Source organism: Prunus persica, chromosome G8 (genome assembly GCF_000346465.2).
Source record: "Prunus persica cultivar Lovell chromosome G8, Prunus_persica_NCBIv2, whole genome shotgun sequence".
In the NCBI taxonomy this organism is placed as follows: domain Eukaryota; kingdom Viridiplantae; phylum Streptophyta; class Magnoliopsida; order Rosales; family Rosaceae; genus Prunus; species Prunus persica.
In genome coordinates this window covers 19,673,424-19,743,365 of record NC_034016.1, presented here as the reverse complement: position 1 = coordinate 19,743,365, position 69,942 = coordinate 19,673,424, and the positions used below count along the sequence as shown (strand labels likewise).

At 36.5% G+C, this 69,942-nt stretch overlaps 6 protein-coding genes and 3 long non-coding RNA genes across 12 annotated transcripts in view; 3 read left to right on the top strand and 6 right to left on the bottom strand.

The window, feature by feature from the left end:
- Positions 1-1,296, bottom strand: part of LOC18766573 (NADH dehydrogenase [ubiquinone] 1 alpha subcomplex subunit 9, mitochondrial) — a 4,031-nt gene extending 2,735 nt beyond the window's left edge. The window contains exons 1-4 of the mRNA XM_020570821.1: positions 1,075-1,296; positions 893-989; positions 237-301; positions 1-13 (exon numbers count right to left, since the gene is read on the bottom strand). The exon at positions 1-13 is cut by the window's left edge and continues 73 nt beyond it. Of these exons, the coding sequence (XP_020426410.1) occupies positions 1-13; positions 237-301; positions 893-989; positions 1,075-1,168 (269 nt within the window). The 5' untranslated portion in view covers positions 1,169-1,296. The remainder of the gene's footprint in view (positions 14-236; positions 302-892; positions 990-1,074) is intronic.
- On the bottom strand, positions 1,918-10,519 carry LOC18768484 (ABC transporter C family member 5). 2 transcript variants are annotated; one of them, XM_007200278.2, is made up of 12 exons: positions 10,076-10,512; positions 7,612-9,871; positions 7,158-7,478; positions 6,989-7,075; positions 5,941-6,636; positions 5,664-5,828; positions 4,845-5,139; positions 4,120-4,334; positions 3,607-3,912; positions 3,252-3,315; positions 2,905-3,144; positions 1,918-2,577 (listed from the first exon to the last, which is right to left on the bottom strand). In XM_007200278.2, exons 2-12 carry the CDS (start codon positions 9,718-9,720, stop codon positions 2,465-2,467), a joined length of 4,611 nt encoding a protein of 1,536 aa, XP_007200340.1. In that variant the 5' UTR covers positions 9,721-9,871; positions 10,076-10,512; the 3' UTR covers positions 1,918-2,464. The 2 variants fall into 2 exon arrangements, 1 of the variants encoding a protein (XP_007200340.1); XR_002272829.1 differs by having other exon boundaries at positions 2,485-2,577; positions 2,708-3,144; positions 10,076-10,519.
- On the bottom strand, positions 15,943-20,638 carry LOC18766828 (tyrosine decarboxylase 1). 2 transcript variants are annotated; one of them, XM_007199763.2, is made up of 13 exons: positions 20,387-20,638; positions 20,165-20,285; positions 20,007-20,079; positions 19,579-19,809; positions 19,253-19,416; positions 18,983-19,123; positions 18,489-18,548; positions 18,008-18,172; positions 17,267-17,323; positions 17,049-17,113; positions 16,678-16,801; positions 16,418-16,555; positions 15,943-16,297 (listed from the first exon to the last, which is right to left on the bottom strand). In XM_007199763.2, coding segments are annotated over exons 1-13 (1,464 nt in total). In that variant the 5' UTR covers positions 20,389-20,638; the 3' UTR covers positions 15,943-16,174. The 2 variants fall into 2 exon arrangements, with proteins under 2 accessions (XP_007199825.2, XP_020425168.1); XM_020569579.1 differs by lacking the exons at positions 20,165-20,285; positions 20,387-20,638 and having other exon boundaries at positions 16,073-16,297; positions 19,579-19,847; positions 20,007-20,083.
- Positions 27,421-33,205, top strand: LOC109950634. Its single transcript, XR_002272882.1, has 4 exons — positions 27,421-27,543; positions 27,744-27,825; positions 32,348-32,482; positions 33,122-33,205. It is a non-coding gene; the product is annotated as an uncharacterized LOC109950634 (long non-coding RNA).
- LOC18766319 (pleiotropic drug resistance protein 1) lies at positions 28,803-36,079 on the bottom strand. Its single transcript, XM_007201705.2, has 24 exons — positions 35,318-36,079; positions 35,090-35,210; positions 34,917-35,005; positions 34,652-34,736; positions 34,369-34,528; positions 34,195-34,271; positions 33,943-33,996; positions 33,775-33,865; positions 33,395-33,696; positions 33,007-33,288; positions 32,597-32,910; positions 32,338-32,498; positions 32,150-32,253; positions 31,911-32,067; positions 31,709-31,831; positions 31,507-31,616; positions 31,097-31,429; positions 30,704-30,994; positions 30,527-30,610; positions 30,286-30,419; positions 29,960-30,187; positions 29,707-29,878; positions 29,360-29,614; positions 28,803-29,263 (listed from the first exon to the last, which is right to left on the bottom strand). The coding sequence occupies exons 1-24, from the start codon at positions 35,449-35,451 to the stop codon at positions 29,006-29,008; spliced, it is 4,119 nt and encodes a 1,372-aa protein (XP_007201767.1). The 5' UTR covers positions 35,452-36,079; the 3' UTR covers positions 28,803-29,005.
- On the top strand, positions 37,257-39,105 carry LOC109950633. The gene is made up of 2 exons (XR_002272881.1): positions 37,257-37,496; positions 38,868-39,105. It is a non-coding gene; the product is annotated as an uncharacterized LOC109950633 (long non-coding RNA).
- Positions 40,736-43,524, top strand: LOC109950635. Its single transcript, XR_002272883.1, has 2 exons — positions 40,736-41,146; positions 43,269-43,524. It is a non-coding gene; the product is annotated as an uncharacterized LOC109950635 (long non-coding RNA).
- Positions 43,744-50,447, bottom strand: LOC18766572 (pleiotropic drug resistance protein 1). Of its 2 annotated transcripts, none has more exons than XM_020570235.1 (24): positions 50,297-50,447; positions 50,062-50,182; positions 49,891-49,979; positions 49,629-49,713; positions 49,361-49,520; positions 49,186-49,262; positions 48,926-48,979; positions 48,759-48,849; positions 48,368-48,669; positions 47,981-48,262; positions 47,571-47,884; positions 47,318-47,478; positions 47,130-47,236; positions 46,891-47,047; positions 46,691-46,813; positions 46,476-46,585; positions 46,052-46,387; positions 45,663-45,953; positions 45,487-45,570; positions 45,241-45,374; positions 44,951-45,178; positions 44,698-44,869; positions 44,351-44,605; positions 43,744-44,236 (listed from the first exon to the last, which is right to left on the bottom strand). In XM_020570235.1, the coding sequence occupies exons 1-24, from the start codon at positions 50,434-50,436 to the stop codon at positions 43,979-43,981; spliced, it is 4,131 nt and encodes a 1,376-aa protein (XP_020425824.1). In that variant the 5' UTR covers positions 50,437-50,447; the 3' UTR covers positions 43,744-43,978. The 2 variants fall into 2 exon arrangements, with proteins under 2 accessions (XP_020425824.1, XP_007199068.1); XM_007199006.2 differs by having other exon boundaries at positions 47,130-47,233.
- LOC18768656 (pleiotropic drug resistance protein 1) lies at positions 58,586-65,852 on the bottom strand. Its single transcript, XM_020570234.1, has 24 exons — positions 65,423-65,852; positions 65,224-65,344; positions 65,050-65,138; positions 64,501-64,585; positions 64,210-64,369; positions 64,035-64,111; positions 63,791-63,844; positions 63,621-63,711; positions 63,235-63,536; positions 62,866-63,147; positions 62,452-62,768; positions 62,199-62,359; positions 62,012-62,115; positions 61,746-61,902; positions 61,545-61,667; positions 61,297-61,448; positions 60,868-61,200; positions 60,466-60,756; positions 60,292-60,375; positions 60,020-60,153; positions 59,665-59,892; positions 59,413-59,584; positions 59,066-59,320; positions 58,586-58,951 (listed from the first exon to the last, which is right to left on the bottom strand). The coding sequence occupies exons 1-24, from the start codon at positions 65,749-65,751 to the stop codon at positions 58,694-58,696; spliced, it is 4,359 nt and encodes a 1,452-aa protein (XP_020425823.1). The 5' UTR covers positions 65,752-65,852; the 3' UTR covers positions 58,586-58,693.

Genomic DNA, 69,942 nt, shown 5'->3' with positions numbered 1-69,942 from the left:
CTTCCCATTTTGGCTGGCAGTGAAGTAAAGAGTCAGCACACACATGCATGAAAAATACTATAAACACTTTTCTATCTGTCTTTTTTAAGGATAAAAAATTAAAAACGTATTTCACAGATCAATTTCAGTCCAACAATCTCCTCTAGAAATGTTCTCAATGAAAACAAGCACAATCGAAATAAATGCATGCAGGTAACAATGCCACCAATAAAAGCATTTATATACAGTTAGCTCACCAAGTTGTTGTACAAGATAACGACCAAGGAACCCTGTAGATCCAAAAACTGCAGCAACAATGCCACTGAAAAAAGACAGATTATTTTCCAAACAATGTAAACAACAGAATTATGGGGCAACGTAAAATTGCAAGCCCAATCCCTCTAAAGTGTCTAAATTCGCAAAGTGAATAATTTCACCTAAAACACATTATTCAATGAGACCAACATAATGTTTACTTTCTAGTTATGAAACACAACGGGAAAAAATACATCAACAGATTCAATATCTATGTTGTCTAGGTTTTCTTTTACTAATTTTTTAATTCAGAAACGAGAAGCTTGATCATCTGTATGGTTAAACCATTAACGGGACGTAATGTTCACCTGGCGCAATCGTAAAACATTTTTCTCACAATACTTGAGCTGGTAGTTAGCTTCTTAGAAGTTACATTCCATTTCCAATGAAAATTTTACTTACTAATGCAAATGTAAGAGATAAAAAACTATCCTGTCCTAATAGAGTAAAATCAATTTCTGACAAAAAGTTTGAACTTTTCCTACATTTTGCCAGAAAACAAATGGAGCAACAACAATCTAACCCTTTCGCTTTTTAAATTTTCTACCTTTTCCAGACTGAAAAATGCGTAACTAGAAATAATGAATTGGAGTGTTACCTAACAGATGATCTTCCACCTGTGCCCTTGCGCACAAGGTGCCCCACTCCCTTAGTGGCGAGGGTAGATCCGTACTTCGGACGATCAGCTCCATAATCTACAAAATTGACAAATTGAAATATTAACGTCACGAACTTAGGGAGAATCAAACCCTAAGAAATGAGGAGGAAATGGGGGGTTACAGTGATCGGAAACAGGGTAGATTGACTTGAGCAACGAGATTGAAGACGAGGGAGTCAGGTATTGGTGCCCGACACGCTTCGAAATGGCCTGCATCGTGCTCAGCTGCAGTTTTCAGAGAGAAGAAGAACCTGAACGAAAGAACAAGGACTAGGTGAAGAAGATGGAGATGGGGCTGATTTGGGCAAATGCTATTGCTTTGTGATGCTGTAAGCCTTGTTTTTGGGCCCAATTTACATGAGGGCATGATTTGGCCTATAGGATACAAATTGGGCTCTACAAATGACCCACTTGTTTGAAAAGAGATTTTTTTTTCCAGATAATCAAGGGACATTATTGCCCTTATGATGACAAATCTTGATTTGTTTGGCCAAATTTTTGGTTTATGTAATTTGAGTCAAATTCTAGTTTAGGTCAGCAAGCTACAGTGGCAAAATTTCCAAATTTGAAATTAAATGTAGGGACCAAAGTGAAATTTGGCCAAACTAGAAATAAGGGTAATGCTTGTGAGAACCGTTTTCTTATTAACGTTCTAATATGTTAGGTTATCAGACTGTAAATGTAAACAGTTGATTAAGGTTTTGTTTGAATTTAGTGTATGATAGTTTGACGACTTAACATGATCACCAACTTGATCATGTTAAAACAGTCTTTAATTTGAACATGTAATTAATTTATGATGAGATCCTGATCCGTTGGAGGCTGTTTGAAAGTAATTTTATAGGTCAAGGATCATGAGCAAAATACCTGCTATATCTTCTATCCGCCTGATTGTTTAATTTTCTACAGAATCATGCATGAGCATGGTCAAAGTGTCATAAACCAGAACAGAGTTTATATGCAAGTTTTCAATTTTCAAGTGAAATCCATTCAGTGCCAAAGGAAACAGGGACAAAATGTGGAATTATGATATTCTAGCACTAGGGTCTAAGCATTCTGCTGTGGAATAAAACAGACTCATTTCAGACCAAAAACATTGACTAATCCAGCTGCACCTATTGCCTAACTAAATAAATAAGCCTACTCCTTCAACTAGAGACTACATTATTCAACATGATTAAACACAAATATACCCCCCATCTCTGCCTCTTGTAATTTATTACGACTCTCACCATCCCAACTTATTTGTCTAAGTACACTGACCGTGAAAGAATTCCCCGATTCGGCTTGGGGGATGAATTAACCCATAATCACTGTAAATTAGAAACAATTTTCCTCCAATGGGGTTTTGGAATGATAACATGACATGCACCTTTATCCTTCCCATTATCTTTCAACTTCCCGAATGCAGCAGCAGCCGCAACGAACTTGGTGGCATCAACTGTCTCATTTTGTAATCATCAGCTCTTGCTGTTGCCTTTGAATCAAAGGTTCTTAGCCATGACATCAGAATCAAAAATCTGGTATGCCACTAGACCTTGATGAATATTCTGTTACCAATTTTAGAAACATGGATGATTTATCTTCTAAAAGCCTTGTAGGAGTATCAAACTCTGCAACTCGACCTGCAAAAACATCAAATATGGTGTTTAAAACCCCCCCCAAGCACCAAAGAATAAACTTTCTCAAGGAAATGCAGAATCATGTCACAAGAATATCCAGTTAATGAGCACTTGCAATACATGAATAACTTACTGAAGTTGAGTCCCTCACTAGTGCACATAAAGATTCAATATCTTGCAAAGAACCTTGTGCAAACTCTTACATTTTCTTAACCTATACAGATTATGGTTTAAGAGAAGGAGCTTATTTTTCAATCACGACTTCAGACTATTTTTCTACTTTTTGATGAATCCTGTGTGCCACCCTTCAAAAAATGCAACTGTACGTACCATCACTGAGTACCAGTACAAGATCACTGTCAATTACGGTTGGGATACGATGTGCAATAGTACACACAGTGCAGTTCTTAAACTCTGTTCGAATAATTTTCTGAATGAGATTGTCTGTGGCTGTATCAACCGACGCTGTCGCTTCATCAAGCACCAGTATTTTTGCTTGCTTAAGCAATGCCCTGCCCAAAGAAACAAGTTGTCGCTGCCCCACACTCCAATTATCTCCATTTTCCAGCACTGCAATTTCAACATAAAAATACAACTCATTGGTAGCTACACACAAACCAAGACATTCTAATTTCCTTTATTTAGAGAGTCGGATGGGTAAGAGATTTAACTCGTACCTGGTGTATCAAGCTTTTGCTCTTTTTCACGGATTATATCTCCAAGCTGAGATTTGTCAAGTGCCTGTACCGAACAAATCCAACCCTAGTTAGGAACTATGTGTATAATACATGTGTGTACGAATTCCTAAAAAATACTTTAATTTCCTGTATACTTTGCAATAACATAATCCTTGGTTTTCACGGATCAATAGACTTGATACAAGGACCAGTATTACCTTCTGAACTAAAATTTGTTGATAATTATATTAAAGAAAACCCCCTGCTGCTTAAGTAATAAGAAAATTACTTGAATTGCGAAAAATGTAGTCAGATTCCAAAATGAAAAGGATAGGATATGCAACAGTAGTCAAACCTGCCAAATTTCATGATCCAAATGCTCTTCAAGGGGATCAAGATTGCCCCTAATGGTCCCTTCAAATAAGGTAGGATCCTGGGGTATGATACTGAGACGGCTACGGAGATCATGAAGACCAATCATTGAAATATCAACGTTGTCTATTAGGATCCTCCCCCCTGCTGGTTCAATTAGTCGAAATAATGCCTGGATCAGAGTAGATTTACCACTTCCAGTACGCCCAACAATTCCAATATTCTTTCCACCAGGAAAAGTACAAGTTACCCCATGAAGGACCACAGGAAGATTTTCCTTGTAACGAACCTTCAAAGGAAACAAGGAAGAAGGAAGCAGGACTGTTAGCATTTTGCAATCCAATTGCAACATAACTACACATTATTCCTAAAATTAAGCGTAAGCATAACAAAACCTATCCCCGTAACAAAGAATAGGCACATCAAAAAACTTATCCCTGACATTAATTACAAGGACATGTAAAGATATCATGAAATTGAACTGCAGGCAGCATACCTTTAAATCAACCATTTCAATTGTTCCATTCTCTGGCCATGTACATGGAGGATGAGAATCCTCAATAACAGGTGGAGCTTCACTTGGGATTTGACTGTACTGATAAATCCTTTCAATAGAAATAATCTTGTTTTCAAGCTTGCAAAAGCTAAGTATCCACCGTGATAGGCGTGCATTCAAATTCAGGCCATATGTCACAGCAAGGCCCGCCATGCCTTCATGAAAGAACCAATTATCATTAGATATCGCATTTTGTCATACTCTGTAAACTCTACTCTATCATCTTCCCATCAAGTCATCCAATCATTTGAGACTAAGCTTTAACCTATGTCAACACCAATCCAGTTTTCAAACCTATTCAGTATTCTAAAGCTAGCAGAAAGGGGATTTCTTTTGCTCTACAAAGTACATCAAAGTGCGCTACTGAATGAAAACTACAACAAATTAAAATGTAAACAATGTGTTTATAAGATATGATGGTTGAAAATTATGATCTCAGAGATTCAATCAGGTTAAAATTATAGTGTAGTCATGTCACAAGGAAAATGTCAGCATGAAAGAGATACGATGTCGTAGATACTCCCAGACAAGTTCAAAGATTTTTTTTTCTGTGGGTGCACACCTTGAAATGCCCATTCTGTGATTCATATTCACCTCATGTTTTACAGAACTCAATTCTCATGATAACATATAGATAACTTTAGGAGTATAAGACATAAACTTACTTGGATCGATACTTCCATGAGGAAAGCTCACAAGTAAAATCATGCAGAAAGCGAATACAAAGGTTGAGAGAAGTTCCATGCGCAGGCAGAGCCATTCAATAGCTGCAATACTGCAGAAGAATGGACGAGCAAAACAATCAAGAAGATAAAGATTCCTCTTCATGAACCTTTTTTCTTGTCCAAATCCTCTTATTGTGGCAGCTCCAGCAATTGACTCACCAAAAAGATGGATAATTGGAGACTTCTGGATGCTAACAATTCGGACCAGTTCTCTTGATGAAGCCATGTAGTATTTCTGCATCACAGAATGCTTACATTCAGGTGCAATATTTAATAACTTTCAGCAGAAAGGGGAACAGGAAAAAGATCTTAGACCCTTTGAATTAGTTTTTGTAACATTAAGTAATTAGCTCGAAGATTCATACATGCAACAAGACAAAAAGACAAAAGAATAAGGCTACTCAAAGTTAAGGAATTGATCAAAATGATTTAAATGCTTTTCTCTGTAGCAATCACTGCAGGCTCCACACAATGATGGTGCATTATTACTAGGCGAATTCTTAGTTTCTGAATCTTATATATTCAGAAATAAAATTGTAAAAGTAATTGTATTCCCCCCAATTATTTGAAGAAGAGATGCAAAGTATTTTTTGAGACCTTATGTCATTAAAGTTCTAAAATCTGATTTATCTACCATTTAGAGGAAATGCTAGAAATTGAATATGATACTAACAGTGAGCAATACCCTTTTTTTTTCCTTCATTTCTAAATACCAAAGAGTACTTAACACAACAATATCAGGGCAACAAATGTAATTACCTGCATCCACAAACAAGCAATGGCCATAGGAATAACAAGAAGCAAAACTTGCCAGGTAACAGTCGTCATCACACCAACAATACCAATAAGTTGTATTGTCGTTGAAGCGAACCCACCAAGTCTAAAAGGAATATCAAGATCCACCACACTTTGATCAATTGATACCTATAGATTGTAAACAATTCAAAAATTATATATGCAAATGAAAGGAGTTTGTGTAACACGTGTTTTCACAAACAGAAAGTCACATAAATTCCAGCAAACACAAGAGACTTACACGATTCAAGATCCGTCCAGCAGGAGTAGAGTCAAAGAAAGACATTGGTGCCCGGAACACACTTCCAAGCATCTTCACAAACAACTTCTGTGCAGCTGCTAGACCAAATGTAGCTACCAAAATAGCTCTAACAAATATAAACCAAGAGCTCCCAAATGCAAGGGCCATGTAAACAACAAGAAGGACCATCGAACTCACTTTCGGTTGGTCTCCTTCTGTTTGGGGATTTGCCCAAGCCATCCACCAACTACTAGCAATTTGAAGGAACTGAAATATTGCTTGTGCAATGATTATGGGTGGAATCAGCCATCCTTTATATGCTGCAGCCATATATGACAAGTAAACCTTCATGCTGACTCTTCCTCTTACCCTTTCCTCTTCCTGGACAAGCTGCTTTTTTCTTGAACGCTTTGCTTTCTTTTTCTCTTTAATTGCTTTCTGCTCTGAAGCTGATGCACCTTCTTGCACTTCCTTTGCCAAACAGTCAACACTACTGCTAGGTGTATCACGATTTTTTCGGAGTTCAATAGAGCCATCTGGACACAAGCTTTGATCTGAATCTCCTGATGAGTAATTAGGAATATCCATAGCTTCAATTGCTTCGTGGTGAGCTGAGACTAGTGATTTAAAATCAGTTCCTGCCTGTAAAAGATCATCATATTTTCCTGCCTGCATGATGCGCCCTCCTTTAAGAACCTTCAGAGATGGAAAATGAAGGTTACAGAACACTCTCAAAAACACATAAAGTAGATTATATAAAATCAGACATAGGAAACTAAACTGAGAATAAATGGAAATGGAAGGGGAAAGTATGGAAAACAAAAGGAAAAATAAAACGTCAAAAGTTTTGCAATAAACTAACAGAAACAACACAAGTATAAATATACCAAGCCAACCGGTGATGTTACAACCGCTAATGTAGGATAGGCCTTCAAAATAATGCCAAAATATGCTAACTGGCTAACTTATCAAAATAAGCAACAGACTATTGATGCCAATGTGGACCTTTCATTGCAGAAACAATATATTAAAAGTTTGAAGACTATACCAGTATTAAATCAGCAGCCGGCAGAAATTCAACTTGATGGGTCACGAAAATCACAGTTTTATCTTCTAATGCTGTCAATATGTATTCCTGCAATTCCCCCATAATATATATTTAGCCATATTCAAGTCAATTGAAATGTGATATCAATGATACAATTAGCAAGTTTAACCTTAAACAACTCTGACCCAGTGTGTGCATCAACTGCACTAAAGGGGTCATCAAGTAAATAAATGTCAGCATCTTGATAAAGTGCCCTTGCAAGCTGCACACGTTGCTTCTGGCCACCACTCAGATTTATACCCCTATCACCAATTATGGTCTGATCTCCATGTGAAAAAAGTTCCAAATCTTTTTTCAGTGAACAAGCATGGATAACCTTCTTGTACTTTGGTTTATCCATTGGGCTGCCAAAAAGAATATTTTCTTCAATATTTCCAGATTGTATCCACGCTGACTGAGGAACATAAGCAGCAGTACCGCATAACTTTACCTGAAATGATATGGTAAGAAGCATTCATTGGGAATTATTAATAGTCAGCCTAAGAAAAACAACTTCATGAACCCGCCAGGAACGAAAACATGAGATGCAAAACAGAATAAGAAATTCAAAAATACAAACTTACTTCACCGGAGATTTTTGGGATCTCACCAAGGATGCAAGAGAGAAAACTTGATTTTCCAGAACCAACCATTCCACAAACAGCCACACGCATCCCTCTTTCCACTTTCATTTGTATTCCTGATAATGTTGGCCTGGGAGAGGAAGGGTCCCAGGAAAACGCACCATCTTTAATTTCTACTGACGTTTTTGTGATGCCTCTTGGCAGGACAATTGTTGCATCCTCCTGCAACTCTTCCTCCTGCAGGAATCCAGAAATTCGATCAAGGGAAACTTTTGTCTGAGCCATCATTGATACAAGATCAGGGAAATTCCTGAGTGGTTCTTGGAGTATCCTGAAAGTGGCTAGAGCAGAAAGAACACCACCTGCAGTGAGGTGATGACCCAAAAATATAGAGGTACCAAAAGTTACAGCTGAAACAAATATAGGAGAGCTCCAGAACATGAATGTAATAAAAGCCTGAGAGTAGAGGGCTTTGCGTAGCCACTTGAACTCCACACCACGCATCTCTTCTAACTTCAAACGGTACCTGTCCTCCCAAGCTTGCAACTTGAGAATCCTCATGTTTCGTAGACACTCGGAAGTCTTCCTCATTCTTTCATCCTTCGCAGTCATCAATTTGTCTTGATAATCTTCTTGTATCTTTGCCACAGGAACAGTAAGAACAATGGAGATAATGGTGGCAATCAACGTCGCAACAGAAGCAATTCCAACATTCTTGTACAAAATTGCGAGGGCGAGAATGATTTGCATAGGAAGCATCCACATGTCATGGAGATACCAGGAGTAGTCCCCTATCCTTTGCACATCAACAGCCATGTAATTAACAATCTCTCCACTAGTGTGACTTTGCTTGGCCGTGCTGGAAAGCCTGAGTCCTTTTCGGTATACCATTGCCGTTAGAGCTGATCTTACATGCATACCCAAGATGTCTACCCCGAGATACCACTGCCGAGTCGTTAAGGTCTCAACAAGCTTGGCTGCAAAGAATGTCCCAGCAAGGATATACCCTTCATGGGGGAAAGTCTCTATCCCCCCTAAATAATCGACAAAATAGCTAATCATAAACGGACCAACATATGAAACAAGAGTATTCAAGCCAGCAAATATGGCATTACAAGCTGCCTCCTTCCAAAATGACTTGAGAATTGCCCAGGCTAAAGAAGGCTGTTTTGAAGGATTTTCAACCTTCAACTTCTCCCAATTTGAATTCAAGATCTTATAATTGGTCTTGGCTCGATCTTGCGGTGCAAGAAGAGGAATGTCCTTGATCTCAAGCGGTCTCTTTGCCCCAATTGAAAGAAGTGGGTTTAACCAAGAAAGTGTGGCCAAGCTAAAAAGCCCAGCTTCATGATAAGGGGTAACTTTAAGACACCCTGCTTCTTCTTCAAGAAGCAATGGCTCTTGAAGATCAGAGTGTCCAGAAACATGAATACCAGTAACACCCCTAAATGCAACAAAACAAAGAAAGGCTAGGGCTGGTGTCACAGCGAGATTTGCCACAACATGAGAACGGAGGTGTTTTGAGCCTTCTATTGCAAAACCTCTCCCATCAACATATAAAGTGCACAGACAAATCAGAAATGACACAGACCACCAGACCCTCAACAACAGTGGGAATTTCTCAGACACCTTGAATTTACAATGCAGAGCTGCAAAACTCAGCACAAACCAACCTAATCCTTGTGCAGCTGGCAAGCAAAGCACAGACCAATCCACAACCTTCCCATTAGAAGTTGCTCTTATCAGACCAACCCCATCAAAACCCAACAACACAACTTGTACAAACAACACATAGAAGCAACAAAAGACCGAAAATTTGAAGTCTGTACCAACTCTAACCTCACGAGTTTCAGCATCAACAACAGTATTATGCCGAATTGAGCTCGCATTCGAGGCCAAATCATCTTTAAGGATTCTAATCCGACCCAGACAAACAAATATTCGCCTGGCTGAGATGATGAAGAGGAAGGCAAGAAAGAGTACCAAATTGATGAAAATTGAAGAGAGTTCCAAAACGGGTAGACCTTGCAAAGCTCTCAAAAAGGTAATCGATGATTGTTGAGCTGGTGATGAAGCAAAGGTTCCATTGAGCAAAAGAGTGAGACCCATTATTGAATATAGCGGAACTTGTGAAGGAGTCGATTGAAGAGAGTAAGTCGATGGTGAGCTAAGCGAGAGAGATCGAATCGTTTGACAGAGAAGGGCATTTCACCATCTGGGTTTTGAGATGCAACCAAATATGTATTTGTAGATAAAAGCTCTGCAGACACATTGCACATGGAAACAAACAGATTTGTTTATCAACACGGAAAACGAAGAGAGGTGAAGAGAGAGTAGACGATTCTCTTTCTCTTTCTTCGCTCTCTATTTTCTTTTGTTATCTAGAGGGAACACAACGGGACAAAGACGATGACGAAAAATCAAAACTTTCAATGGAAAAATAACAAAAAAAATTAAAACAGACCTGAAAATTGATTTAACGGTGTGAGCCGATGGAGGTTTTGCTGAGGCAAGCCTGTGAAGGAGGTTGCCCAACAAGCTCTGCCTCTCAAAACGCAGATTAAACACCAGAGCAAACAAAGCTCACACTAAAAATTGATAGAAAAACGTTAATGTTGACGATAAAGCTTTGGGCTCTAAACGTGTAGAAGTCGAGAACAGAGAGAGAGAAAAAAAGAAAGAGAGAGTTTCTTTATTTTGCTTCTTCTTTTTAACTATGTATATGCATGCCCATCTTGTAAAGTTGTTTATACAGTCGTGTGAGAAAGCGAGATGGAGAAAGAAGGAAGGACGTCGTCAAAGAGAGAGTATTGGTGAGGGAGGGTAGTTTTTTGGTGAATGAGAAAAGGGAAAGGTTTGTGTATGTGTTTATTATTAGTTTTAAATTTCAGATTGTGAAATAATGATGTGCTTCGATTATTATTTATATGAAAAACGTATGCATGTTTTGTTTTGTAGAATCTAGGCACACACACATACACACATCTGTGATTTGAGAAAGAGGAATGTAGACAAAGAATATATTGGTAATCAAAAGAGTTATTATTATTGACATGGGTTTGTGGGTGTTGATGAGATCATGACAGGGATATCATCAAACATGGAAATATTAGATTATGAGTAGACCGTCCATTTGTTTATGTTTCATAGAGAGAGAGATAGAGAGAGTGTGAGAGTGAGTGAATTTTGTTTGTTTACACTTTACAGTGTGTGTTTGTTAGTGGTGGTGGTGGATTACTGGATTCCGAATGAGAATACTGAAAACGACTGTGATTTGCATCATGATAAGTTATTTTTTTGGGTGGTGATTTTCCCACTCTTCTTTTAGCTACTTACATTTTCTTTTGTTTTTTTAATATTTTTTACTATAAGATAAAAGAGAATTTAAGTGAACAAAAGAAGAGTGAGAACATATAACTTTTTAAAAATAAAGTGTAAGTAGATAAAAAATGAGTAGAAAAATCAATACTCTTTTTTTTTTTGGGTTTAATAGTATTTATTCTAAGATTCAGAATATTGAGTTTGAGCACCCTTAAACTTTGTTTCGTTTATGAGAAAGAAGACTTGAAATTGGAAAATTAATTGTGAAAACCAGTGCATGAACCAAACAAGGGGTTAAGAATGAAAATTGATAATGAAAAGTGAAAACCCAGTGCTGCCCTGTGGTTGCAGAGAAAACTGACTGCCACAGAGGGCATGAATTTTTTGATTCAAGGGATTGAAATTCATGGGTTGGGGTGCCTAAAGAAAACTGTGTGTTGTTTTTTGTGTTGAACATATCAGGAACCGCACTTATCACCTAGTTTGGCTGCTTCTGCAGTGATGAAGATGATGACAAAATCAGTAAAGCCTTTTCTGGTTTATTTGGAAAGGCATGGCCCCTATGGGCTGAGGAGGATCAAATTTCTTTCCAGCTGACATGAACACGTGGCTGTGGGGCTGCCCTTGTGCTTTTGGTAACAATTTTTAAGCTGGTTCATGTCTGTGAGGCACTGAAATTGCATGGCATTTCGAAGGCAATACAACTAAGGGTGCATAATTAAAGTAGCCCAAGAAAAAGGGATGCTTTTCATTCTTTATTATAAATTAAAGGGTAAAAAGTAGGTGTGTGTATGAATTGAAAACTTCAGATAGAGAATCAAAACTGTTCATTTTGGATTCTGTAACCTTCTCAGTTATAATTTACCAAAAACAAAAAGCTCTTTTTGAACCAAACAAAGTTCCCAAAGTCAGTGCTACTCAAGTAATTAACCAGTAAAGACAGGAGCAAAACAAGCTTAAAGCTCAGTGTTTATGCTTTGTTTAAACAGTAGTTAACCACCTGCCATTCAAACATTTCGTCTTTAAAACCTACCATCTTTGCATGGTATCCATCACTAAAGAAGACCATAAACATGCTTCAACTTGGAATTCAATTCCTTGTCTGATTTGATGCTGACCTGAGCCAATACAAATTCTGAAGAGCTGTCAAACTCACACAAACCAAACCACCACCTAGTTTAGACCAACAATTTTCAATTAAGTCGGCACAAGCGTGAACCTCGGTACCTTTCTCAAAATTCGTAGACTTTCATGTAATTCTGATCACTAATTAATTTAAAACTAGATGTTGATTAGCTTTTTAAATCCTATATTTAACTTCAAAAAAGAAAACCACCATTGACCATTTCGATCTTGTGACTACAATCTTTCTCATACTGTTCACTGACATATATGTCATGAAGATGAAGCTATGTTTCTTTTTCCCAGAAATTCTAATGGCAAGTGGGACAATTGTTTTAATAGATGAATAATATGATGAGTGATTTAGACAAAGTGAAGGTACAAATGATATTGGAGAAAAGAAAAATAGAAATTCGGATCTTGAATGTAAGAATCAATGTTTTTAACAACTTGAGTTATAAGTTTGTATTTAAAAATAGGTATGTTAATGACAACAATTAGGGACAAAACGTTGTTAAGGGTTTTGTCTCAATGGGCTGGTTTTTCTTTTATGATGAGAAGGTCCATGACTCAATGGGCTGATTTAGAATAAACAGGAGTTTAATATTAGCTTTGGCTAATCCATATGTAGCTGGCCAGCAGCTTCATCCAGCTGCATTATGTTGGATTTGGACACTGCTTTGGCCTCATGCTTATCCAAATAGTTGACCTACTTCTTACTTATGTCAAAGACTCAAAACAAAAGTATTGATCACTATGAAGACATATATTGCATCAGAGAGTCCCTATTAAGTATTGATCACTCAAAACAAGAGTAATCTAGACATGTCATGACGCCACTCAATCAGTTTAGCATTGAACTCCCTTGCGATACTAATACAATTCAGCATCTAATAGTAGAATTAACAATGAAAATGGATTACTTCTAATCTCGATCATTCTAATCTATTCATCGGAATACTTTTCGTAAATTTATAACACTTTGCACGTATGCATATGTTTGTGCAAAACAAAATTAGGTTAAAAGTTCCATATGAACTTTAGAGTAAGTAGGCAATGCCATTGGGCTTAGATAATCATGAAAACCAAACTTAATTTCTTTAGCTTTCTTTATAGTCGACAATGAGAGATGACTCAAATCCATTGTCGGTAGTTATAATTTGGGATAATGATGACTCAGATCCTGCACATATTACGGCCACTGAAAGTAGCCATACATGCTCATTTTTACTTTCTCTACAATTATTATGTACGGCTGAAAAGACTAGGTGTACCATAAGGTCGGTCCAACCCCAATGGCTTGCTTTTGAATTTCCTTCCCCAACCATGAGGTTATTATGTACATTTGGGGACCGAGGCTAAGTGGGGCAGACTAAAATGGCAAATGTGATGGTGATAACATCTCGAACATACATTGCACATGTCGCAAATGACGCACAAAGGCCAAAGGGGGATAGGTGGGGGCATGCTATCTATCTGTCAAAAGAGTTTCGTTTGCAATAATTTAAATATATATATACGTTGATGACTTTCAGCCGTTGATCGATGTTGAATTCATTATGTATTGTACCTCAATAAACAACTAACAATCATCTTCGTCATTTGCATTAGCCATTCTCAACCACCACGAATATGTAAAGTTGGTAACATGCCTAGCACAAGGCGAAATGGGACATGCTAGCTATCTGTCAAAGAATTTTTTTTTTTTCTAGTTATATCGATCGGAATTCATTGTAAGACCTACCTCAATAAACAGCTAACAATCATTTGGTTGTGTTTCATGTGCGTAATTCTCAACCATGATGGAGATGAAGCTGATGATGGAATTTATGGTTGAGAATGAATGTGTGTATATGCAAGATTAACATTTACCATACCATTTCATCAAAACCTAACACACGTAAAGAATGATGTGGATCCTTTTTACAACTAAACGAAGATGCTTTTTTTTTTTTTTGGGTTTTGAAAAGTTTAGGGAGAGGAGAGGTTACTTCATTCCTGGATTAGGGCATATCAAGGTCTTTTTGAAGACATATAGAAAAAATTTTAGCCTCTTTTTTTATTTTTATAGATTATTCACTAAGAAGATTGTCGGTAACGGAATTCAAACCTAATCATTGATAATGAAAATAATACATTTTTTGATGACAAAACAATGTATTGAATCTGATGGCTTTCAGGAAAATTGTGCACTGTCTGCGATCCATGATTTTGGTCGAGCCATATAAGTATATATCTTTTTACTGTCAATCTGCAGTGCAAACATATTTTATACTCCCATTGGGTTTTTAAAATTTAAAAAAAATTAAAAAAAATCAGATTCTTCCCATGTCATGTATGCGTGGCAAAAGCATTTTTTGTGTTAGAATCCAGAAGTGTGTCGGTCAGAAGAACAGATATTCCATACATGCTCCTTCAACCAAAACAATGTCAATTTCCACTATTTTGGAATTCAATAATTAACCAAGGCAATAAAAGGCCTTTTTTTGACACAAAGGTGATATAATTTTTATTGATGAGGAGTGAAAACAAGTGAAAAATAATCGGATTATGTCTTCGGAAAAACCGGGCAAAAAGGCTTTAAAGTATCCTATTCAAAGAAAAATCTTTGAAAATTGAGAATTGAGATATTACCAGAGCTTATAAGGTGGACAACCAATTAATGAATCAATTTATGATACATTGAAAGAATTTTCTACTTGGTATAGCTGAAAATTGGATGCTAGTTTGTTCAAACCTTTCCAACCAATGATATTTTCGAAGTCAATTCAAGCACATTGGCAGATTCTATAATATTGGGCCACACCTTAGGTATTCATGATGAAGGGATATAAAGGTAATTAACAATGAATATATAAGGTTTAGAGTGAATATTCTTGATGAAGATTTTGCCCAAAAAATATTCCAAGGACCAAAAAAAAAGTGCCTTTAGCCCTAGGAAGTTGGGAGGACATTCCAAAAGGAGATCTTTGTAGTCAATCTCACACTTCCATTACCAACTTCAGATATGGAATATTTCCAGATGATGCTTCTCAAATTGGATATTCTTGAAGAATAGAAAGAAGCATCACCATCCTACAATTCCTAGACTTCTCCCCCCCAAAAAAAATTCCAAAAAAACAAACTTTATGCCTTATCCCTTAGAAGTTGAGGACATTCCAAAGGGACATTTTTATTTCAATCACTGAAAATGACCAGTTTGGAGTTTGGAACATGTTCCCTTGGCTCATACCAAACAGATTTGAAGCAGAGCCAAGAGTTGCTTTTAGTATCTGTCACACTTTGTGATCACAGAAGCACAAGCATCTCATTTGACCAGTGACCAATTTTCAGTATTAAGCTTGAAATTTTCTTATGTCCCTCCACTTGCTTATAGATCATATTGCAATCAAACTTTATGCTCCACAAGATTATGTTTCACTGAGAATTTTCTCATCTTTGTCTCCGTAAAATTGGTCCATAAGATTCGAGATAAGGCAAGTTGAGGATTGAGGATTTTATTCTCTGTTTTAAATCGGTGCATATGCTAAGCAGTATGCCAAAGGTAAATTTCAATTCTCTTTATGCCATTTTGGGTGGTGCAGAAATAAGAACCCGAGTTTATATTTTGCATGAGAATCTATGTACCCAGAAATATATATACATACAAATTTAATTGGCCTAGCACAAGATCTCCACCTCATAAGTCAAATAAGATAAGATGATGCATTGTGTTTGTAAAATGCATCATCTTTGATCAACTTCTGCCTCAAGTCTTAAAAGTAATGCATAAATTGAACTTTTGAACTTTGGCCTCATAATTTATCGAGGAAAAAAACATATGTAGCTTCCTCTCATATCAGGTTTCTATAAATGCATATATATTGAAGTATTCTAGCAAATACGTACGTAGAAATATTGTGCATATTTACGTTATTATTATTTTTTTTAAAGTACCCGAAAAATGTATGTTACTTCTCCTCGGGAGTAAGGAGGATTCAACATATTATTGTGCTTTACAAGAATTTCTTCTTGTTTGTATAAATAAGAAAATCTTTTTAAGCATTCAGATAGTATCCAGGAGCAGCATTTGGGTTTTGTTAATGAATTGAATTTAGAGAGATATAATTCATCCTAAATACTAAAGAGTTGCAAGCAGGGCAGAAGCCTCATCTTGCAAAAGCTTCCATGCTGCATTCACATGCCTCTCCTCAGTCAATGGAGCTCCTACTGCAAGACGTAACAAGTATTTCCCTGACAGGACCTGTATTGTACAACATGTTGGTAGTCATCAGCAACACTGAATTTACATAATCTTTTAAAACCAGGACACGAAAAAACAGCGTCAATGTGTGTGACAATATAAAGTAAACAGTGAGCTTACTGTGTGAGAAATAAAAATCTTCCCGGTTGCGTTCACAGCATCTAATAGGCCATGATTCAGTTTAGTAGCACATGTTTCGTCGTTATGAGGGGGCAGAAGACGGAAACAAACTAATGAAAATAGCCGCGGAGTAACAATCTGCGAGTTGTAGTGAATTATCAACAACACAATTAGGTTTGCATGAAATTTTCATACCATAGCATTCAACTTGTAACAACAGATAGCAGTGAAAAAAGACACTTCATGAAGAAGACCATTACCTCAAATCTGGGGTCTTGAGCAACAAGCTCTTTGAAGTGTTTAGCTAAATTAATATGGTTTCTTATATATGATTGTAGGTTTTCCAGACCATAAAGTCTCAGCACCATCCATAGCTTTAATGATCTAGAAGCAGCAGTCAATGATTAAGATTATAAAGCATGATAACTATCTGAAAGGGGATAAATGTGGTATAATGTGCAGTGAAACATTCTTCTTTCTCCACAATATGAAGTATTCTCCACATTCAAGCTCAGTTAAAACACATTAGTTAATAAACCCGCCTTCTCAAAGAAAAAGAGTACTTTAAATCGTAGTGTACTAAGACAAACCAAAAAAGTTTTATTTGGCTGCAAAATGTTCAAAGGCACACCTAAACCGACGTCCAAGTGGGATTTGCCAGTCTTTGTAATCCACAACCAAGTTTGCTTGAGAGGCCTGTAGTATCAACAACATTATCAGTAAACATGCACACCTGTTGCAGTATTTTTTTGTTGGCTGGGCATCAACTGTCACAGTTAAAGTTTTCACCCGCCCAAATTAATTTGTTGGCACCTAATAGTAAAGAAAATAATAGAGGAACACATTTACCTTGTTTTTTAGGAACTCAGGATTTGTAGACAGAGCCTGGATCAAAGCATTTCTATCCTGTTATCATGAAACAAGTATCGGCAGATAGACGCATCAACAACTGTATTAATAAATAACAAGAACTGGGAAATGAGAACAAAATGTGTTACACAAAACTGATATTTGATCATATAGCGGAAAACAGTCTTAATCAGGTGGATCATACTAATTTCCTGAAGGATTATTAGAATATAGTGAAGATATAAATGATTTTAGATGGATATTAGCCAAGATATCTGAAATATTTACACATCATTCACATGATTATTATTCTTTTATGGAAAACAAGGTTATTGGCATTAGCAGGACTTATAGCCACTGGGGCCATAAGACAACAAACAAATCAGGTGTTTCTTGCCACAAGAACAACAAAGTGAAAGAATGAAGTATCAAAACACTAGTGAAGAGGACTACCATAGCAAGCCACAGTGAATCTTGCATCCTATTCATTTGACAAGGCCATATGTAAAAAGAAAATCAAAATGCTTCCCTTAGAAGTTGACTACAGAGAAGTACAATTCATGTAAAAGTGTTTGAGTCAGTTCTTAAGTTTCATATAATGAAGACAAGGGTGATAATGGTGTGCATGAATCTTTGATGTAACGGTGCATGTAATTCTTAGGGAGCAACAGTGGGAAAAACTGGGAGGAACCAAAAAATAATAAGCATACAAACAATGTGCACAGCTACACCATGACATACCTTGATCCAGAGCACTGAACAGTCAAAGTTCGTGAGAAACCATTTATGTGCATTTGTGTTAAATGAGTCTGCCTCTTCAACACCATCAATGTAATGGCGGTACTCTGGACATATACAAGCACTACCAGCATATGCAGCATCCACATGGAACCACATGTCATTGCTCTGGGAAAATGCAAAGCATTACCGTTATGGTTAAACTGGATAAGTCTTTAATGTCATTGATTAGATCTTGTTTCCAAACATCCTTAAAAAAAATTGCCTTGACAATAGAAAAGGTATATGGAATGTCATATTCTAAGCAGGAAGTCAATAAAAACTTAAATTTTTTTTTTTTCAAAAGTCAATAAAGAATTATTTTTCAAAAGTCAAATTTACACAATCTAAAAGGATTTTTCTTAAAATTTACTGGCAATGAAGAACTATGAAGAATGCAGCCATTTTTAATGGTCTAAAGCAAATTTTACAATTAAACTGTTACCTTTGCAATCTTTCCCAGTTCTAGCAAGGGGTCAACAGCCGTTGATGAAGTAGTACCGACCTGAAAGTACAAATGGAAAGTTTCTTTAGTTAACCAGAATTCTAATAACAACATATAAAACCATGAAAAAAAATTCGAAATATTATTATGAGTTTATGGTAAACCGTATTCCATTATCAACACATGCACCAACCCTTGTACCGCTGTGGTATCAAAGGAGTGGTGATGGGTTTGACTCGTAATGGGTTGTGTGTGAAAGTGTTCAATAGTTAAATTATTTGCTTTGTTTAAAACAAAATTGATTCCATTCATTTCATATTTAGTTGCATACAAGTTACCATTGTTATGCCGTTCAGGAACTAATTAAATTTAAAGACCTCTTTGGTCTCCTCACAACATTAGTGAACATTTCATTGTGGTCAAATAACAAGGTAGAATCAATACGATTAACAAAATGGACACAAGTTAGCATCAAAGGTTTTTCAGTTTCTTACTGTCGCACATAGGAAAAATGGAATTAAACCACTGGTGACGTCGTTTGAAATCGCTTCATTAAGTACATTGGGAGAAAGGGCATAATTAGTAGAAGAATCAGTCCTCAGCAGCCTGCAATTCTCAGGATGGATTCCCCCTATCTGCCATTAAACAATAAATCTTATGAAAAATGAAAGGCATTATGATTAGCAAGCAAGACTAGACTGCTGAAAAACCATAGGAAAAAAAGATGGGAAAATAAAGAATAGTAGAGCACACTAGGAAGATACCTGACAAGCTTTTTGCAAAGCTGAATGTGTTTGATCAGATGCATAGACAACAAGCTTCTCAAGGGAATTTTTTCCTACTCGCCTCAAAATCTTGTCACGAGCTGCCAACAGAACAACGAGAACAGCTTCACTTGCTGTGCCTTGTATCACTCCACCACCTTTTCCTGCAACAAGATGTTCGATCATAAGTCTAGAAGCTCAATACGGTTTCCACTGCAGTAACAGAACACAAGTTTCTTCAACTTTTGGTAGAGAAAAACGAAAGAAAAAATGTTCACTTGGAATTTCATTAAAAAAATATATTGTGTAAAAATCGATCATCTCACCTGCTGAAAGAAATTCTTCAGGTAGTTTAAGCATTTTACCAAACCAATCCAATACGATCATTTCAAGTTCAGTTGCAGCAGGAGAAGTTATCCAGCTGAACCCAACAATGTTTAAGCCTGCGCTCATCATTTCACCTAAAAATCCAGCAATGCTGCTGTTGGAAGGGTAGTACCCAAAGAAATTTGGGCTCTGCCAATGGGTAACCCCTGGTAATATCTTAGCCTGAATGTCTGCAATCACATAAAAGTTTTGTTCTTCACACATGTTTCTGCCACACAAATTACATTTATCATGTATAAGACAGCATTTTAGAGAATTTACAAAAGTGATTCTACATAATCAGGCCAAAAACTGCAATCCTAAACGCCACATTTGCAATAAGTATGCAGTGAAATCTAGAACATGGGTAACCCAATTGAAACTATACCATCAAAAATATGTTGCAAAGGCTCGGGATGGGTAGGTGCAGAATCCGGTAAAAGTTCCCGGAGATATCCCGGCTGCAAAATTGAATGGCGTTATGCTAATGGCAATTGGAAATTAAATCAGAATTGATATTAGAGAGATGGAATTGAGAGTTGAAACCTGCACTTGGCTGAGAACAGGGAAATTCTCTATGGTTTTGTAGTAATCAGCAATGAAATCTACCATCTTGTGGGCATTCTCTCTGAGCTGCTCAGCATCCATTGGCTTCAGCCCACTCTCCCTGCATATCCATATGTGCAAAAAGGAAGAAGCTTTCAAATTGGTATGCAGCAAAGTTATATATCTACCAAAGAAAAAGGATAAAAGGATTGGGAGACTTACATCTTCTGCTGATTGATGCTCTGTTCTGTTTTCTTTTTCTTTTTTTCTCAAAGAAGATTGTTGCAGAGAAATGAGGGAGGTGAAGAAGGTTGTTGGCTTTGAAAGGAAACCAAGAAGTAGCTGATGGACTGTTATTCTTGTATTTCAGTTCAAGCTGGACTGCTTCTATTTGTTTTCTTTGGTTGAATTTGAATATCCGCAAGCAGAAAATGTTTGTCTTTTCTTTTGGATCCTGCAAAGTGCTGCTGAGTGGACAATATGCAATCATCGTCTACCAGCGTTACAAAATTACAAACATTCCAAGAAAATGTAATGCCTGGATTGTGCCACGTCATACTTTAATTACACTATTTTTCATCAGCGACATACGGTATGATTCTTGAATAGTTTAATCTACAATAATTTAGGCTATTACTTATATTAATAAAAAAAACTCAAGGGTAATAGTTTGGAGTAATTGTTCTCAGTTTAGGTCATGAGTTCGAGTCATAGTATCCGTGTTGTGTGTGTGAGTTAGCATGTTATCGTCCATCTTAATGAAAAAGGTTAAGAAAAAAAAAATTCAAAGATTGCCAAAATAGGGGGAAGATTTAAATCCAAACGTATATTCACCCAATATTTATATTAATTGCATATTAATTTTTGGGTTAAATACTTTTTTGGTCACTGAGTTTTACATGAAAATTCAATTTAGTCACTAGTCATTGTGTTTCCCGAAGTTTACAATTTATATACATTATGTTATCTTTCGTTAAGTGCAATTTTTATTTTTATTTGTTTTTAGGAAGCACCTTCATGAAAGTACGGCCTCCTAATAGCTGTTTCAAAACTAATGATCTTATAATTAAACTCTTTAGCTTTCTTATACATCTCTTCTCTAATGGTGATATACTTCTCCAACTCCTCTGCCTCTGTTAAGCCAGCACTTATAGGTTTAGGAGACTGTTCTGCAACTGCAGCTTCTTCAGCAGTCCTCAATTATGAGTGCCCGACTTCCCGCTAACTCCTTAAAGCTGTTAAAACCGTTGGCATCAGGGATACAAACCAATTTCTAATATTATGCGTGAGATGTTGCACTATCCGCATAAATATTTATACACACGAAGAGGGCATTCAAAATTAAGCCTGTAAAACCACATACACAATTGTAGTGCATTTTGTATACTGTTACAAAAACCACAAATTATTAAGGTGACACGCACGAATACCATACACACAAAGGAAACTCAGCCAAAAATGCATCATAAACTTTTTTAATTTTGCGCATGCGTGGTGTTTTCCAAGTGTAACAACTTAAATTACCAATTTTTTTGGGGTTCCCGTAAATTAAAACAAAAGAAAAAAAAAAACAAGGGTTGTTCACTTTTTGGTTTGAATATTCTTCTCAATCCTGTTCAGGTTTGATTTCTCTACCATCTTGATTACTTGGACAAATATATTTGCCTTCATTTGTTTAGCCAAGTGAGGTCTTTTAAGTAAGGTTTAAGGTTTAAATGTCTCTGGTGGAAAAAATATTTCCCTTCTTTTCTTTTCAAATGAGCCAAGTATGGTTATTACTGAGGTTAAAGGTTTAAATCTCCGTGGGGTTGAAAAATTAAGATTTGCTAGTTTAGCCCCTTAGTGAAACAGGAAGTCCTAACAGTACATTCTAATTGATTTCTATGGAGTTTGGTGAACCTATTCTCTATTTATATTTGTGATATATCATATATTGTTGCATCTTTTTGTGTTTTTGCCTGGACTTAAAATTTAATGGTTTGTGTTGGAGTTTCCTCTGCGGTTATTCGAAAACAGTCTATCTGCAAGGAAGACTGCAGATTCAGAAATTATATAAAGCTTATGAAAATGTCAAAAATTTGTTCATCTTTTTCTCTGTCTGTCATCTGTTTTTGCACTAAAATCTGCTCTGCAGATTCTGATAATCTCCAGGACACTTGCCCTACATCCCCATCAGCAAAACAAACCATTTGTAAGCAAAGGCATAGTGCTTATTATATTCCCTTTCTTCTTTTACGGAGGCGTCTGTCATTTAATGATCAAGCATGTTCTTAAAAACAGTTTTCACATAATGGAAAATCAACATCAAAACCATAACTATGCCCTCCATACTGCACATAAAGGTACTCTTTTGGAGATGAGGATGGGGGCGGAATCTGTAAGATTTCAAGTATGTTCGATGTGGGGGGCAAAGGCATGTCTTTTTTCTTCACAGAATACTAAACAACAGCTATAAGAAGCCAAATAATACCAGGGTCGATAGATGCATCACGGAGACTTTGAAGGGCTTCAAATATATTTTTACATTGCACCAACAATAAAAATATAGATTTTTCTGTAGGCCAATCTTTTGAGGTTCCCTTTGTGAAAATCCCACATTGAAAAACCACACTCTTATAAAGGTGTTTATAAAGAAAGCACTACGACGAACTAGTAAGTGCGGTTAACATTTGAGAGTTGGGCCAATGACCTAGGATTTGGATTAGGCTTTCATTAACAATAATTATATTAATCAAAGACTTGAGCCTTCGGCCTCTTGGGCTATGAAGAAGTAAAAAAAACAAATTTTTTAAACTAAAGAAGTAGTTTTAAATTTATTGAATATAAAAAATAAAAAAGCGTATAGCCGTCCGGCTATACTATGTATATATTTAAAAAAAAGGACGCCCCAGCCCCTAGGTGCCATGTGTCAACGGAGTAAAGCCCTTTTTTGAAAAAATTCAAAAAAATAGTATAGCCGTGCGGCTATACTATTATACTGATTACAAGGCAGGCCCAAGGCTACCCACGTGTCAAAGAGGTAAAGCCAAACTATTTTTTAAATGCAAAAAATCCGTATAGCCGAACGGCTATATGATTTTTTTAAAATTCAAAAAAATAGTGTAGCCGTGCGGCTATACTATTATAGTAATTAAAAGGCAGGCCCAAGGCCTTAGCCCAGTCGTCAAAGAGGCCTAAGCCCACGCGTCAAAGAGGTAAACCCATACCAGTTTTTAAATGCAAAAAATCAGTATAGCCGAACGGCTATATGATTTTTTAAAAACTCAAAAAAATAGTATGGCCGTGCGGCTATACTATTATAGTAATTAAAAGGCAGGCCCAAGGCCTTAGCCCACGTGTCAAAGAGGCCTAAGCCCACGTGTAAAAGAGGTAAAGCCAAACTATTTTTGAAATGCAAAAAATCAGTATAGCCGAACAGCTATACTATTTTTAAAAAATTCAAAAAAATCGTATAGCCGTGCGGCTATACTATTATAGTAATTAAAAGGCAGGCCCAAGTCCTTAGCCCACGTGTCAAAGAGGTAAATCCCTACTATTTTTTAAATGCAAAAATCACTCTAGCCGAACGGCTATACGATTTTTTAAAAATTCAAAAAAATAGTATAGCCGTGCGGCTATACTATTATAGTGATTAAAAGGCAGGCCCAAAGCCTTGGCCCACGTGTCAAAGAGGTAAAGCCATACTACTTTTTAAATGCAGAAAATCCGTATAGCCGAGCGGCTATACTATTTTTAAAAAATTCAGAAAAATAGTATAGCCGTTCGGCTATACTATTATAGTAATTACAAGGCAGGCCCAATGCCTTAGCCCACGTGTCAAAGAGGCCTAAGCCCACGCGTCAAAGAGGTAAACCCATACCAGTTTTTAAATGCAAAAAATGAGTATAGCCGAACGGCTATATGATTTTTTAAAAATTCAAAAAAATAGTATAGCCGTGCGGCTATACTATTATAGTACTTAAAGGGCAGGCCCAAGGCCTTAGCCCACGTGTCAGAGAGGCCTAAGCCCACGTGTCAAAGAGGTAAATCCTTACCAGTTTTTAAATGCAAAAAGTCATTATAGCCGCATGGCTATACGATTTTTTTAAAATTCAAAAAAATAGTATAGCCGGCCGGCTATACTATTATAGTAATTAAAAGGCAGGCCCAAGGCCATAGCCCACGTGTCAAAGAGGACTAAGCCCACGTGTCAAAGAGGTAAAGCCATACTATTTTTTAAATGCTAAAAAATCAGTCTAGCCGAACGGCTATACCATTTTTTAAAAATTCAAAAAAATAGTATAGCCGGGCGGCTATACTATTATAGTAATTAAACGGCAGGCCCAATGCCTGAGCCCACGTGTCAACGAGGAATAAGCCCACGTGTCAAAGAGGTAAATCCCTACTATTTTTTAAATGCAAAAAATCTGTATAGCCGATCGGCTATTATAGTAATTAAAAGGCACGCCCAAGGCCTTAGCCCACGTGTCAAAGAGGCCTAAGCCCACGTGTCAAAGAGGTAAAGCCATACTATTTTTTATATGCAAAAAATCAGTATAGCCAAACGGCTATACGATTTTTTAAAAATTCAAAAAAAATAGTATAGCCGTGCGGCTATACTATTATAGTAATTACAAGGCAGGCCCAAGGCCTTAGCCCACGTGTCAAAGTGGCCTAAGCCCACATGTCAAAGAGGTAAATCCATACTATTTTTTAAATGAAAAAAATCCGTATAGCCGTGCGGCCGTACTATTATATATATATATATGTATACTCTTTTTTTTAAAGTATGTACTATTTTTATTCAGTAATACGTGTATACTACGTGAATTTTGTGTGTCTTACGAAATTTTTTGTAAAAAATACGTGTATGAAACATGAGAAATACGCGCACGCACGTGTATAATACATTATTAAACGTGAAAGTGCTAAAATCTTTATACGTGTCATAACTTGGGAAATGAAAAAAATAAAAAAGGGACGGTAGATACTCGAGTAATAGCATAATAGTAGTGGGCTATAGAGAAATTGAATTAAGACACCCAAATGATTTCACAAAAGACTAAATAAATAGAAATGAATTACTTTGTGTTCTTTTTCTTCAATCTTTTTATATTAACTAATCATTAAAATATAATTACTAAGCAAAGTGATTAAAAAAAGCTAAGATATTACTTGATTACGTATAGTGAATTACAGAAGTAGGCCGAAAAACAAAAGCAAAGAAACACATTGTAAATTTATTAAATATGAAAAATGAAAAAGCGTATAGCCGTGCGGCTATACTATGTATATATTAAAAAACAGACGCCCCAGCCCCTAGGTGCCACGTGTCAAAGGAGTAAAGCCTTTTTTTTTTAAAAAAAGGGGGGGTACAGCCGCACGGCTATACTATTTGTTTTAAAATTCGAAAAAATAGTATAGCCGGGCGGCTACACTATTATATTATTTAAAATAAAAAACATGTATAGCCGCGTGGCTATACTATTTTTTAAAAAATTCAAAAAAAGAGTGTAGCCGGGCGGCTATACTATTATATATATATATATATATATATATAGTCCTGATCTCTTGGACCACAGGAGTCCAAGAGATTATGGTCACTCACCGTTGGATATTAATCTAATGGTTCAAAAAAGCGTGTCAAAGAGGTAAAGCCATACTATTTTTTAAATGCAAAAAATGAGTATAGACGCACGTGTCAAAGAGGTAAAGCCATATATTTTATAAATGTTCTTTCTCTTATGAAATCAGGGCTTCTAATTAAAGTGTTCCAAGATTTGCAAACACATGCGTAGCGCAAAAGAGATTTCGCCGGTAATCTTGCAAGGATTTCAAACAAGATTTCTTCGGGTAACAACATGGCTGTTGTTGTTGACCTGTTGAAATTACAAAAATAATGCCTACACAAGTAGTCAATTTTATAGCTAGCCCTAGGTATTTAATTGTATATATACACACAACAGCTAGCTAGGAAAACGAAAACGTAAAGGAAAAGAATTCTAAACCCAGAGAAAGCGTATGACGACCAGGAAAATGAAAAGGAAAAGAATTCTAAACCCACTAGGTATTTAATTGTATAAGATAAATACAATATTTCTAATGGATTATCAATTCTAATTCTAAGTCGATGTGGTCCACAAGTAATTTTGATTTTTTTTTAATAAATAATCTTGGCCTCGTTGACATTAATATTGTGGTTAGGCCTCATCATTTGGCCCGAGGGCTTGTGGGCCAATGGGGGCCCGCCCGGCCCATTGGGAAAAAGCCCAGCTCGGCCCTTATGGCCTTTGGTCAGGCCTGCCTTGGACAGGGCTAGGCTTGGGCTAGGGTGTCTGAAGCTCGGCCCATAGGCCCGGCCCGATTAAGCCCAAGAAAGCCTGGCCCGGCCTACCCACAAAAGCCCGGCCCGTTGGCCCGCATACATATATAATTATGTATAAATAAGAGTTTAGGATTAGGATTATATCACTTAAATCACATATATAATTTGTTTAATTTCATTTACTTTTCTTTACTCATTCCTAGTTTATAATTGGATGATTAGCACATTAATTTGTGTCAATTATTAATACAACAATTATATATATAAATAAGATGAATAACATATCATATCACCAAATATAATCATATCACGAAACATAATCGTATCACCAAATATAATCATGTTTTTCTTGAACACATCACCAAACATTTACATATTTATTTATACCATCCTTTTAAAAAAAATATCTTTTTGATACTTATTATTTTTTAAAATTATTTCTTAAAACGTATTACGGTCTAATTATGTAATAACCTCAAAAATAATACTTGGTTTTATTATTTTTGTGAAAAATCTTATTAAGTTGTGTGACTTTATTAGATATTTTATGAATTTGGTTTGATGTGAAAATATTGGAATTAAGTGAGTTTAATCTCAAATTTAGACTAAAATGCCCTTATGATTAAGTTTATGATTTTTTTCGAATGAAGTAGGCCCATTTCAGCCCGGCCCGATGGGCTTTCTCAAGTCCGGCCTATGGGTTGGGCTTGGGCTTTGAATTTTCTAAAAAAATCCGGCCCGGCCTGGTATTTTCTCTCTCCTCTTTAAAGCCTGACCCGACCCGACCCAAGCCCGTTAAATTTAGGCCGGGCTAGCCCGGCATGGCCCATTGACGAGCCCTAATTGTGGTCAAACGTCAGAAGCCCAAATAAAGCTTTGGGCTACAACAAGACTTCTTTTCTCTTCAGAACCGGCAGGCCATCGTCCATCGCCCGACCCGACCTGACTTTGTTGTCTCTCCAAATCCCCAAATTTATTCGACAAAACAAAATCCCTAAACCTAATCCTCAGAACGACGTCGTTGCTCGCACCACCGGAGCTGCCATGAGCCCTCTGTCAAGTTGGTAAAGAGAAGGTACACATGGCTCCTTCGTTGGCTATCAAATCGGTTTAAAGATTGCATCTTTTTAAATCTTATTTTCCACATTTCGAACTTGTAGAAATTCAAAATTTGCATCCTTTTTCTGAATCCATACAACATAGTGAATGTATTGGTTTTGGAAACATTCGTAGCTATTGTATCTGTTTTGATGGTTTGTTCTTTTTGGTTTTTAGGTCAATATTAGAAGTACAAGTACAAACTGGGAAAAGCACTGCCAGATTTAGCTACCATCAATCTCAATTTGTCCAAGACAAGGTAAAAAAACACTAGTTTTTTTCACTAGAAAAGTTGCACCTTTTTTATTTCCCAGATATCTAACTGGTTTCAAAATTGCATAGTATTTTCCAGATATCTAACTTGCCATAAATCGAAATTTGCATCCTTTTTCCTTATCCCTAATAGACAAGTGCATCTTGGTTTTGTTTCCTTTTTATTGTCATTTCTATTTTAATTATGTTTCTTGTGGAACAAAATCCATAATTTATTTGAAGGGTGAAGTAAGAGAGAAAGCTACCCAATAACACTTCTCACAAAATAAAGAAGCTTATATAGGGCAAAGCTAAAACTCCATTTCTGATAACATTTATAAGGTCTTTCTACAATGTATCAACTTCTATTTGTTCCACTGTGAGTGAGCATGGTACTTTAGAGTGCTCAATTTCTAATGCTTTGGATGGTGGTTTATTTCTTCCGGCGTACTTTTGAACAATATATGTACACTGTGCTTCCTTACCAAAAAGAAAAGAGGAGAAGCGGGATAAGAGATTGTGCCACTCTAAACTACTTTGAATATGCCCGATATTTCCATTAAAAACCAACAAAAAATGACTTGGGAAACTTTTTAAAAATAAATTAGCATGACATATTCAGAAACAAGGACAATCAGACAAATTATGTCTTTTCTCAAACTAGCTAGGGTCCCAAATTTGCAATGTGCAAGAAGGAAAGACGATAAAACCTCACATTACGAAGAAAAATCAAGCACTACAACTTTTAGCGGCGGTTTTCCTTTACGCTGCTAATTAGGGTTTATAGCGGTTAGCGACGATAAAAACCGTTGCTAAAGACAATTTTCATCGCAAAAGGTCATAAAATCGCCGCACACCGCAGCGAAAGGTTCAAAATCGTCATTTAAAAGAAGACTAACCTATTTTATGCTGGTTGAAGTGTGTCTCCCCCCTTTCTTTGGTGGTTATTTAATTTTCCTCCCCTAAATACAAACAGGAAATTTAGTAAACCACAAAAAAAGAACTTATTTACCATTTGGCTAATATTATACCTACAACGAAATTGAGAGGTTTTCTTCCGTGTCATACAAAAACTTAAAAATCCTTGTATCTTAAGCAATGAACTTCCACTTTACCAATATCAAATTTGATGAGGCTAATTCCTAAATGGTGTACAAGCTGATAACATGATTGCTATTCAGATTTTCTTATCTCCATTGGAAATTCAGCATCTTGATGGAGAAGGCATAGGTAAATGCAAAGAGTAGTGCAAATCCAACAACTACAGCTGCAACCACTCCTAGAAATTCTTGTTTGAAACCGAAGTAACTTCTCAGAAACTCTTGTACTGTTTCACCTGTGTTGAGCTTGGCCTGTATATCTCCAAACTGTGATACAGTCAATCCATACAAGGTCCAAGCCATTGGGGATGCCCAATAGTACCATCTCCACCATATAGGAATTCTCTGATAACAGCCAAAGGAACCAGATAGAAAATTTGTCATCAAAATAGATTCTATTAACTGAAAAAAAAAAAAAACCTTGCGGTACTAGAAACTCACAGTTCGTGGGATGATGAACCCGGAAAAGAGGTTCCATAATGCATAAAATGCATTAGAAGTTATACCAGCAACATGCTGGTTTGGTGTCAAGGCCACCCCCATCATGCCATAGAAGGTGAAGTACAAACAAGTGAAAAACATGAAGAATAGGTACCAAAAGAATTTAGCCACAGTCCACTCAAATCCAATCATCGCATAAACTAGGACACTGTAGATCACAGCTTGTGCAAAAACATAAAGGAGCTCAATTGTGAGCTGCAACAAATAATTGAATTAGCAAAACACAAATAAGACAAGATGATGCATTGTAATAACTTTGTTTGTAAAATGCATATAGAATAACTCACCTGTGCAAAGGCATATGCCAAGGCAGAATACATTCCAGCAGCTCGTTCTCTATAAAAGACAGTTCGTTCAACAGCCACTATTGGCTGCACTGTCATGGCATTTTCAATACCAAGAAAGATAACAGAAGCATACATAGAACCAATTGCATTAAAGAGCTCCTGCTGTTTTTCCCTGAAATTAACAAACTCAAAATTACTCATGCAAGAATCTCAACTTCTATTACATATATTTTACTTCTACACTCTGACTTACATTTTGGAACCAAGATTCCAGAACATTGTCCCAAGCAGCAAGGCTACGACAGTTGTGTAGATCAACCTTATGGCATTGTATTCCGGATTGTGCCAGTATGACCAATGTTGTTTCCATAAGCAAGCCTTGCATTGAGTGAAAAATGACTGAGGGTATCGAGTAGGGAAGTAGAGGTCCTTTGAACCAGGAGCAGGGGTACTCAGTTCTTCAATAAGGGATTTGTTTCTCCTGAAACAAAATCGCTTTCATCAACAAATTTTACTTATGGCTTTTTTCAGCAATTTACTTTTCGTGCAGTAGGTGGTTTTTCAGTATGATAAACCTACCTATAAATTTCAGAACTTCTATAAACATCAGCAAAATCAATTCCTAATGCCGTTTCTTTTGCTGAAGTGGTAACTTCCAACATCCAAGTAGCTGGATTGTATCCATTCTTGATTTTGCTCACCCCCTCAATTCCCTGCACAGAAGTACAAGAAAACTTTGTTTCCGAAAAAAGAAGCAGCAGAAAAAATAAGAATATCATATTTTACCATTGAAATTTCCTGAGTTTTAATCAGATTCTACCTCAAAGTACTTGATCAAATGGCAAGAATGACGACCTAGTGGCCCTACATACATCTCCTGTCCTCCTTGCTTCATTAAAAACAACTGCAATGACATGTTACATATGCTAACCACTTAGAACAGACAAAACACATGGGAGTTCCAATTTCAATCTTTTCAGTCAACATCTGTTTTCACCTCATCGAAAGCTTCAAATATGTCGATGCTTGGCTGATGAATAGTGCACACTATTGTTCTTCCCGTGTCCACAATGTTCCTAACCGCTCTCATAACAATAGCAGCAGCTCTTGCATCTAAACCTGAAGTTGGTTCATCCATGAATATTACAGAAGGGTTTGCCACTAGTTCAACCGCAATGGTCAGCCTCTTCCGCTGCTCGGTTGAGAGACCACTTTCACCAGATAACCCTACTAGTGCTTGCCTTAATGGATTCAGCTCTACGAGTCCCATCACTTCATCAACGAACATCTACAACCAATTCTGAAAATCAGTTCAAGCTTGCTCATGACTTTAAATTGCATTAAAAGAAAATAAAGAGTAGAAAATTATTCTTAATTAGCAGATACCAACCTTCCTGGTTCCAGAACTAATCTTCGTAGATAGACGCAGCCATGCTGAGTACATCAAGGATTCATAGACAGTAACATAAGGAGAGTGGATGTCATTCTGCTCACAGTATCCAGAAATTCTGGCAAATGAGTCTTGCTTCTTTGGATACCCAGAAACTGAAATATTTCCCTCAATATATCCTCTAGTTTTTCTACCAGCCAGTACATCCATTAGAGTAGTTTTACCAGCACCGCTCACTCCCATAAGGGCTGTCAGAACACCTGGCCTAAAAGCACCACTAACACACTTGAGAAGCACCAATTTGTCCTCAACAACACCTTGGTTCTTCATTGACTGCAAGATGGATTCACAAAATTACTCATAATTTTCGAGTTGCGCAAACTTGTCCAATCTCAAACATGTTATATCACCTGTGGCATATCCACAGAGTACGTGATTTTATCAAAAGTGATGGAATGCGGCTCAAATGAAAGAACCATTCCTCTTTTCTTGTTATGATTAGTACACTCTTCTCCATTATCTGCATAGAGAGTACAATATTGGTCATCGATAAACAATTACACTGAAAACAGACATACACAAACAGTATCTGAGAGGATATATCAATATCACCTGAGTTGATTTGTGGAATCAAGCTATTTCCTTTGTTCTGTGACCAACCAACTTCTCCACTCTTCTCATCATGTTCTTTGCTTTGAGATTCTTCCAATTTAACAGCCTGTTGCTTCTCTAATGCTGCATAATATTTTTATGACAATATAAGTAAAATTCTCACGTATCTAATTGTTAGAGCAGATAAGGTGAAGGCACCCACGGTTTAGATAAGTGAGAGCCACAGTGAAACAAACGTTGAATATGAGTGTATATCCAATCAAAGCTCCTACTCCAGTCCAATACCAGGATGGATGTGTAAAGAATCCATGAGACCTCAAAACAGCAACTCCTAGCGGTTCCATTGAGTTTGGAAGAACCTTTTAATAGCAAGGACACAATATAATTATTAAGGGCAAACACCAAAGTGTTTGAAATGGCTAGTCAATTTTAAGGAATTACATGACTCCAACTCTTTCCTAGGAACTCATTAACCACGATTGCATTCTGACCATACATCAACGGTGATATCCAATAGCCCCATATCCACCATTTCTTTATATTCTCTGTGACATCAACCAAAGGGCATTAGAAAACATTGTATAGCACTTAAGATGAAGTGGTGTTTCTTTACTTTACTTATTTTATACCTCTTGACAGGACGAAGCCACCCAAAGCAAAAAGCATGAGCTGTGCAAATGACCCAAATGTGTAAGCAACAACCATGCTTCTACCAAGTCCAGCAATGGATCGGTTTAACGCAGAAGCCATCTGACTAATGAGTAAGAATAGAAGGTATTGTCTGAAAAACCTGCATCATTTTCAGAATGATATATTAAATGGGCTAGAACAACAAGCATGAACAAAAAAAGAAGAAGGAGAATGTGACAAAATTTTGTACTTGATTACCTTTCAACACAGGGATCAAATCCAATGACATAGTAAGTGATAAATACCCAAACAGAAACATCTAAAAATGTGATAGGGATCTTGAGAATCCATGTGGGAAGGGCATATGCCCAAGACGGAAAAAAAAGGTCTCTTTGCTTATAAAAAACAGGAAGCTTGGCAATAGTCATAGAAATCTCTGACATTCCACTGAACATAACAGTAACGAAGGAGTAGAACAAAGCACCAGCATATATTCCTCCATCAGTTACTGAATCACGGCCCATATCAATCCGTAGGAATACGGTCATTGTGATCAGTGCCATTATTGCAAGCTAAACAGAAGGAAAAGAAGTACTGCATATTAAATCCAGGTGCACAGAAGAAAAAGAAAAGGTTATAATAGAAACTAAAATAGACTCAAAACTCACTTGAGTGAGCTTAAAAACGTAGACAAATGAATTCCTCTTCATAAGCAAGAGTTCCCTTGAAAAGCAAGCTTTCAAGAGTTCCACTTTTCTTATACCATATTTCTTGGTCGTTAAGGCAGCTGGGTCGCTCTTGGTCTTGTCAAATGGAGCTGCAAGTTCCTCAGTAATTCTTTTCCCCACAGAAAAAGATTGAAAAGCCGCTGAAAAGTGCTTGACTGTGATGAACCTGTAAGGCTCATCTCTGCTTGTCCAGTACTGCTTCTGATCTTTCCTTGATGTCACCTACAACATGTAAGGTACACAAGAGAAATTAATACATAATACTCCTCTTTTAATGCTTATCTCAATTGTTTTCATAAGATCAAACAAGAGCTAAATATGGACCTACTTCTTGCAGGAAGTCAGCTACGCCTTTTCTCTCAGGACATTTAAAGCCCATGGATTCAAAAAAATCAAGAACTTGCTCACGAGGGCCTTGGTACACAATTTGGCCATCAGAAAGTAGAATAATGTCATCAAAAAGTTCATAAGTTTCAGGTGCTGGCTGCAGCAGTGAGACGACTGCAGTCCCGTTAAGGATGTGAACATAGTTCTTGACTGAATTTACAATCTGGTAAGTTGTTGAACTATCCAACCCAGTTGATATTTCATCCATGAATAGTGCTCTAGCAGGTCCAACAAGCATCTCACCTATACATATGATCAAAAAAAAATTATACCTTTACTTTTTGAACTTGAGTTTCGTGTAAAGAACTTGAGTTTGTTAACCTGTTGTGACTCGTTTCTTTTGCCCTCCAGAGATACCCCTTAATAACTGATCACCCACCAAGGTATCTGCACAAGCATCTAATCCCAAAATCTGCAAATCAATGGATATTGATGAGTTGATGGTAAGTTCTGAAAGTCCTTCTCTTACTAAAGAGCTATTGATCCTACCTTAAGAATATAATCTGTCACCAATATTTCCTTCTGGCCTTCTGTTGCAATTGCCTATAATATCGTAAACGATTAAAACAAAAATGTCCGATGATTTGAAAAGCATATCGCAGAACAAGCAAAAAGTAAGTCTCAAATCTTATTGGAAAATTTCACATATAGCAGAATCTCCTAAATCCTAACATAAAGCACTATTCAACAGACCCTCTTAATTTAAGAGTCTTAAATCAAATAAAGTAGCTTATGTCTCACCTTCATGAAGATGTCTACATCTGGATCTGGCTTAATATTCACTTCTCTTTCTCTTCTATTTAGCTCTACCAGCATTTCTGCCAAAATTCAAAATCATAACCAATCATGTTTTAATATATTGGCCTGGCTTTGAAATTAAAGGAAACTAAGTAAGAAGCAGTCCTATAAACCAACCATAACGGGGTCCAACCCCTTGGCATCTTGCAGAGAAGGCCAAGGTTTCTTTGACTGTCATTTCTGCAATATGAACATCATGTTGACTGATATAGGCAGCACTCCTTTGAGGCACAAACTCATGCATCTCATAACCATTGTAAGTCACACTTCCTGAAAACTGGACAAGTATTATACTTTATAAGTTAAAAACAAAGAGTGACATTTGAAGGGTAAAGCTCGGAAAAAAAAAATTTTGATAGAAGATCTGAGAGAAATTAATGGCGCATTGCATTTATTTAACCTTAAGATCCTGATGAAGCTTTCCAGCCAAAGCCAATAAGAGTGTGGTCTTCCCGGAACTTGGAGGACCCAAAAGCAGTGCCATTCTGCAACAAAAAAAAGAAAAAAAGAAAAAGGAAGCACTGAACTGAGTACTCAGAATAGTTTATTTTTTTGTTAAAACCCAACTGAGTATGCATATTAGTTCACAAAGACTAATTCTGAATTGAAAAAAGATGAACATAACAGAGTTTATTTCATGGGTAGGTTAGAGCCTTTTGTCTCACCTGCCAGGCTTGATGATCCCACTGACATCTTTAAGGATAGACAAGTGTTTCTTCTTAGTGGGAAGAATATAGATGGAATTCAAGAAACCCTTTGGTGCACAGAAACAAAAAACTTCTTAAGAATGTAGTGATATTTGACAGGAAAATCGTATGTGCTATAATATATCATTTACCTCCACTAAGTTAACACAATAGTTCAAGACTGTAGGCAAAGCCCTGCTTCCAACATAAGCTTCAGCTGAAATGTTTAGATGCTCAAATCTGACTTCTATTGTAGGAAAGCTTATTCCAACTCTGATATACCAATACAAAAAAGTCCCCTTACGATAAAAAAAACAAAGAAAATTTAAGAAAATCTAGAATGATATGCATGTAGACTAGAGAATATTGTTTACTCTTACCTATCAATGCGGCTCTTGAGCCTCAACAAGAAGCTCTCTTGACCCTCTTCCACTGCTCCGACCAGCCTCTCAAGCAAGCCTTTCCTTTCTTGCAAACCAAGCTGTTTCGCATCAACTTCATTGGCATGGCTCATATCCACTGAAAAACTGCTACAAAGTTTTTGCTTTTCTTTTTAGCAATGCAAGGAGAATTGTTATATATGGAGATAGGTCTTTACGTGACATAAGGGTTGACATCACCCGAAAATATTTTTGGCCACCACATTAATTGTCGTTGGATAATTTTAGCTTTTGAGATTTATGTAATATGTAGATTAAATCACACTCATGCAACTACAACTGGAAGTAATGTGGTGACAATGCTCACCACCAGTTAAGGGTGGTGAGGCCAAGATGCTTTATGCGTTTAATCACTTTTGAGTTTGCCTTTTTTAAGAAATTCCAGTTTGCATTTAATCACAAGTATTAACGTGAAGAATCAAAGATCTATTGGAACCGCACTATCCGACCAGATTTGATTGACCACATTGCAAGTTGATGGATCATTCTCATCAAGTATTTGATCTGACCACGTTGATGTCACCTTTATCAATTTTAATGAAACCAAGGTAAGGGGCTTGTGTTAAAAAATCCATCCTCCCCAATATCGCTTGTATTAAAAGAATTAATGAAACCAAGGCAAAGGGCTTATAACTTATGTAATTAAGAGCAGTTATCCCTGCACTTCAGTTTATGTGCTCAAATCCCCCCTCCTTTAATATCGCTTGGCTCAAAGAAAAGGAATTGATGAAACCAAACAGTTATTCCTTGGAAGAGTTCTGAGATTACCTCTGAGATCTGTTATTCCTTAAAAGGAAAGTAAATTTAGGTTTTAGCCACAAAAAAACTTTCACTTTTAGAAAAAGCAAAAGTTTTTTCAAAAAAGACAGAAAAACCTCTCAACTTTCAAACCAAAGACATGCAAATATAAAGGATTCTTTTGAAAATTCAAAAATAAATAAGGGCATTTTTGTCCATTTAAACTTCTTTAAAAAAAATTTCTCTCTCCTTTAGTATCTCTATTATTTTGCTATTGCATTTATTGTCTTTATCATCTAAATATATGGTTACTTTCTCTCCCTGACTAGTGGGAGAGGTGAAGTATTTGACATTACTTTATCCTCAGCATGAAATTACTTCCTATGGGAAAGAAGAAAGACAGAAGACATCTTTGTCACATGTAACTTATGGTTGAGAATGAGATAGAGGAATCATGTTGTGTCCCCCACCAACGTAATAACTTTACTTGTAGAATAGAAACACTTATTCTTGAAGGACTAAAAAACCTTCCTTACAAATTAAGGGCAAGCAGCGTGTTTGGTTCGGTGCAAAAACATAAACCTAAATGGTAATGCTTTACCTACACTGTGGACCCAGAATAAATGGAGACATAGAATTTAAAAAAAGATTGACATCTTGTGGTATTGCTTTATCATTTCTATCCAAGCTTTGGTTTTCTATAAGTTATGGTAAGCCAAACATGGCCAAAGTAAGGAGGATATTTTAATCCGAACATAAATTCAGTCAATATTTTTTGCATACTAATTTTTTGGTTCGCGTTCACACATACACCAAGTAGTTTTTTTCGTTATGTAAACAACTATTAAGACTAAATAGTTATGTATTTATTTATATAATATAAAGGAATTTTAAACCATAAAAATAAATTAAAAAACCAATGAACAAAAAGGGGATAAAAGTTATGGCCATCACTTCTGGTAAAGAAAGAAAATTTGAACAACTAAAGGGTCTAGTTCAGTGAAAAACGGCATTGACTTGCAAATTACCAGTCTTAAGTTCGAACTCCCATGATATATTGATAGTTTGTGAGTGAGTAACCCTAGACAATCACTTGTACCAATAGTTTGTTTTTAAATATTTGTGGGTCGAAAGTCGAAAGTCCAAACAAGAAATGGGCTCATTACTCAATACAGAGAAAATTTACAATATTAGGCCTGCCATTGTGGCCCAAATCTGATCACAAACGGCTATCGTCGATCGGCCCTGTTTGCCTCTTCAGAACTTGAATCCCCAAATCCATTCGACAAAAGCAAAATCCCTAAACCTAATTCCCAAGACCACGACGTTGCTTGCACTACCGTCGCCGCCGTGAGACCTCCGTCGAATTCTTAAAGATGGGGTAAGCACTGAACTTTGCTATAGATATCTAATCGGTTGATAAATTTGCAGCTCTTCTCCTTTTCTTTTTCCACATGTCGATCTTTGTAAAAAATTCAAGCTTGCATCTTTTTTCGTTATCATCTTTATTTTGGTTAAGGGTTTTGTGAAATAGATTCAAAATTTGGAATCATGAAGTGAAAGAGAGAAGATTAGGATGAGAATTGATCTGTAGATGTGTGGGTGGTGAAGAAACTGAAGTTTGAATAGGTTCAATAGGTAAGGATGGTACAGAAGAACCAGGTGCATTTGGTTGAAGAGGAATGTAGAGAATGAAGTTGAAGTAGGATTAGAACCTGTAGTTGATTGCATTAAGAAAATATATATACATATCCACAGGCTTATATAGCCCCCCCTTCCCACTTTTTGTTGGGGGTAGTGAATGTAGAATTCTAAATATGTTTTGAAGAATTGAGTTGGGTATTGGTATTGGTGGTTGTACATCTGATTAAGAATATCAGATATGAGTCTGTAAATGAAATGATAAGTATGTAACTAAGATTTATTTCATAAAAAGATATTCGTTCGAATACACAGCCGAAGAAGAACAGAACTTGGGATTAATCTGACCAGATGATGCCAAGTTTTTTTTTTTCTTTAAACAATCCTGTTGCAACCCTCAGTTCAAGGGTTTGTGGTGTGTGACTTGTTGGTAGAGTTGTATGAAAGCTCCTATAGTTTCCTTAATAGCATGCAGAAGGGTTGGCTAATCTCTAAGATAAATGTTATGGTAGGTCCATTTAAAACCTTAATTTTAAATTTTGTGGGGCTAAGATTGATTCTCTAGGCTGGACTCCAATTATGTATTCGATAATTGGGTTTGGTGCAAACTTCAGTCCTATTGTTGAGTTCGAATTTCAGTTAAAACACTTCGTTTGTATGTATATATGCTACCTTCTTAGTGGGCTTTATCTGTGTCTGGTCTGATAGACACAAAAAGGTAGGGTTATAAACTTAAATATGTACTAAAAATTAGTAGAATAATTCTTTATGTTTAAGCTATCTACTTAATTATCCTTCGAAGTTTTCTATTTCAAGATTGGATCAAATTTATCTTAATGCAGCTAGGAAAACATATATTTAACCATGTTCTGGCCGTATTAGGCATCAGAAAGTCTATGAAAGGGGAAGAACGTTACATTAAAGTCGTTGGCAGAGAAGGGGAAGGACATTATTTTAAGTTCGTCATGTCTTATTTCCAAATCTAGTGCACAAATGATTGAGTTGAAAATGTTTAAACGTCATTTCTGCCATTTTCCCTAGTCTTGCAATGATGTTCGTTTGCACATGCATTGCCTTTCATTTTATTTCTAATGGTGGTATTCTTTGGCAGGCAAGTCTTACTACCGTGAGTGAGCATTTACTGTTTACATGCAAGCCAGAGAGGAAACCAAATGATGCGGGCATTTATAGTGAATCACTTATTGATGGATGGCGACTATTTTATTTCTTCCCCCTTAATTTACAACAATATAGATAACATTTATCACAACAATTTGTACACCTCAGAATTTATGTGTCCAACAATTTTCTTAAAACAGCAGCTAAATAAAATTTTTAATTTACACAAACAACGACCTTCAGAGGAGGGGAGAAATTAAACACTGCTTGCAACTTTTAGCGGCGGTTTTTGAGTAACCGTCGCAGAATGATTTTTAACAGCGCTTTGCGACGAAAAAAACCGTAGCTAAATTTCCATAAATTTGTCACTAACAGAAAACCGTCGCAAACCGCAGCGAAAGATAGAAAATCGTCAATTAAAATACGTTTTGCCGGTTGAAGTCCTTTTCCTTCTGATTTACGGATGCCATTCACTTTCTTTCCACCAGAATACCACATGCAATTTAGTAAATCTCGGAAGAATAAGTAATTTACCATCAATACAAGTAACAGATTGTATAGTTGTGCAAAACCATTCATTAAACATGAACAAAAGATTAAATAGAATTGGTCAAAAATCATTGCTTCTTTTGTTCCTTCAAAAACAAACTTCTTATAGGTAGAGTTTATGTGGCTACCAAGTTATAGATGAAGCAGTTGCACTCTGATAAAGCAGGTTCCATGGTGCATATAATGCTTGGGAAGTCACCTGTGCAAAGACATGTATGTACATTCTAGCAGCCTGTTCTCTATAAACGCACATTCATTCAACTGCATAGATAGAACATGGGCATACACAGATAGAACCAACTGCATCAAAGAGATCTTGCGGTGCGGCTTTGTCATGGAATTAACAGATTCAAAACTACATATGCAAGAACATCAACTTCTGTTACATGTATTTACTTATGGCTTTGTATGATGGTTATGTAGATCAAACTTAACTATGGCATTCTACGTCGGATTTCGCCAATACGATCAATATTGTTTCCATAAGCAAGCCACATGCATCGAGTGAAAAATGATTGAGGATAGGAGCAGCAATACTCAATTCTTCAGGAAGTGATTTGTTTCTCCTGAAACGAGAAACGAATTACTTTCACTAACAAATTTTACTTAAGTGGAGAGTTTCTTTCAGCAATTTTCTTAATTTTCCAGTGTTGATGGAGATGTCGTGTTCAACCTTCATGTGACCACAAGGCTTATTTATAGGCATGGTATGCAGGTGCTGTGCTATGTATTATTCAAACGTCCTTCGCTGCTCAGTTCAGTTGAGAGACCATTTTCATCATGTCACCCTACTAATGTTTGCCTCAATGATTCAGCGCCACTAGTTCAACTTCTTTTCTTGTTTTCCAAACTTACTATTATCTAACTTTTTTGGACTTTTGCCTCAATGGATCATTGTAATGTCTTATTTTTTGGGCCAATATTGGAATTAGTTAATAAATTTGGGTATAGTACACGTATTGTAGACATACGCTTCCCAAAGATATCGTAAAAATACCGGTTTTTTCAAAATCAAATATACTATACACATCTTATACACAAATGTATTATTCACATTTAATACATATACTTTTATAAATTTATAAATAAAATGGACAAAATTCACGTGTTTTTCACATATTATTGAATACAATACTACATATTAATTTTTTTAAAAAAATTAATTAGTATTAAAATACTTTATCATGACCGAATATTTCATAAAAACTTTTGGTGAAATTTTGCTAACGTATTTTACTACCTATCTATGTTGTTAAGGAATTACTAACACAAATTTCTTATTATTTATTGAAACAAACTTGCTGAAATTATATTTAGGAAAATTAAAAACATATATCCATGAAAAAAAGAGGAGTAAGTAAGCCACTATATAAAAAATAAAATGGGGGGAAAAAAAACCTAAACCAACAGTTTGGTTTTCTATACTGTGGGTCAAAAGTCAAAAGTCCAAACATGAAATGGGCTCATTACTGAATACGGCCTTATCCTTGGGTCTTTGGGTCACCAGAAAACCTGATTTCTTCTCTTTTTTTTTCTTGGTCAAGAAAAACCCAATTGCTGTAATCCCCAAAATCGATCAAAACGAAATCCCTAAACCTAATTCTCCACCGCGACGTCGGTTGGGCTCCAATCCAACGGTACCAAATCGCCTTGACACTTCTATCAGATAAGTGAAGAGAGGCGAAAAGCACTGTACCATCGTCTCAATTTGTCCAAGCCAAGGTATAAAATCTGGCTTTTTCACTAGAAAAGTTGCACCCTTTTTGTTTCTCAGATATCTGACTGGTTTCTGTTTTGGACAAAGTCGGCAAGATGTTAGTTTTCTGTTCTGGGGTAGAATGATCTCATTGAAACAGTCTGTTTAAGCTTAGTTTTGTTGATGTATTTTGATGCCCTTTTTTTAGTCTTTGCAATGAAGTTGATCACTTTCTGACCAAAAAACAAAGAAAAAAAAAAGAAACTGGTTTCAAAATTGCATCTTCTTTTTATTTAAATTTTTTATTTTCCAGATATATAACTTGTCGTAAATCGAAATTTTCATCCTTCCCACTTTGTGTTGGAGTAGTGAATATATGATTCTAACTATGTGTAACTTGAAGCACTGACTTTGATATTGGTATTGGTGGCTGTGTACCTTAAGTATTATGTGTAAATCTATTAATTGTGCCCTTTTTAAAATTACAAGGGTCACTGGGTGAGGAGGAAGGACAGTACTTTGAGTGTATCATGGGGCTAACTCACAGTCAACATTTAGTGCATGTGACATTCCTCATGCCTCATGTAGTGCATTGTTTGGAGAGAGGTTCAATTTTTTTAGAGGAAAGAAACAGGGAGAAGTTCTAGGAAGATGTGCAAGGTTGGCAGTTTACGGGTAGTGGGAGTGGAAAGGAATAGGAGAGTTTTTGATGATGTCAAGGGTGATGAGATAGAGTGGTGGATTTCTTGTTCACCGATTCATACATTATAGCTGTTTAATAAAATTGTGGTTTCTTATAAAAAAAAAAAACTCAGTCAACATGTAATGTTCGCAAGTTCACACATATTTTGGTCTATGTATCCTCATTGAAATCGAAGCATGTTCTTAATTTTATGAAGGTTCTGATCCTAGTTCACAAATGATGTACTGATATAGTTGAATTGAAATTGTTTAAACTCCACTTTTGGTAACTTTTCTTTCTACAATGTATCTACGATTTTGGTTTTCTGTTCTGGTGTAGAATGATCTCATTGAAACCGTCTGTTTGGGCTTAGTTTTGTTCTGCCTTGCTTTGTTGGTGTATTTTGATGCCCTTTTTTGGGTCTTTGCAAAGAATTTTATCACTTTCTGACAAAAACAGTAAAAGCTGGTTTCATGTATTGGTGGCTGGTTCACTAAACCTGTCTTTATGTAACTTGAAGTACTGATATTGGTATTGGTGGCTGGCTGTGTAACTTAGTTAAAGTATTATATATAAATCTATAAACTGAGTGGTGTATATATATATAACTAAGATTTATTACATATTAAGACTTCATAACCCATTGAACTATTCATGTAATTTTCCTCATTTAGTTTTGAAAACCTCTTTAATTGTGCCCTTTTAAAACTTACAAGGCTCATTGGTTGAGGAGGAGGAAGGACAGTACTTTGAGTGTATCATGGGGCTAACTCACAGTCAACTTGTAGTGCATGGGACATTCCTTGCCTCATGCAGTGCATTATTTGGAGAGAGGTGAGGTTCAATCTTTTTGGAGGAAAGAAACGGGGAGAAGTTCTGGGAAGATGTGCTATGTTGGCAGTATTTTTTGGGTAGTGTAGGTGGAAAGGAATAGGAGGGTTTTTGTTTTTGTTAAGGGTGATGAGATAGATTAGTTATGAGACATCGTATATGGTTTCGGGCATCCTCGTGGGCATCTACATCTTTAGAGTTTAGGGCGTTTACTTACTAATCTATGGATTGGAAAGCAGTAGTATTGTAGAGTTATAGTTTTGCAAGTGAAATGTGGTAGAGGGGTATCTTAGTTTTAAGATTGTGGTGGTTGTATATTTGGTGGATTTCTTGTTCACCTATTTGTACATTATGGTTTTTTTTAAATAAAATTGTGGTTTCTTATTAAAAAAACTCAGAATCAACATGCTATGTTCTTAAGTTCGTAGTGCACGTATTTTGTTCTGTCTCATTACAATTAAAGCATGTTCTTAATTTATGAAAGTGCTGATCCTAGTGCACAAATATACTGATATAGTTGAATTGAAATTGCTTAAGGTCTAATTCCAGTAACTTTTCTAAGTCTTTCTACATTGTACCTCAATGTTCCTTTACACACATGCGTCAACTTATATTTGATTTTCGATATTGTGCAGCAAGCAAGCACTACTGTTCCACTGGGTATTTACATGCAATACATAGGCCAAAGCGTTCGATGATGGCTATTTTATTTCTTCTGGCTGATTTTTTTAACAATATGTACACTTTATTTATTGTAGTGGCTCCTTGCCAAAAGAAAAGAGTGGGGAGAAGTGGGATAAGAGATCATGCCCCTTTAAAGTGCTTCATATAGGCCCAATATTGCATTAAAAAACAAATTAGCGTGAAATATTCATAAACAAGGATCATCTGACAAAATTTGCACTTTTTAAAAGTAGAGTAGCGTCCCAAAATTATAATGCGCAAAAGGGAAAGACAGTAAAAGCTCACATTTCTATTGGGATCTAGTCCGGCATTCTATGCAACCTTTAGCGGCGATTTTTATCTCCGCTGCTAATTCTTGAATCTACAACGCTTGGCGACGGAAAAAACCGCTGCTAAAGGGACTTCATCTGGAGACTGAATTTTTGTCACTAAATGTCATAAAATCGCTGCAAACGGCCGCAAAAGATTTAAAACCGTCATTTAAAACAACACATATATAACATTATGCGGATGGAAGTGTTTCTCCCTCCGTTCTTAGGTGGATTTTTTACAAGTATTAAAGTTGTTGAGTCTACGTCCCAAATGGTCAACAAGTTGACATGTTTGCTATTGAGACCCTAGCCCAAACTATGCTGATTGGAAATAATTGATACAGAATTTCTTATCGCCACTGAAAATTCAACTTCTTGATGGACAAGGCATAGGTAAATGCAAAGAGTAGTGTAAATCCAACGACTACAGCTGCAACCACTACCACAAATTCTTGTTCGAAACCAAAGTAATTTCTCAGAAACTCTTGCACTGTTTCACCTGTGTTGAGCTTGGCCTGTATATCTCCAAACTGGGATGCAGTCAATCCATACAAGGTCCAAGCCATTGGGGATGCCCAATAGTACCATCTCCACCATATAGGAATTCTCTGATATGGCGTCCAAAGGAACAAGAACGAAAATTTTTCATCAATACAGATTCTATTAACTGGAAAAAAAAAAAACTTGCAGTAGTAGGAACTTAAAGGGCATGCAACGCTTACGGTTCGTGGGATTATGAACCCCGAAAAAAGGTTCCATAATGCATAAAATGCATTACAAGTTATAGCAGCAACATGTTGATTTGGTGTTAAGGCCACTCCCATCATGCCATAGAAGGTGAAGTACAAACATGTGAAAAACATGAAGAATAGGTACCAAAAGAATTTAGCCACAGTCCACTCAAAGCCAATCATAGCATAAACTAGGACACCATAGATCACAGCTTGTGCAAAAACATAAAGGACCTCAATTGTGACCTACAACAAATAATCGAATTAGCACAAGACAAATAAGATAAGATGATGCATAATAATAACTATGTTTGTAAAATGCATATAGAATAAATCACCTGTGCATAGGCATATGCCAAGGCAGAATACATTCCAGCAGCTCGTTCTCTATAAAAGACGGTTCGTTCAACAGCCACTATTGGCTGCACTGTCATAGCATTCTGAATACCAAGGAAGAGAACAGAAGCATACATAGAACCAATTGCATTAAAGAGCTCCTGCGGTTTGGTCCTGAAATTAACAAACTCAAAATTACTCATGCAAGAATCTCAACTTCTATTACATCTATTTTACTTCCGCATTGTGACTTACATTTTGGTGCCAAGATTCCAGAACATTGTCCCAAGCAGCAAGGCTACGACAGTTGTGTAGATAAACCTTATGGCATTGTATTCCGGATTGTGCCAGTATGACCAATGTTGTTTCCATAAGCAAGCCATGTATTGAGTGAAAAATGACTGAGGATATCGAGTAGGGAAGTAGAGGTCCTTTGAACCAGGAGCAGGGGTACTCAGTTCTTCAATAAGGGATTTGTTTCTCCTGAAATGAAATCACTTTCATCAGTAAAACTTAATGCATGGTTGAAGGTCTGATAAACCTACCTATAAATTTCAGAACTTCTATAAACATCAGCAAAATCGATTCCTAATGCCGTTTCTTTGGCTGAAGTGGTAACTTCCAACATCCAAGTAGCTGGATTGTAGCCATCCTTGATTGTGCTCACCCCCTCAATTCCCTGCACAGAAAATTACATGTACAAGAAAACCTTTCTGAAAAAAGAAGCAGCAGAAAAGATAAGAACATCATATTTTATCATGGAAATTTCCTGAGTTTCAATCAGACTCTACCTCAAAGTACTTGATCAAATGGCAAGAATGATGACCTAGTGGCCCTACATATATCTCCTGTCCTCCTTGCTTCATTAGAAACAACTGCAATGACATGTTACATATGCTAATCACTTAGAACAGACAAAACACATGGAGTTCCAGTTTCCATCTCTTTAGTCAATATCTGTTTTTACCTCATCAAAAGATTCAAATATGTCGATGCTTGGCTGATGAATGGTGCACACTATTGTTCTTCCAGTGTCCACAATGTTCCTAACCGCTCTCATAACAATAGCAGCAGCTCTTGCATCTAAACCTGAAGTTGGTTCATCCATGAATATTACAGAAGGGTTTGCTACAAGTTCAACCGCAATGGTCAGCCTCTTCCGCTGCTCGGTTGAGAGACCACTTTCACCAGGTAACCCTACTAGGGCTTGCCTTAATGGATTCAGCTCCACGAGTCTCATCACTTCATCAACGAACATCTACAACCAATTCTTAAAATCAGTTCAAGCACATGACTTTAAATTGCATTAAAAGAAAGTAAAGAGTAGAAAATTATTCTTAACTAGCAGATACCAACCTTCCTTGTTCCAGAACTAATTTCCGTAGATAGACGAAGCCATGCTGAGTACATCAAGGATTCATAGACAGTAACATAAGGAGAGTGGATGTCATTCTGCTCACAGTATCCAGAAATTCTGGCAAATGAGTCTTGATTCTTTGGATACCCAGAAACTGAAATATTTCCCTCAGTATATCCTCTAGTTTTTCTACCAGCCAGTACATCCATTAGTGTAGTTTTACCAGCACCGCTCACTCCCATCAGAGCTGTCAGAACACCTGGCCTAAAAGCACCACTAACACACTTGAGCAGCACCAATTTATCCTCAACAACACCTTTGGAGTTCTTCATTGACTGCAAGATGGATTCACAAAATTACTCATAATTTGGGAGTTGCACAAACTTGTCTAATATCAAACATGTTTTAAACTTGTCCAATCACCTGTGGAATATCTACAGAGTACGTTATTTTATCAAACGTGATGAAATGTGGTTCAAATGGAAGAACCATTCCTCTTTTCTTGTTATGATTAATACATTCTTCTGCATTATCTGCATGTTCACAAAAATTTCATAAAAAGTGGTAATATTTGGTCTCCAATATACAATTCCGCACAAAACAGATATACACAAACAGTGTTTGAGAGGATATATCACCTGTGTTGATTTGCAGAATCAAGCTATTTCCTTGGTTCTCTAACTGACCAAATTCTCCAGTCTTTTCGTCATGTTCATTGCTTTGAGATTCTTCTGATTTTACAGAATGTGGCTTCTCTAACGCTGCATAACATTTTTATGGTAGTTTAAGCTAAATTCTCATTTCTAAGAGTTAGTGCAGGTAAGGTTAGGGTACCTACGGTTTAGATAAGTGAGAGCCAAAGTGAAACAAATGTTGAATACGAGTATGTATCCAACCAAAGCTCCTACTCCAATCCAATACCAAGATGGATGTGTAAAGAATCCATGAGACCTCAAAACAGCAACTCCTAGCAGTTCCGTTGAGTTTGGAAGAACCTTTTAATAGCAAGGACAACAACATAATTACCAAGTAACAAACACAAAAGTGTTTGAAATGGCAAGTGAATTAAGGTCTTACATGACTCCAACTCTTTCCCCGGAACTCATTAACTACGATTGCATTCTGCCCATACATCAAAGGTGATATCCAGTAGCCCCATATCCACCAGTTCTGTATATTCTCTGCTACATCAACCAAAGGACATTAGAAAACATTGTATAGCACTTAATGGGAAGTGGTGTTTCTTTACTTTACTAATTTTATACCTCTTGACAGGATGAAGCCACCCAAAGCAAAAAGCATGAGCTGTGCAAATGACCCAAATGTGTAAGCAACAACCATGCTTCTACCCATTCCAGCAATGGATCGGTTTAACGCAGAAGCCATCTGACTAATGAGTAAGAACAGAAGGTATTGTCTAAACAACCTGCATCATTTTCAGAATGATGTATTGTATGGCCTAGAACAAGCATGAAAACAAATTAAACGAGTATGTGACAAAGCTTTGTACATGATTACCTTTCAACAGTGGGATCAAATCCAATGAAAAAGTAAGTGATAAATACCCAAACAGAAACATCTAAAAACGTGATAGGGATCTTGAGAATCCATGTGGGAAGGGCATATGCCCACGACGGAAAAAAGAGGTCTCTTTGCTTGTAAAAAACAGGAAGCTTGGCAATAGTCATAGAAATCTCTGACATTCCACTGAACATGACAGTAACAAAGGAGTAGAACAAAGCACCAGCATATATTCCTCCGTCAGTTACTGAATCACGGTGCATATCAATCCGTAGGAATACGGTCATTGTGATCAGTGCCATTATTGCTAGCTAAAAAGAAGGAAAAGAAGTACTGCATATTAAATCCAGGTGCACAGAAGAAAAAGAAAAGGTTATAATAGAAGCTAAAATAGACTCGAAACTCACTTGAGTGAGCTTAAAAACGTAGACAAATGAATTCCTCTTCATAAGCAAGAGTTCCCTTGAAAAGCAAGCTTTCAAGAGTTCCACTTTTCTTATACCATATTTCTTGGTCGTTAAGGCAGCTGGGTTGCTCTTGGTCTTGTCAAATGGAGCTGCAAGTTCCTCAGTAATTCTTTTCCCCACAGAAAAAGATTGAAAAGCCTCCGAAAAGTGCTTGACTGTGATGAACCTGAAAGTCTCATCTCTGTTTGTCCAGTACTGCTCCTGATCTTTCCTTGATGTCACCTACAACATGTTAGGTACAAATGAGAAATTATACATAATACTCCTCTTTTAATGTTTATCTAAATTATTTTCATAAGATCAAACAAGAGCTAAATATGGACCTACTTCTTGCAGGAAGTCAGCTATGCCTTTCCTCTCGGGACATTTAAAGCCCATGGATTCAAAAAAATCAAGAACTTGTTCACGAGGGCCTTGGTACACAATTTGGCCATCAGAAAGGAGAATAATGTCATCAAAAAGTTCGTAAGTTTCAGGTGCTGGCTGCAGCAGTGAGATGACTGCAGTCCCATTAAGGATGTTAACATAGTTCTTGACTGAATTTACAATCTGATAAGTTGTTGAACTATCCAAGCCAGTTGATATTTCATCCATGAAAAGTGCCCTAGCAGGTCCAACAAGCATCTCACCTATACATATTATCAAAAAAATATCTACAATTACTTTACGGAGAAGTAAAAATCTACGTGTCTGATATAAAGAGCTTGACTTTGTTAACCTGTTGTGACTCGTTTCTTTTGCCCTCCAGAGATACCCCTTAATAACTGATCCCCCACCAAGGTATCTGCACAAGTATCTAATCCCAAAATCTGCAAATCAAAGGATATTTATTAGTTCTAGGTAATCACTAAAAGTGCTTTTCTTTATTACAGATTATTGATGTACCTTAAGAATATAATCTGTCACCAATATTTCCTTCTGGCCTTCTGTTGAAATTGCCTATAATATCATAAACAATTAATTAAAGTGACAGAAATTTTTGATGATTCGAAATGCATATCGCAGAGCAAGCAAAAATTAAGTCTCAAATCTTATAGGAACAAAGAGTTAACATATAGCAGAAAGCTCCTAACTCCTGAAATATAGCAGTAAGCTACAGACCTCTTAATTTTAAAGTCTTAAATCAAAAGTAGCTTATTTCTCACCTTCATGAAGATGTCTATATCTGGATCCGGCTTAATATTCTCTTCTCTCTCTCTTCTAGTTAGCTCTTCCAGCATTTCTGCCCAAATTCAAAATAAAAACCAATCATGTTTTAATCTATTGGTCTAGTTTTGAAAATTAAAGGAAACTAAGTAAGAAGCAGTCCTATAAACCAACCATAACGGGGTCCAACCCCTTGGCATCTTGCAGAGAAGGCCAAGGTTTCTTTGACTGTCATTTCTGCAATATGAACATCATGTTGACTGATATAGGCAGCACTCCTTTGAGGCACAAACTCATGCATCTCATAACCATTGTACGTCACACATCCTGAAGACTGGACAAGTATTTTTACTTTATAAGTCAAGAGTAACATTTAAAAGGTAAAGCTTGGGAAAAAAAAATTGATAAAATATCTTAGAGAAATTAAATTCATGTATTTAACCTTAAGATCCTGATCAAGTTTTCCAGCCAAAGCCAACAAGAGTGTAGTCTTCCCGGAACTTGGAGGGCCCAAAAGCAGTGCCATTCTGCACAAAAAAAAGAAAAAAAAAGAAAAAGGAACACTGAACTAAGTGAGTAGAGTAGTTTATTTTTGGTTAAAACCCAAGTGAGTATGCATATTAGGCCACGAAGACTAATTTTGAATTGAAAAAGAAGAACATAACAGAGTTTATTTCATGGATAGACAGAGTTTTTCTTCTCACCTGCCAGGCTTGATGATCCCACTGACATCTTTAAGGATAGACAAGTGTTTCTTCTTAGTGGGAAGAATATGGATGCTATTCAAGAAGCCCTTTGGTGCACAGAAACAAAAAACTTCTTAAGAATGTAGTGATATTTGACAGGAAAACCGTATGTGCTATTATATCATTTACCTCCACTAAGTTAACACAATAGTTCAAGACTGTAGGCAAAGCCCTGCTTCCAACATAAGCTTCAGCTGAAATGTTTAAATGCTCAAATCTGACTTCTATTGTAGGAAAGCTTATTCCAACTCTGCGATACGAAGAAAAACAATCCCGTTATGATAAAAAAATAAAACAGCAAAGAAAATTTAAGAAAATCTAGAACGATACGTATATGTAGACAGAGAAGATAGTGAACTGTTACCTATCAATGCGGTTCTTGAGCCTCAACAAGAAGCTCTCTTGACCTTCTTCCACTGCTCCGACCAACCTCTCAAGCAAGCCTTTCTTTTCTTGCAAATCAAGAAGCTTCACACCAATTTCATTGGCATGGCTCATATCCATTGTAAAACAGCTACAACGTTCTTTCTTTTCCTTTCAGCAAAGCAGGGAGCGTTGTTATATATGGAGATAGGTCATTACGTGACATAAGGGTTGACATCACCTGAAAATATTTTTGGTCACCACCGTGTTAATTGTCGTTTGGATAATTTTAATTTAATTTTTTTGAAATTTGAGTAGCATGTAGACAAATCACACTCATGCAACAGCAACTAATGGATGACAATGCTCACCACCAATTAAGGGTCGTGGGCAAAAATGTTCTGCATTTACTCACTTGTGAGTTGGCCTTTGTTAAGAAATTCCGTATAGAACTTATTTTTCATCAGTATTAACATGAAAAATTAAAGACCTATTTTAACCACGTTATCTTTCCAGATTTAATTGACCATGTAGCATGACGCATCTTGATAATATGATAGGCAATCAAATAAGTGGCCAAAGAGAACCAAAGTTTCGAATCCACTCCAAAGTGTACTGAATGATAATCGGCTAACAACCTAAACCTTTAGCTAAAGTTGGTTTAAATACTAGCTCAAGTCCTAGAAACCCCAGGAATCCAAAAAGGAAATAAAAGCGAGAAATAACAAAATTTTCAAACACTAGCTCAAAAACTAAAAAGTTGTTTTGGGGTACTAAACGACATCAAACACCCGAAAAAGCCATATCACAAAAAAACAGTGAGTTTGATGGATCATGATGAATAAAGTCTATCCTAACAACATTTGAAGTCTTTACACATTCGTTTTAATTACTATTTAAGTATTGCAATAATGTTTTAATTACTGTTTCAGTGTTTTAATAATGCTTAGAAGTTCATGGGGCCAAACGTTTGTTTTTGTTGGCTATTAAAGTTGGTTGGCTAGTAGACTTCAAGGGCAGTTGATGTTTGTTTATTGAATGAAGATTGAGATTTTTCTCTCATCTCTTTACTCTTTTTCTGGGTATTCTTAGAATTAACATATTAGAGTTTTAATTCTGGGTATTTTTAGAATCAACAGAGTTAAGTTTGCTCGAAATTATCTTTTGTTCTTGTTCTGCTGCATTAGAGTTGGACTCGTGACGTCATTCTCTTCAAAACGCGGATCATGAGTCCGATTCTGAACTCAATACCCAAACCTGCAGTTTTTTTATTTTTCCCTTACACACACTCCAACTCCTTTTCAATCACTTTTCCCATCTGTTGTACATCATAGAAAGTTGATGGATCATTCATATCAACCATATTAGCTGACCGCGTTGATGGATCACCTTTATCAATGTTGTTCACGCTACACTCAAGCATTCATATGAATTACTACTCGTAGAATAGAAAGAGAAGACATATATATCACATCTAATTATGGTTGATGGATCAATTATAACCATATTTGAACCATATCACGTTACAAGGCAAGGGGCTTGTAGCTCTGTGTTCGAATTCCTCCTCCCTCAATATCGCTTGTATAAGGAAAAAAGAATTGATGAAGCCAAGAAGTTATTCCGTTGAAGAGTTTTAGATGACCTCCGTTATTTTTGCTATTACATTTACAAGTATTTGTTATCTATATATTATATATATGGTTACTTTCTCCTTGGTAGTGGGAGCTGACGTATTTGAAATCACTTTATCATCATGTAATGACCTCTTATGGCATGTACCCGTACAATGTTTGTAGCAGTCTGGAAAATAATGGATGGGAAAGTAGACAGAGAAATGGCATCTTTGTCACATCTGAATTATGGTTGTTAGAGGAAACTTTTTTTATAATATAATCACGTTGCCGTTATTGTTTAAGTACCAAAAACAGTGCATTATGTTGTAAAAGCAATTGGATGAGCTCACAAGTTGAAGTGGGAAACACAATCATGAAGCCTTTAGACTTTTGCATGAATCTATATGGAAATGCACTAGGAGGTGGGAGTCGAGACCCGGCAGCCGCCACACAAAATAAAATAATATTTTTATTCTTTCCAATCCAATGGAATCGAATTCTGCCTCATAATTCAATTTAATCCTAGTCACCAAACATGATCTAAGTGCATTAGGTGGTGGGAACCTCGGGTTAAGAGCTTCTGCCTACAAAGGAAACATTCTTCAATATTATTTGAGAACGTACAACGGAAGGAAGGAGAAAAAAGATAAGGAAGAAAGAGAAGACAGAAAGGAGATAAAGGAGAGAAAAGAGAATGCAGAGGAATTTTTAAACACTAACTCGTTTGATGGGGAGGATAAGTCGGTAGGTTTGGAGTAGCTTAATCCAATACCATGATTGGTGCTTAAAAATGAATGTGGATAGAATAAATGATAATCCCAACATAATATCATTATGTGCATTTTTGTTGAATAATTTTAGAGTTTTTCTATTTAAATTCCATACATTTCTTTGTTTACACTTAAATTATTAAGCTCTTAAGTTTATTATTGTGTAAAAAGATAAAAAAGTCATCCAACTTAATATTTAACCCTAATACATCTATATACACCCCACACTCCCACTCTTCATATTTGATTATGGTAACTTATATGAGAGCAATTTTCATGTGCCTTCCTGTTTCTTTCTTAATATTTCACCACCTGTCCTCATACTTAACAGAGAGATAACACCCGTTAACTCCGATGGAATAATAAAACAAATATTGATAAAAGGAAACTTTATTTATTTATTTTTATGGACTTCTCATCTTCTTCCTTTGGCTTTCTAATCACCCAATGAGAAAAACCTGTCAATCAGAGTTCAAACGGCTCACAATCATTTCAGAACTTGAAACGATGATAAAGCCCAAATTGGCACTCTTCCACTGTCTTAATAATAAAACAAGTCAAAGATAATTAGAATTTGGGAGAATAGGAAGCATAGAAACAGACCTAATTGCCAAAGAAATAATTGGCCATGATTTTAATGTGAATGAAGTTGAGAGACACAAACAAAAGTTCAACAACCATCAACAAACGAGTCACTACTGCTCATCAACTTCCCAATGGTGGCAGCGGCTCCTTTTGGATGGATAGAGGAAGAAGATGAATAGGCAAGTTTTTAATTTTAATTTTTAATATATATATATATATATTTTTGTTACAATATTGAACTCAACTTATATATCAATTTAATTGTGTCTTTATAGTAATGTGAGGTTGAGGTGAAATTAGAATAGTAAGGGGCAAAATAACGGGGTGTGGGGTATGGGGTATGAGGTTGATGAGTTTTAAAATTTTTTTTTTTATGCTAGGTGTCTATTTAGGGGTAATTTAGGAAGATAATAGGGGTTTTCTTAGAAATTGTGAAAATTTGAATTAAAAGTTTGGATGAACTTAGGATATGGGGTGAACAAAGAGAAGTCCAAAGTTTAAATAGAAAAACTCTAATTTTATCCTACTAAAAAGGCGGGATACATAAAGTTAGACTTCTATCTAGGCTCTGTGTACTTATCATAACTTATAATTGGTTACTGTAAGTAACATATGCCTGTCAATGTTAAAGGTGTGGCTTTAGAGCATCTCTTTCATGGTATTAGAGCACAAGATTAACCCCATGTTCGATCCTTTGATTATGTTTTTCTCTTCTCTATTTTTTAATGGTCTCGTCTTCCTTTCATGATGATCTTCCGCTTCCTTCTTTCTCCAATGATGTTACTATTCGCTTGGATAGGAATAAATTGCATGTACTTGGCTCAAAATCTAAGCATAATCTTATTTGTCATTCATGCCCATTGGGCAAAAGTATTAAATTACCATTTTCTTCTTCTCTCTTTGTCTCTACTGCTCCTCCTCAATTAATTCATTTTAATGTGTGCTGTTTCTGGTTTTCTCTACTATGTCTTATTTGTGGATGATTTTTCTCGTTATTCATGGATTTATTCCATGAAATTAAAATATGAAGTATTTTCTCATTTTAGTAAATTTAAGGCTTTGGTGGATAACAAGTTTTCGACTACAATTAAAGTTTTTCAAACTGATGGTGGTGATGAATACCTCAATAAACCTTTTCAGGCCTTTTTGGCCCACCATGGTATTTATCATCGCCTTTCTTGTCCTCATCACCCTGAGCAAAATGGGCTTGTTAAACGTAAACACCGTCACATTGTTGACACTGGCTTACACTTTTAGCCCAAGCTTCTATGCCTTCCTCTTATTGGGTTGAGGACATGCACACTGCTGTCTATCTAATTAATCATCTCTAATCCAAAATTTTACATTATACTTCTCTATATCACCTTCTATTTAATAAAGCTCCTCAATATCACATAATGAAAACTTTTGGTTGTTCATGCTTTCCCTATCTTCGTCCTTATAATTCCATTAAACTTCAGTTTCGGTCTACAAAATGTGTTTTCTTAGGCTATTCACTTAATTAAAAAGGTTATCGGTGCTTACATTTATCAACACAAAGAGTCTTTCTTTCTCAACATGTTGTATTTGATGAAAACAATTTTCCCTTCCATGAGACTGTTTCGCTGCAAGCTCTGGATCGATCCTCCCCCCCTCCGGTCCACTTCCCACCTCTTCTTGTTACTGGCATACTTCCTGCCCGGCCCATGCCTGCCCCTGTCTCCCCAAATCCGCCATGTCCAAGCTCAACTCCATCCCGGGCCACCACCACTATTCTCACATATCGTCGACATCCCCACCGACGCATTGCTACTTTTTCTCCTCCTTCTGATCCCTTTATTCCTCTGTCTAGCACCTTATCTACCCCTGCTACTTCCTTGGTAAGCGCTTCCATTCCTCATTTCATGGTTACTCGTGCTAAAGATGGTATTCATAAACCTAATCCTCGTTATTCTCATCATGCTTTACTTGCGGATTCTACTAATGCTCTTGTTGAGCCTACTTCTTTCAGTCAAGCTAATACACAGGTTGAATGATGGCGTTCTATGGCGGATGATTTCAACACCTTGCAAAGTGCTGGCACGTGGGTGTTGGTGCCACCTACCTCTCACATGAACATTTTGCCCAATAAATGGGTTTTTCGTATTAAATGCAATTCTGATGGGTCGATTCAACGTTACAAAGCCCGTCTGGTGGCTAATGGGTTTCATCAGCAAAAGGGCATGGACTATGGTGAAACTTTTAGCCTTGTCATCAATCACTCTACCATTCGCCTTATCTTGGCACTCTCTGTCCAATTTAATTAGGTTGTGCGTCAGTTGGATGTTCAGAATGCCTTTCTTCATGGGTATCTCTCTGAAGATGTGTTTATGAAGCAGCCCACTAGTTTTGTGAACCTCCAATCTCCTCATCATGTTTGCCAGTTAAAACGTTCTATTTATGGGCTCAAGCAAGCTCCCCGCACCTGGTTTCACTATTTTTCTACTCACTTGGAGCATTTGGGCTTTATTGCTTCTGCTTCGAACTCTTCCTTATTTATTTTTATTGATGGCCCAGTTCGTCTTTATTTATTAGTCTATGTTGACGATATTCTTATTACAGGCAATGACCCTGGCCGTATTACTCGGCTCATTATGGACTTGGTTCGCTTATTCTCCACGAAGGACTCGGGCCCTGTTCATTATTTTTTGGGTATAGAGGTCGCTCGCACCCCTGCGAGCTTATCTCTCACCCAAACCAAGTATATCCTAGATTTGCTCCGTCGCACCAATATGCATGAGTCCAAGCCCGTGTCCTCCCCGACTATAAGTGGTCGTCACCTCAGTTTACATGACGAAGAACCTCTGGCTGATTGCACCCAATATCGTAGCATCGTTGGTGCTCTCCAATATCTCACTCTCCTCCGTCCTCACATTGCTTTTGTGGTCAACCAAGTCTGCCAGTTCATGCACTGCACAAGCCCACTTCGACTCATTGGTTAGCCGTGAAGCGTATTTTACGTTATCTCCAAGGCACCTATACTCATAGCCCTTCACTACTACTGCATACTCCGACGCCGATTATGCTGTGGATCCCGATGACCGCCGCTCCACTAGCGGTTATTGTCTCTATCTTGGTTCTAGCTTGGTCTCTTGGAGTTCTAAGAAACAAGGAGGGGTTTCTCGCTCTAGTACATAGGCCAAATACCGTCAATTGGCCTACACTGCTGTCGCCCTCTCTTGGTTTCGTTCACTTTTTCGTCAACTTCAGCTCACTTTGGCTCTTCCTAAACTACGGTGTGACAACATTAGCGCCATCTTTTTGGCATCTAATCCTATCACTACATTCGTGAAAAAGTTGTTCGCCAAAAGTTGGAGGTCGTCTACCTTTTCACTCATGATCAGATTGCCGACATTTTTACCAAGGGTCTCTCCTTTCATCGATTTCGGCTGCTGGTTGACAAGCTGCATGTTTGTTGCCGCCCTGCCAGCTTGCGGGGGTGTGAAGGAGAAACCCAATCGAAGACAAGCACTTAGATTATCTGTTGTCATTATCACATGTTAATTCCTTATAAATCCCTTTTACTTATCTCGATAGAGTTAGACTTCTATATAGACTCTGTGTACTTTTCACAACTTGTAATTGGTTCCTATAAGTAATATACGCCTACCACTGTTAAAGTGTGGCTTTAGAGCATATCTTTCATGACCTTGGACCCAAGATCCGGGAGCCGCGACACATACCTAAGACACTAGTGCCAATAAATGATATTTATCATTTCCAGTACAATCCAATTCTACCTCTAATCCACAAACCCAAGAAGTGAAAGAGAGAAGATTAGGATGACAATTCATCTGGAGAGTGGTGGGTGGTGAAGAAACTGAAGTTTGAATAGGTTCAATAGGTAAGGATGGTACAGCAGAACCAGGTGCATTTGGGTGAAGAGGAATGTAAACTGCAGGAGTAGAGAATGAAGTTGAAGTAGGATTAGAACCTGTAGTTGATTGCAGTAATGAACCATACTTGTATGGAAAGTCAACTTTCATAAATTAATAAAAATGACATGCCTTGATATCAACTGTCTGTGTGTCTTCAGATAATAACAAATGTGAAAGAAAGGTTTGGCACTTGGTAGTCTTAGGTTGCAGTTTATTGGTTTTATATGGTTTGAAAGAAAGGTTTGGCACTTGGTAGTCTTAGGTTGCAGTTTATTGGTTTTATTTTATGGTTTGAAAGAAAGGTTTGGCACTGTGACAAGGGTTTCTGGCGTGTGAGCTTTGGTTGTATAAAAGCTCCTCTAATTTCGTTCATCGCATCGATAAGGCTTGGCTAATCTCTAAGGTAAATCTTATTATTGATCTAGCTAGAAATGGATTATCTAAACTTCATTTTAAATTTTTTGGGGCTAAGATGGATTCTCTAGGCTCCAGCCTCCAATTATGCAGTCTCTTATTGGGTTTGGTGCAAACTTCAATCCTATTGTTGAATTTGAATTTCAGTTAAAACACTTCAGTTGTATGTATTTCTTGAAGTCACCTTCATGAACTTCAGTTAAATGGAATCGAATGGAAAGATAGATAGTTGAATTGAAGCTGTTTTAACTCCATTTTTGATAACTTTTCTAAGCCTGATGTTCATGTCATTAACTTATTTGTTTTTTTGACACAAATATAAAACACTATCTGTAGACCAAAGCAAATCATATGGCTGCCTTACAGTGCTCATTTCCCTTTGCTTGGATGGTTGCTATTTTATTTCTTCTGGCTTAATTTTGAACAATATGTACACCTAATTTATAATAGTGCTTCCTTACCAAAAAGAAAAAGGACGAGGGGAGAAGCGGGATAAAAGATCGTGTCCCTCAAAGTACTTCATATATGCCCAATATTTTCATAAGAAAACCAAAAGAAATAACTTAAGGAATTATTTTAAAGGAAGTTAGCATGAAACATTCATAAACAGGGATCATATCTGCCGAAATATGAAGAAGTTGCTGTATGATAGCCTTCTCACTGACTGAAAAGTGATAACCATGATTAGTTTTTTCAATGAGTCCATCAGATATTAAGTATCTGACACAGAGAGACATATGATCAATGGAGATCAACAAATTATACTCAATTAGTTTTGAATGCATATTATATCTTGGGAACATGAAACATAAGGTAAAAACCGATAATAAAAGCTGACAGTATGTATAAATTTACTTGTAGTGTAAGTACAGAATGCCTTTATTTGATAACTGAGTAACATATATTCGAATATGCATAAGCCTCTAGCATCTTTGCAGAGTCTTTACATATATACAAAAAAGATAGATTGTGGAATTACATCTTTTGACGATGGTGGTCTGTGTTCAACATATAATATCAAAGCTGATGACGCTAATCCTTGAATATATAGTTGTCGACATGTTTGCCATTCAAAAAAGAGCCTAAAATATGATACTGAAATAATTCGAAACAAAATTTCTTATCGCCTCTGGAAATTCAACATCTTGATGCCCAAGGCATAGATAAACGCAAAGAGGAGGGAAAATCCAACAACTGCAGCTGCAACCACTCCTATAAATTCTTGTTTGAAACCAAAGTAATTCTTCAAAAACTCTTCTACTGTCTCACCTGTGTTGAGCTTATCTTGTATATCCCCAAACTGTGATACAGTCAATCCATACAAGGTCCAAGCCATTGGGGATGCCCAATAGTACCATCTCCACCATATAGGAATCCTCTGATTGAGGTGAAAAGAACCAGAACAAAATTTTTCATCAATACAGATTCTATTAACTGAAGTAAAGAAAAAAACTTGCAGTACTAGAAACTTCAATGGTCAAGCAACACTTACGGTTCGTGGGATCATGAACCCTGAAAAGAGGTTCCATAATGCAAAAAATGCATTAGAACTTATACCAGCAACGTGTTGGTTTGGCGTCAAGGCCACCCCCATCATGCCATAGAAGGTGAAGTATACACATGTGAAAAACATGAAGAATAGGTACCAAAAGAATTTAGCTACAGTCCACTCAAATCCAATCATAGCATAAACTATGACACCATAGATCAGAGCTTGCGCAAAAACATAAGGGATCTCAATTGTGAGCTGCAGCAAAGAATCAAATTAGCATAAGGCAAGTAAGATAAGAGGATGCATTATGACAACTATGTTTGTAAAATGCATAAAGAATAAGTCACCTGTGCAAAGGCATATGCCAAGGCAGAATACATTCCAGCAGCTCGTTCTCTATAAAAGACGGTTCTTTCAATAGCCACTATCGGCTGCACTGTCATGGCATTTTTAATACCAAGAAAAAGAACAGAAGCATACATAGAACCAATTGCATTGAAGAGATCCTGTGGCTTTGTCCTGGAATTAACAAATCCAAAATTACAAATGCAAGAATATATATCATTACACCTATTTTTTACTTTTGCACTATGACTTACACTTTAGAACCAAGGTTCCAGAACATTGTCCCAAACATCAAGGCTACGATGGTTGTGTATATCAATCTTATGGCATTGTATGGAGGATTGCGCCAATATGACCAATGTTGTTTCCATACGCAAGCCATGCACTGAGTGAAAAATGACTGAGGGTAATGAGTAGGGAAATAGAGGTCCTTTGAACCAGGCTCAGGGTTACTCAATTCTTGAATAAGAGACTTGTTTCTCCTGAAAAAAATCACTTTCATCAGCAAATCTTACTTCAATAGAGAGGTTCTTTCATTGTTTTTCTGTTAACTTAGTGTTGGTTCAAATTTGTATTGCAGCAGATGGTTTTTAGGTCTGATAATCCTACCTATAAAGTTCAGAGCTTTTATATACATCAGCAAAATCAATTCCCAATTCTGTTTCTTTTGCTGAAGTCGTAACTTCCAACATCCAAGTAGCTGGATTGTAGCCATTCTTGATTTTGCTGACTCCCTCAATTCCCTGAACAGAAAATTACTTGTATAGGAAAACCTTTGCTTCCTCAAAAAAACAAAAACAAAAAAAAAAAAGCAAAAAACATAGGAATATCATATATCATATTCTACCACTAAAATTTCCATATTTTTCATAAGATTATACCTCAAAGTACTTGATCAAATGGCAAGAATGACGACCTAGTGGCCCTACATATATCTCTTGTCCTCCTTTCTTCAATAGAAACAACTGCAATGAAATGTTATATATGTTAATCACTTAGAACAGACAAAAGGCAGAGTTCGAATTTCAATCTCTTTAGTCAATATGTGTTTTCACCTCATCAAAAGCTTCAAATATGTCGATGCTTGGCTGATGAATAGTGCACACTATTGTTCTTCCAGTGTCCACAGTGTTCCTAACAGCTCTCATTACAATAGCAGCAGCTCTTGCATCTAAACCTGAAGTTGGTTCATCCATGAATATTACAGAAGGGTTTGCCACTAGTTCAACGGCAATGGTCAGCCTCTTCCGCTGCTCAGTTGAGAGACCACTTTCACCAGGTAACCCTACTAGTGCTTGCCTTAATGGATTCAGCTCCACCAGTCTCATCACTTCCTCAACAAACATCTACAACCAATTCTTAAATCAGTTCAACTTTCAAGCGTGCTCATGACTATAAATTGCATTAAAAGAAAATAAAGCTTAGAAAATTATGCTTTACTAATTCAGGACACCAACCTTCCTGGTTCCAGAATTTATTTCGGTGGATAAACGCAGCCATGCTGAGTACATCAAGGATTCATAGACAGTAACATAAGGAGAGTGGATGTCATTCTGCTCACAGTATCCAGAAATTCGGGCAAATGATTCTTGCTTCTTTGGGTACCCAGAAACTGAAATATTTCCCTCAATATATCCTCCAGTTTTTCTACCGGCCAGTACATCCATTAGAGTAGTTTTACCAGCACCACTCACTCCCATCAGAGCTGTCAAAACACCTGGCCGGAAAGCACCACTCACACACTTGAGAAGCACCAATTTATCCTCAAGAACACCTTGGTTCTTCATTGCCTGCAAGATGGATTCACAAAATTACTCATGATTTGGAGTTGTACAAGCTTGTCCAATCTCAAACATGTTTGAAAGTTTGTTGCATATATATATCACCTGTGGCATGTCCACGGAGTACGTGATTTCATCAAATGTGATGGAATGTGGTTCAAAGGGAAGAACCATTCCTCTTTTCTTATGATTAGTGTCAGTAGTAGCTTCTGTCCTGACAGATGAGGGCTTGGAAGAGGTACTTCCATCTTCACTATCTGCATGTCCATACAAGTTTTCATCAAAAAGGGTAAAATTTTGATCATCAATAGACAACTGCTTACAGCACAAACATTATCTGAGAGATATATCACCCGTGCTGACTTGCGGAATCAAGCTATTTCCTCTGGTCTGTGACCGACCGACTTTTCCACTCTTCTCATCATGTTCATTGCTTTGAGATTCTTCCGATTTAACAGCCTGTGTCTTCCCTAATGCTGCATAACATTTTATGGTAGTATAAGTCAAATTCTCACTTATCTAAGTTTTAGAGCAGATTAGGTGAAGGTACCTACGGTTTAGATAAGTGAGAGACAAACTGAAACAAATGTTGAACATGAATATGTATCCAATTAAAGCTCCTACGCCGATCCAATACCAATATGACTGTGTAAAGAATCCACGAGATCTCAAAACAGCAACTCCTAGTGGTTCTGTTGAGTTTGGAAGAACCTTTAAATACGAATAAAAATTTATAATTACTAAGAGGCAAACACAGAATTTGACCAAAATAGAATAGACAAACACAAAAATGTTTGAAAATAGTAAGTAAAGGAATTACATGTCTCCAACTCTTTCCGAGGAACTCATTAACTAGTATTGCATTCATCCCATACATCAAAGGTGATATCCAGTAGCCCCATATCCACCATACCTTTATATCCTCTATGACATCAACCAATGAAAATTAGAAAGCATTATATAGCAATTATGAGAAGTGGTGTTCCCTTGCTTTACTTATTTCATACCTCTTGACAGGACAAAGCCACTCAAAGAAAAAATCATGAGCAGTGCAAATGACCCAAATGTGTTAGCAACTGTCAAGCTTCTACCCACTCCAGCAAGGAATCGGTTTAATGCCGAAGCCATCAGATTAATGAGTAAGAATAGAAGGTATTGTCTAAACAGCCTGCATCATTTTCAGAATTATATATTATATGGGCTAGAACAAATATGAAGAGAAATGTAAAGGGTTATGTGACAAATTTCGTACTTAATTACCTTTCAACACTTGGATCAAATCCAATGACATAGTAAGTGATAAATACCCAAACAGAAACTTCTAAAAATGTGACAGGGATCTTGAGGATAGATGTGGGAAGGGCATATGCCCACGCCGGAAAGAAGAGGAGGTCTCTTTGCTTATAGAAAACAGGAAGCTTGGCAATAGTCATAGAAAGCTCTGACATTCCATTGAACATAACAGTAACAAAGGAGAAGAACAAAGCACCAGCAAATATTCCTCCTTCAGCTACTGAATCACGGTGCATCTCAGTCCGTAGGAATACAGTCATTGTAATCAGTGCCATTATTGCAAGCTAAAACGAAGGAAAAGAAGTAATGCAGATTAAATCCAGGCACACAGAAGAAAAAGGAAAAGGCTATTGTAGAAGTTAAAATTAAGTCAAAACTAACTTGAATGATCTTGAATATGTAGACAAATGAATTCCTCTTCATAAGCAAGAGTTCCCTTGAAAAGCAAGCTTTCAATAGTTCCATTTTTCTAACACCATATTTTTTGGTCGTCAAGGCAGCTGGGTGGCTCTTGGTCTTGTCTAATGGAGCTGCAAGTTCTTCTCTAATTTTTCCACCCACTGGGAAAGACTGAAAAGCCTCAACAAATTCCTGAACTGTGATGAACCTGTAAGGCTCATCTCTGTTTTTCCAATACTGCTCCTGATCTTTCCTTGATGTTACCTAGAACATATTAGGTTATAGGACTCACATTTTATGCTTATCTAATTATGTTCACAAGATGAAGCAAAAAGCTATATATGAACCTACTTCTTGCAGGAAATCAGCCACGCCTTTCCTCTCAGGACATTGAAAGCCCATGGATTCAAAAAAATCAAGAACTTGTTCACGAGGGCCTTGGTACACAATTTGGCCATCAGAAAGGAGAATAATGTCATCAAAAAGTTCATAAGTTTCAGGTGCTGGCTGCAGCAGTGAGATGACTGCAGTCCCATGAAGGATGTGAACATAGTTCTTGACTGAATTTACAATCTGATAAGTTGTTGAACTATCCAATCCAGTTGATATTTCATCCATGAATAGAGCTCTAGCAGGTCCAACAAGCATCTCACCTATACACATTATCAAAAATTCAACAATTACTTTATGAAGAAGTTGAATTACATGTTTGATGTAAAGAACTTTACTTTGTTAACCTGTTGTGACTCGTTTCTTTTGCCCTCCAGAGATACCCCTTAATAATTCATCCCCCACCAAGGTATCTGCACAAGTATCTAATCCCAAAATCTGCAAATCAAAGGATATTGATTAGTTGATGGTAATTTCTAAAAGTCCTTTTTTATTACAGAAGAATTATTGATGCTACCTTAAGAATATAATCTGTCACCAATGTTTCCTTCTGGCCTTCTGTTGAAATTGCCTATGATAACATAACGGATTAATTAAAGCAACAGAAATGTTTGATGATTTGAAAAGCAAATCGTAGAACAAGCAAAAAGGAAGTCTCAATCTTATAGGAAGAAAAAGGTCATATATCTCCTAAATCCTGAAATATAGCAATAGTCAACAGACTTCTTCATTTAAGAGTCTTAAAGTAGCTTATTTCTCACCTTCATGTAGACATCTACATCTGGATCCGGCTTAATATTCGCTTCTTTTTCTCTTCTAGTTAGCTCTGCTATCATTTCTGCCCAAATTCAAAATCAAAACCAATCATGTTTTAATCTATTGGTCTAGATTTGAAAATCAAAGGAAACTAAATAAGAAGCAGTCCTATAAACCAACCATAACGGGGTCCAACCCCTTGGCATCTTGCAGAGAAGGCCAGGGTTTCTTTGACTGTCAATTCGCCAATATGAACATCATGTTGACTGATATAGGCAGCCCTCCGTTGAGGCACAAACTCATGCATGTCATGACCATTGTAAGTCACACTTCCTGAAGACTGGACAAGTATTTCTATTTTATAAATTAAAAACAAAATCCAAGAGTAACATTTAAAGGGTAAAGCTTGAAAGCGAAAAAAAATTGATAGAAAATCTGAGAGAAATTAAAGGCGCATTGCATTTGTTTAACCTTAAGATCCTGACCAAGCTTTCCAGCCAAAGCCAACAAGAGTGTGGTCTTCCCGGAACTTGGAGGACCCAAAAGCAGCGTCATTCTGCAGAAAAAGGAAAAACACTAAGTTAAGTGAGTAGAGTACTTTCTTTTTGGTGAAAATGTTGGAGGGTAGAGAGTTTGAGTTGAAACTTTGTCCCACATTGAGAGATTAAGTGTTGGTCCTCCTTTAAGTTTAAAATGGATTGGGCCATGTGGCTTAGTGATTGATTAATAAATATATATATTCAATTAATTAAAAGATAAGGGTTTTAGGATAATTAAGTGTTGATTAATAAATAGATTTCACTTGGATTTAATGATTAATTGATATATAGTTGAATCGCAGTTTATATCAATTGCATTGATTTTGTTGACTGGTTAAAGTATTTAATTATTTATATTAAATGAGTGACCAAATGAGTATGCATATTTAGGCCTCAAAGACTAATCTTGAATTGAAAGAGATCAATATATAAAGATGAACAAAACAGAATTTCATGGATAGGACAGAGCCTTTTTTCTCACCTGGAAGGGTTGATGATCCCACTGACATCTTTAAGGATAGACAAGTGTTTCTTCTTAGTAGGAAGAATATGGATGCAATTCAAGAAACCCTTTTGGGGCACAGAAACAAATAACTTGTTAAGAATATAGTGAGATTTGACAGGAAAATCAAATGTTCTATAATATATAATTTACCTCCACTAAGTTAACACAATAGTTCAAGACTGTAGGCAAAGCCCTGCTTCCAACATAAGCTTCAGCTGAAATGTTTAAATGCTCAAATCTGACCTCTATTGTAGGAAAGCTTATCCCAACTCTGAGATACCAAGGAAAAAACAATCCCATTATGATCAAAAACAAAGAAGACCCAGAAGACTAGATTGTGAAATCTTACCTATCAATGCGGCTCTTGAGCCTCAACAAGAAGCTCTCTTGGCCCTCTTCTGCTACTCCCACTAACCTCTCAACCAAGCCTTTCCTTTCTTGCAAACCAAGACGCTTCACATCAACTTCATTGGCATGGCCTTCAGGTGTTGTGAGCAAACCTTTCTTTAGACGGCGATAAGTAGGAAGACGCTGCAGCGCAGCCCATTTCAGAGCTTCCTCATCGTCTTCTACCTGTGGGGATGTTGAGAAAACTGCAATGCCATTGTCGACCCAATAGGAAGAACCACTTTTGAAACTATGGCCTGCCTTTTCAAGATCACCACTCATCATATCCATTGTAAAACAGCTGCAATTTCTTTCTCCCAAACTTTCTTGCCAAGAAAAAAAATAACATGAGGAGAAATGAAGAGAATAAAGAAGTGTATGATTGGGTTTGCTTTTTTCAGCAATGCAAGGAAAGTTGTATTTATGGGAAAGGATTATTTAGAAGATATTTTGTTCAAAATATGTTGTTATCATGTGACTCATGGGCTGACGCAAACTTTCATTTAATCACTTTTGAGTTGGCCATTTTTAAGGAATTCCTTGTATAACTTGCCTTCACGAATATTTAAAAGGCAAATCACAATATCAAACTTGGGGGAAAAATAAACAAATTATATACAAAACTACAAGTAATGCAACATCACCATCTATATCGATCGCTATTTATATATACAAAAGCAAAAGATAAAGACTAATAAAACATTCAAAATACCAAAAAATATAGTTGGTTAATGCAAACATTACTTCCACGCCTACTACAACCACAATTATTCCTCCATCATAGTTAAAACATGCTTTTTTCACATATTTAAAGCATGCTTTTTTTTTTTTTGGTTCACATATTTAAAACATGCTTGCTTGATAAGAAAACAAAAATAGGACATAACGCAAAAGGATAAAAAGGAAGTTGGGCTTTATTATAGGGTGTATTTGACCCATTTAGGTTAGTAGAGCATCTCCAAAGAAGATGTCAAATATAAAATGTTAATTTTGAATTTGATGTCTTTTGTGGCAAATTTGACACTAAGGAAAAAATTTAACTCCATCCGAAATGCCAAATATCATATTATTTTATTATATTTTTAAAGCAAATAGGGCCCATATGATGCATAAAGTTTTAAGAGAGTAAGTGATAGTGGAGTACATAACTGAAAAAATAATAAAATAATATTTGACATCTAGCTTTTTGATATGTTTTTTTCGACATACCTCTATGAGCCTTCAAATCTCTTTGCTTGTAAAACTGGCTCGACGGGCTAGCTCGAATTCGGCCCTATTTTTCAGGTTATGGGCAGTCCTGACCCAATATTTAAATTAATAAATTAAATTAATATTATTTATGCTTTGTATTTAATTAGAATATTTGAAAGAATATAATGACCAATTTAATATAACACTAATTATCATTACATTTAATATCTTTATGAAAGTAAACTAGTATTAATGATCATTGCATTTAATTAAGTATAATAATATTTAATGTATTCTATATAGGGTGCAGCCTATCGGCCCGCACATGAGCCCAAAAATGCTTGACTCTTGGGTAGAACTTTGGCTTAACATATTTAACATAACGTTGGCCTGGTCCCGCCCATTCAACCTTTAGGGCAAAAAAATCTCGTAATTTAGTAGGACCTAATCTAACCTCTCTTAGGGTCGAGTCGACATGACCTAACCTATTTTACAAGCCTACCAATTGATTATCATCGACCAACCCATTTTGAAAAATTCCCCAAATATATTAGATCAAAAATAAAATCCCTAAACCTAATTCTTCAAAACATTCGTTGCCATAACACCTCTATTAGATGGGTAACAAAAGGGGAAATGTACTACCATGCTCCCAATTTGAATGAAACGAGGTAAATTCTACACTAGAAAAATTGTGTCTTTTTTATCTAACCGGTTCAAAAGGCGCTTCTTAGGCTCAAACGGGTCAAGTTATGCTGGGCTTTAAACACCTTAGTCCAAGCCCAGTCCTCTAAACAATGAGTTGGGTTAAGTTTTTTCTCGTTGAGTTATATGTATAGGTCATCATATGGCCAGAAATCCCACGAGCTGATGACGGCCAGCCCAGCCCATTAAGAAAAAGCTCGACCCAACTAGATTTCCTGTTATTAAAGCACATGCATTGTAAATTTAAGTGGCAAATCTTTGAAAATGAATTATATATATGTGAAATATTGATTGAGCTTGCTAAGATATTATTCATAGACAAAATATCTATTGGTTTGGATAGTTCAACTACGTATCAAATTATGAATTCGGTCAAGCAATATGTTCACATTTTCAAGGGGATTGCATTCGTCTCACTGCTGCAGCCAACACCTAAGACTTATGAACTATTTGATGACATTGTTCGCCTTTCTCATTGTCAAATTGTGTACCAAGGTCCTCATGAACAAGTTCTTGAATTCATGTTAGAATGCTTAATTGGTATCAATGTTGTTTATTTTCTTTTGATTGTTTCCACATAGGATAGAAAGAAATGATAGGTATGGGGTTATTGGATATCGCCTTTGATGTACGGGCATAATACAATAGTAGTCAATGAGTTCCTTGAAAAGAGTTGGAGTCATCTAATCCTTTAACTTGCCTTTTTCAAACATTCTAGTTTAGGATGGGCGGGCATGTGGGCCAAATGATGATTCATACACCCAGCCCATTGCGAAAAGAGGTATTTTGGAAAATACCAAATGAGAGAAATATTTTTAAAAGAAGTCAAAATGGACAAAAATACCCTTATTATTTTTGGATTTCATAAAGAATCATTTACATTTTGCATGTTTTTGGTTTGAAAGTTGAGGAGTTTTTCTGTCTTTTTGGGAAAAGTTTTGGCTTTTTTCAAAAGTGAAAGTTTTTTTGTGACTAAAACCTAAATTTAGGCCCAGGCATGTCTAGTGTGAGCCATGACCAACCCAACCCATTTTATAGAGGATTGGGCTTGGGCTAAGGTGTCTAAAGCTCAACTCAACCCGTTTTAAGGCAAGAAGGCCCGACCTGATCCGCCCATCAAAGACCAGCTCTCGGGGCCATATGCAGGCCGGTCTTGAGATTTTGAAGGCCCTGTGCAAACCTTAAATTGGGACCTCACATAAGTTAACACAAACTTACACCATTATGTAATGCCATACAATAAATATTTTTTTTTCTTCAAGTAATCAAAGTACCCCTACTCCCAAGGACAAAATTGAAATTTCACAAAAGAATTAAATTGGATTATTTTGGTTGACTTAGTTGGATGCATTATTTTTGCGAAATTGAATATCTAAGCATAATTACTGACTAATTTATTGTGATCGGGTATTTATTATTTCAGTTTGTGGTTGTGAAAGTAGATGGGATATTGAATGTTGGTGTTGACATCGGACAAGCCTTTAACACAAGCAGGTTTTGAAGTCGAGTCCTGAATAGAAGTTGAGGCCCTACAAACCAACACAACTAGAAACGTCTTTGTGTCAACAATTTGCTCACTTTGTATATATATAACATTTGTTATACATATAGAGTGCTGCTATTTCCACCCACCTGTCCTATTTTCTCACCCACTGCGTAAATTTGAAAAATTAAAATCCTACTTTTCCACCCACCATTATTCATAAAATACCCTTTAATCATTAATTCGACCAAACACCATCAACTCCAAGTTAAAAAACATAAAAATTTTAACCCAAAAAAAAAAAAAAAAATTCTTCATCTTCTTCATGTGTTTTCAACATCACAACCTTACCCTACCATATTAATATTCTCATCAACCCCTTAGCAGTATTGGTGGCTTCACGACCGCGACACCACCACCACAACAACATACAACCAACAAGACTACAATGGATTTTTAATTGAAGTGATGTTATATGGAATAAGGACCCATATGTGGGTTAATCAGACTAAAAAATCTTTAAAATGGAATAAAATTAAAGGACAATTTGGCCTCTATTATCAACACCTACCAACCCTGACACAATATTAAAGGTGGAGTTAGAATTTGATTTGATTTGTTTTTTAAAAAAAAATTTCAAAGGATTGGGATGGGTAGATCAATGCTCGCTGAATTTGTTGAGGTCAGGAAGATGGAAAGAATATGGAGAGTAAAAGAAAATTTTATTTTCTTTTTAAAATTTGTTTTATTTTTAGGGTTTTAGAAGTCATTTTACATATGGATAAATTTGTCTTAAAATTTTTCAAAATAAGGTGGGTGGAAAAATATAAAGTGGGTGAAAATAGCAGCACTCTACATATATTATATATATATATATATATATAAAGCAAAAGGCAGAGAATGGTGAAACATTCAAAATACTAGAAAATACCCTTGGTTAATGCAAACATTAAGAATTGAAATTATTAATTAAATGAAGATAATATGGTAAATTCACAATTTTTCTTATTAAAAAAATTAAAATTAAAAGAAAATTCAGATAATGGATCCTATTTTTATGGAACACAAATATTCATTATCTTTTTTAATTCTAAAATAAATTT

Coding starts and splice junctions, on each gene's coding strand:
- LOC18766319 (XM_007201705.2), bottom strand. CDS start 35,451: ATGAGCCATGCCAATGAAGTTGATGCGAAACAGCTTGGTTTGCAAGAA. Junction 34,272..34,368: donor AGGGGTTGGACCCCGTTATG/GTTGGTTTATAG, acceptor GAATTTTGGCAG/AAATGCTGGTAGAGCTAAAT. Junction 30,995..31,096: donor TTAGTTCTGGAACCAGGAAG/GTTGGTATCTGC, acceptor AATTGGTTGTAG/ATGTTCGTTGATGAAGTGAT.
- LOC18768484 (XM_007200278.2), bottom strand. CDS start 9,720: ATGGGTCTCACTCTTTTGCTCAATGGAACCTTTGCTTCATCACCAGCT. Junction 3,145..3,251: donor GCAAAAGCTTGATACACCAG/GTACGAGTTAAA, acceptor TTGAAATTGCAG/TGCTGGAAAATGGAGATAAT. Junction 2,578..2,904: donor TGTACTGGTACTCAGTGATG/GTACGTACAGTT, acceptor ATGTTTTTGCAG/GTCGAGTTGCAGAGTTTGAT.
- LOC18766572 (XM_020570235.1), bottom strand. CDS start 50,436: ATGGATATGAGCCATGCCAATGAAATTGGTGTGAAGCTTCTTGATTTG. Junction 48,980..49,185: donor ATATAGACATCTTCATGAAG/GTGAGAAATAAG, acceptor ATGATATTATAG/GCAATTTCAACAGAAGGCCA. Junction 46,388..46,475: donor ACTCTGTAGATATTCCACAG/GTGATTGGACAA, acceptor TCCATCTTGCAG/TCAATGAAGAACTCCAAAGG.
- LOC18766828 (XM_007199763.2), bottom strand. Junction 17,114..17,266: donor CTGAGTTCCTAAAAAACAAG/GTAAATGTGTTC, acceptor TTGATACTACAG/GCCTCTCAAGCAAACTTGGT. Junction 16,298..16,417: donor AGATTTTTATTTCTCACACA/GTAAGCTCACTG, acceptor TGTACAATACAG/GTCCTGTCAGGGAAATACTT.
- LOC18768656 (XM_020570234.1), bottom strand. CDS start 65,751: ATGGATATGATGAGTGGTGATCTTGAAAAGGCAGGCCATAGTTTCAAA. Junction 65,139..65,223: donor ATTGTGTTAACTTAGTGGAG/GTAAATTATATA, acceptor GTGCCCCAAAAG/GGTTTCTTGAATTGCATCCA. Junction 64,112..64,209: donor AGGGGTTGGACCCCGTTATG/GTTGGTTTATAG, acceptor GAATTTGGGCAG/AAATGATAGCAGAGCTAACT.